This window comes from Megalobrama amblycephala, linkage group LG14 (assembly GCF_018812025.1).
Source record: "Megalobrama amblycephala isolate DHTTF-2021 linkage group LG14, ASM1881202v1, whole genome shotgun sequence".
NCBI lineage: Eukaryota > Metazoa > Chordata > Actinopteri > Cypriniformes > Xenocyprididae > Megalobrama > Megalobrama amblycephala.
In genome coordinates, this window is record NC_063057.1 from 8,110,460 (window position 1) to 8,182,548 (window position 72,089).

At 36.5% G+C, this 72,089-nt stretch overlaps 3 protein-coding genes across 16 annotated transcripts in view; all 3 read left to right on the forward strand.

Annotated features, from left to right (window-relative positions):
• naf1 (nuclear assembly factor 1 homolog (S. cerevisiae)) overlaps window positions 1-808 on the forward strand; it is a 5,105-nt gene extending 4,297 nt beyond the window's left edge. The window contains exons 8-9 of the mRNA XM_048154842.1: window positions 107-197; window positions 330-808. Coding sequence (XP_048010799.1) covers window positions 107-197; window positions 330-652 — 414 coding nt within the window. The 3' untranslated portion in view covers window positions 653-808. The remainder of the gene's footprint in view (window positions 1-106; window positions 198-329) is intronic.
• Window positions 809-3,853: 3,045 nt separating this feature from the next.
• On the forward strand, window positions 3,854-46,837 carry LOC125244691 (coiled-coil domain-containing protein 136). Of its 3 annotated transcripts, XM_048154843.1 has the most exons (12): window positions 3,854-4,008; window positions 4,090-4,128; window positions 4,585-5,768; window positions 6,031-6,272; window positions 28,477-28,806; window positions 29,034-29,108; window positions 32,191-32,502; window positions 37,016-37,133; window positions 37,930-38,203; window positions 39,820-39,954; window positions 43,188-43,302; window positions 45,483-46,837. In XM_048154843.1, the coding sequence occupies exons 4-11, from the start codon at window positions 6,218-6,220 to the stop codon at window positions 43,290-43,292; spliced, it is 1,404 nt and encodes a 467-aa protein (XP_048010800.1). In that variant the 5' UTR covers window positions 3,854-4,008; window positions 4,090-4,128; window positions 4,585-5,768; window positions 6,031-6,217; the 3' UTR covers window positions 43,293-43,302; window positions 45,483-46,837. The 3 variants fall into 3 exon arrangements, 2 of the variants coding, with proteins under 2 accessions (XP_048010800.1, XP_048010801.1); XR_007179358.1 differs by lacking the exon at window positions 3,854-4,008 and having other exon boundaries at window positions 43,237-43,302; XM_048154844.1 differs by lacking the exons at window positions 3,854-4,008; window positions 43,188-43,302 and having other exon boundaries at window positions 45,483-45,616; window positions 45,790-46,837.
• A 6,387-nt stretch (window positions 46,838-53,224) lies between these two features.
• Window positions 53,225-72,089, forward strand: part of flncb (filamin C, gamma b (actin binding protein 280)) — a 59,227-nt gene continuing 40,362 nt past the window's right edge. For 11 of the 12 annotated variants that reach the window (XM_048154396.1, XM_048154397.1, XM_048154404.1 and 8 more), the window contains exon 1: window positions 53,225-54,069. In XM_048154396.1, coding sequence (XP_048010353.1) covers window positions 53,691-54,069 — 379 coding nt within the window. In that variant the 5' untranslated portion in view covers window positions 53,225-53,690. Of the gene's footprint in view, window positions 54,070-57,923; window positions 59,247-72,089 lie in introns of those variants that run through there. The other variant, XM_048154407.1, reaches the window with a different exon arrangement.

Sequence of the window (72,089 nt, forward strand, 5' to 3'; positions counted from 1 at the left end):
TTAATCTCTGTGGAGAGAGTGATATCCTGCTTTAATATGTCATCAGTGTTATCTGTTAATAAGTGATGGTTTAGCCTCTCCGCTGATTGGTTTTTATCCTGCTTAGGCACTTGACTTTAGTGATGATGAGCAAGAGAAGCTGGCGAAACAGAAGCTGAAAGAACAAAAGAGACGGCAGCAAAACGATTCTGACTCAGGTGGGTCAATCATTTTATGTCCACATTTTTGCAGTGTTGCAAGCTGAATTCGAACCTGCATCACCCACACAAGCACCATGACGTAATGCGTACATGCGCTAACCACTCTCTCTTAACCTCTTTCTTTACCAGAGGATGAATCGGATGCCCATAAAGCACCTCAAAAAGCAGGCCGGCGGAAGCCCCGACAGAACCGCAACGTTCCCCGTGGGCAGCACCACAATCGCGGCGGCGGTTTTCATAGCAACTATCACGCTCACCCCCACTTCCCACCTGACTACATGTTCCCCCATCCAGATCCACACATGTTTCCTTTCCAGCACCCAATGATCCCACCCTTTCCCAGACCGCCACCCTTTCACATGGGCATGGCCCCGTGGCCCCCAGGGCCCAATCAGGGCTTTATGTTCCAGCCCCCACCTCCCCCTCCTCCACCACCTCCATTTAATCAATAAACCTGTGACTGAATCCTCTTCACAACCTGCGCCCTTAAAGGGATCACAATCTTTGCATACTAATATAACTGTATACAGGTGTGTAGTGTGCATCAAACCTAACTGTATATTGTTAGTGCAATTTTTCATTTTGTATTAAAATGATTAATTTCTTTATACTGTATTATTTTTCAGTAAGTCTCTTTCACTGTGTGGTGTTAGACACAGCTGCTTTGTACATTTATTACAAAGTATACACTTCAAAAATTTGATTAATGTTCCTTTTTTTTTTTTGTAGTGTGGCTCAGAAGTGCAAAAATAACAAATGTAAATCACCTGAACAGTGTAGAAAGCCTGCATTTGTCAGCTGCATACATCATTGAGCCTGCCCCATTTCAGTAAAATAACCATTATATTCCAAAGTAATGAGGATATTACAATTCACAATTCTTTAATATAACTTCATTTAAATAATTTTAAGACTTATTTCCCCCACCCTGGAAGTTTGTTGAGGCCCACCCCTCTGGTTGAGAACCACTGATTTAGTCCAGTCTGCTCTATTATCTAAAATGACACTCGTGGTCTATACTGTCGTTTTTCCATCTTTAACCAAACATATTCAAAATAGCATCAGCTCTGTTACCTACAGTATATCCCATGATCCCATATACCTTTTCCTACTGATGTTATGGATGTTCTGGAATGCTCTTGTCTTTCTGTTGTTTAGAAGCTGTAATTCTGACCTCAGTATCCAACGCATTGTGACTCAAGGTCACAGTGTGTTTCCAGCAGATTGGCAGTGCCCAGGGCAACACAATCCATCTGGGAACTGGCAGTTTCATTTGCTTCCGTTCAATATGGGGCACCTGGATGGGAAGTGTGGACTGCGACTGCTATCTCAAGCATGTATGAGCCACTGAAACAGGAAGGAAATTACTGTGGTTTATTTTGCAGTTACATATTGCTCATTTTATAATTGGGGGTACATTTACTAAATAAAGATTTACTTATTTATTTTTATTATACATTTTCATTTTAAGAGATGTTACGCAAAATTCAAAAAACTGCGAAGCATAACAATTTATCAAACATTGTTGATGGCCAATTAGGCTAATATAATCCTTGACAATATATTATTGATAAAATATTGAAAAAAGGGAAAACTTAATAATGTGTTCACCGCAGAAGAAAATAATATTATATGATGCTGGTCGCTGGGTGTTTTGATGAACCAGTTTTTAGATGCATAGGGATATTGTGTCAGTAACATAGTTGACATATAACTTTTGCGAACATAAGAAAATAAGATGGACCACAAAACCAGTCATAAGTCGCACGGGTATATTTGTAGCAATAGCAAACATTACATTGTATGGGTCAAAATTATCGATTTTTCTTTTATGCCCCAAAATTATTAGGATATTAAGTAAAGATCATGTTCCATGAAGATATTTTGTAAATGTACTACCATAAATATATCAAACATTTATTTTTGTGAGGGGATATGCATTGCTAAGGCTTCATTGGACAACTTTAAAGGCGATTTTCTCAATATTTAGATTTTTTTTTTTTGCACCCTCAGATTCCAGATACCAAATATTGACCTATCCCAACAAACCCATAAATCAATGGAAAGCTTATTTATTCAGCTTTCAGATTATGTATACATCTCAATTTCATTTTTTTTTTTTTTTTTTTTGATGACTTTTATGTCTGGTTTTGTGGTCCAGGGTCACATATTCTTATAGAAAATTAAATGTAAACTCAACTGCCTTTTCTGAAGTATTTAGATCTTAGAAATAATTTGAATATAATGTTGACTAATAAAGGTGGTACAGCGGCCACGTGGTACAAGGTCGTAGCTCTCAAAATTACGAGTTTACACGTTGTAATTACATGTTATACAAGCGCGTGAAGGCTTTTTACAGTTTTACGGTTTTAACCGGTAACATGGCGTGAACACACCTTGAAACAGGGTGCACAAATTAATTAAAGTGAAGGAATTTAAAAATATGCTTTTTTAATTTCTCTTAACTTAAATTTTCCAACGGCCTAACTCAGGGGTCGGCAACCCAAAATGTTCAAAGAGCCATATTGGACCAAAAAAACAAAAAACAAATCTGTCTGGAGCCGCAAAAAATTAAAAGCCTTATATAAGCCTTATATGAAGGCAACACAGGCTGTAAGTGTATATTAGCTATATTAGCCTACTATCAAAATGACTAAATAGGCTACAAATACATAATGAGGTATTCCCGAGGTATATATTTAAAAACTGCTGAAAGCTACAGAAAAAAAGAAGCAAATGGATCGGTGCAATCCACAGAAACAGCTGGACTCCAGCAGAGAAACATGGATTTGCAGTTATCATTTTGTGTCAAATTGTTGGATTTTGAGGTAAAATCATTCCATATATATTGTATTGTTATATATTATGTTGACAAATCATCTATTAAATATTTTCCATCTTATATTCTGCATAATTGTGCGTTTTAAAATAAACACTGACAAAAACTATACTATAAAACTATATGTTTTAGGGATGGACAATATGACGATATATATAACATTGATATAACGTTAAGTAATTACGCGGATTTAAACCTAAGTTACCTATATTGTAGTTATATAAAATATTCACAGGCAGATTTGCTTTATGTATTTCCTCGACGTCAAATCAGGCACATATAAATGTCAGGAAACACGACTCCTGGCTACATGTCAATATCCATGGATTAGGTTTATTTGACAAGTTGTAAGAAACACTTTCGAGTCCAACCTTTAGTGTAATTCGTTTGTTTTTACTCGCGTTTTCGCAGTTTCCTCTATTAAATCCAGTCACGCAGCAGTTCTTTTGCCAATCAGTCCAGCTGAGGGAGCGCGCTTTCGGCGGGAAAGTGACGTCGATGGCTATGACGCAAATCTTCGTTGACAGAAATGTTGAAATTTAATATTTATTATACACATTTTAACAGCATTGAAAAACGTTAAGAATGTTTGTGTCATGTTTGTCCTCCTACATAAACCACATGAAAACAAAAAAATATATATTTTTTCCATTTTAATACATTTTTGAAAAAGCTCCAGGGAGCCACTAGGGGGGCGCTAAAGAGCCGCATGCGGCTCTAGAGCCGCGGGTTGCCGACCTCCGGCCTAACTTAACCTAGAATGACATATCGATCCTTACCTGGCTGTGGCAGATCGTATTTCTGCAGCTACAAAGGAGTCCTTGTCCGTTTGTTGGCTTTGAGCTTAAAACATCGATTCCCTTTGAGCCTTTTCGGTGTGTTTATGTGAAACACAGAGATAAAATGATCGAAACGGAGCGTATTAACGGATTCCTGTATTACCACGTCACCTTGAGCAGGTGTAGCTGTGTAAGTATATGATTAAACTTTCAACTTACGCTTTACACAGAACCCCTATCAGTTTCTGATGATGTCCTTTTTTGTTTTAAGGTGTCATTTAAGGGGAACATTCTTGGCCCTGTTTCAGCGGTGAGTCAGTTTCTCTCACTGCCAGCGGACAGCTCGGTTGCCAAGCAACGCCATCAGGTTGCTGTGATAGAGTGGCAGCTCGTCTCGTTTTGTCTCTCGCGCGCTGACACGAATGTCCTACAACCTGAATGATTTTGCAAACAAAGATTCTTCTGAGCTACCGCGAATTGCAAAATATGTCTCTCAGGCAGCTGTTGCTTCTTAATGAGGGAAGAAGTTTCCTTCCCTTATAGTGTAGTAATTGATAGCGCAATACCTACTGTTCATTGCATCTCTCAACAATAAGATAGGTCATTGTTCATCGATATATTACGTGTATATGCTAATTTAACAAAGATGTGAGTTACAAATGAGAGTTTTACTTCCCACTGGCATTTCTAGTCTTGTTTGTTCTGGTGTGTTTGTGTTTATGCGTAGGCCTATTGATGAAATATATACATATGTCTTCTGTTTCAGGATGGTTTTTTTTTCAGGGCTTTGTAATGCTGTGTCGTGTCGTCACGTCTTGCTCAGCCATCTGCAAGAACTGACCCTAAACATGCTGCGAGTTTCAGTACGAGGCCTTCATGTTGTTTGATTTCTTCTTGCTGGGAGTTTAAAGACCAGATCTGTCTAAATCACACTCAGAATGTAAATATACTGTGCCTCAATAATCAATGATAGGTACAATTAATAATGAAATAAAATATTAAACTAGTTTTCAAAAAAATAAGACTCGATGAACTTTGATAATATTTGAATTAGTGTTGTCAAATTGATTAATCACGATTAATTGCATCGGTAACACTTCATTTTACAGTGTCATTGTTACACGTTACATGTAATTACTGTAGTAATAACTAGAAATTATGCATAATTACACGCAATTAACCCTAAACCAAACACTCATTCTTACCCTTAACCTATAGTAAGTACATGCAGTTAATTATTATTACTCAGTACTTAAATATATAATTACACTGTAATACTCAGGTAACTTTTTAAGTTAAACAAACAATTCTTTTTTGCAGTGTGTATATATATATATATATATATATATATATATATACATACACACACACAATCACGATTATTGCGATTAATCAGATCTAACATATAAATTAGTGAATATATATACAAACTTTTATGTTAGATGCTATTAATCGCGATTAATCGATTTCACAGTACTAATTTTAATTTATAATAATTGAATAAAAATAATAAATAAACACTAACAAATGGCATGAAACCAACTTTTGAAATATAATTACAATTTATAAAAATATTAAAATATTTTCTAATTATGAAGACTTAAATATTAAACTTTTATCATATTTATTAATTAAATTAAATATAATTAAATATGTATATTAGTGCAAAAGCATCAAAATGCTCCCAAAATCCAGCTGATTTAAATCTGTGAGAAAATGGACCACACAAAGTAATCAAATAGTTAACAGATGAGAAAAGAGCAAACTGAGGTAAAAGATAAAGGGGGAGCAAGAGAGCTAGAGGGAGTGAGTGAGCAAGGGAGAGAGAGGGGGGAAGGAAGGAGGGAGAGCAGACGAGAGGAGTGCACGCAGTAAACGAGAGATAATGCACAGCGAGTAACGGAGACGTAAGCTGTCAGTGTCCTGAGCTGCGCACAGATCTCATTAAAGGTAAGCAGACCAATGCTTTCTGTGTGTTTGAGAGTCAGAGAATGATCATGTTGCTGAAATCCCCTTGATGCTGTGCAGTGTTTCCAGCTTTGTTTTGCAAGGAGACAATAAGAAACAGAGAGAGAGAGAGAGAGAGAGAGAGAACAGCACAGTTGTTCAGGAAGAGCAATAAATCATCTGTAAGCAGTTTAGACGGTGATGTCTGCAGTTGCAGGGATATTGAACTGATCTGTGTGTATTTGTGTGGTTGGTTGTGTTTCAGGATGTATCGACCGTCGCAGCACAGTGTGTGTGGAGCCTGACATTCCTCGCAGGGCTGTGTGTGATTGTCCCTCCTGTTTTCTGACCATTATCACTGCGCCTGCTTCATTGGCGTGCGTGTGTTTGGACATCTAACCCCCCTCTAACCCCCACCCCCCCACTTCCTGAGGCCTGTCGCCACGACAACCATGGACTGCGGATTGCGTCTGCCGCCCGTCATTGAGGAGGTCTTGGATCCTGCAGGTGTGTGTGTGTGTGTGTGTGATGTTTCTACAGGTGCTCATTTGTGTAATGATGCATGAAATAATTATTGTTTTCTCTAGCCCTACCTCCATCTGCATTGTTATCTGGTCTGTCATGAGGCAGAAGGTTGTTTAGAAGGATGAGGCTGTCTGATGTTATATAGAAAATCAGTATGACAGTTTCTCAGTCAAATGTGAGGTTATGTGTTGAGACAAATATGTGTAGATAAACAACAAACAAAACTGGTTATTATGAAATGATGGTGGTTTTCTGTTTATTAGTCTTCTAATGCACTTGCTACAATGCAAAAATTATTTGTTTATGAGTATTTTTGTCTTGGTTTCCAGTAGAAATATCAGTAACACTTTACTTAAATGGTTAGTTCACCCAAAAAATGAAAATTCTGTCATTAATTACTCACCCTCATGTCGTTCCAAACCCGTAAGACTCTCGTTCATCTTCAGAACACAAATTAAGATATTTTTGATCCGAGATGTATCTGACTCGTCCATATAACCACCACTTTCATGGTCTAGAAAGATACTAAAGACATCGTTAAAACAGTCAATGTGACTACGGTGGTTCAACCTTAATGTTATAAAGAGACAAGAATACTTTTTGTGTGGCAAAACAAAAATAGCGACTTCATTCAACTATATCTTTATAAAATTAAGGTTGAACCACTGTAGTCACGTTGACTACTTTAACGATGTCTTAAGAGTAGGGCTGCACGATTAATTGCACGAGATTGTCATGCGTGTCTCATCAGTAAAGCCGGTTCTGTGATTAGCGGTAAATGTCCATCACCTGCTTTCAAATGGAGCGGCACTTAATATACAGAGCCGTAGTTCGCGGACAAGCTACGCAATATCGTGTTCATAATCGCAGATGAATCGCTTTCGATTACGAACGCGATATTGCGTAGCTTGTCCGCGAACTACGGCTCTGTATATTAAGTGCCACTCCATTTGAAAGCAGGTGATGGACATTTACCGCTAATCACAGAACCGGCTTTACTGACGAGACACGCATGACAAAAGCATGCGATTAATCGTGCAGCCCTACTTAAGAGTCCCTTTTTGGACCTTGAAAGTGGAGGTTAAATTGCTGTCTATTGAGGAGTCAGATACCTCTCGGATTTCATCAAAAATATCTTAATTTGTGTTCCAAAGATGAACGAAATTCTTAGAGGTGTGGAACGACATGACGGTGAGTGATTAATAACAGAATTTTAATTTTTGGATGAACTAACCCTTTAAAGTGTATAATGCATTATAATGGTATTCATGATGTACATTAAATTGCATTCTATCTTGTTTTTGTCATGTATTTTAATGCATTATACAGTACTTTCTAAAGGTTTATTAATGAATAGAAGTATCATAATGTATTAACTGTTATTCATGAGACATACAGTGCGTTATAAGGTGCATTACAAGGCATAAATAATGTGTTAAAATACTTTTGTAATGCATATAAAGGCTTTAAGTAAAGTTTTAACACAATATCTGAAGATTCTTAAAACAAGATAAATTTACTTCAGAAGTTCAGAAGCAAAATTGCGTAAGATATTAAAATCTATCATTTTATCTCTCTGTCCATCCATCAATCCATCCATTGTATCCAACCATCCATCCATCCATCCATCCATCCATCCATCCATCCATCATATCCATCCATTGTATCTATCATATCCATCCATCGTTTTCATCATATCCATCCATTGTTTCCATCCGTCCATCCATCCATCCATCAGTCCATCCTTCCATCCATCCATCATATCCATCCATTGTATCTATGATATCCATCCATCGTTTCCATCCATCCATCGTTTCCATCCATCCATCCATCCATCCATCCATCCATCAGTCCATCCATCCATCCATCCATCCATCCATCCATCCATCCATCCATCCATCCATCCATCCATCCATCCATCGTATCCATCCATCATATCCATCCATTGTATCTATGATATCCATCCATCATTTCCATCATATCCATCCATTGTTTCCATCCGTCCATCCATCCATCCATCCATCCATCCATCCATCCATCCATCCATCCATCCATCCATCCATCCATCCATCCATCATATCCATCCATTGTATCTATGATATCCATCCATCGTTTCCATCATATCCATCCATCCATCCATCCATCCATCCATATCAACTTACAAATGGCTAATTTATAGTTGTCTCTACATATTAAGAGATAGGAAAAGTATTTTAACATTAAAGAAATATATATTATATAGATTTCAAACTTTACAAAATTGCCAAATTTGACACCATTGGTTCCCATGCTTCACATGACTCATCTTGTCAACAAGCCAAGTTTGGTGCGCTGTGGTCTGCTAGTATGTGTCGGCTAGTAAATTAAGCCTGTTTTGTTTTTACACGCTGTATATTTACAAGAAAATGGAGCAGCTTTGCTACCGTAAATAAAAAGGCTTTGAAGATGTGCAGCAAGGGGTTATGGGAAACCAAATACTTGCTTTCTGATATGTTGCATGCTCACTGGGGTGTTGTTATGAAACTATTATATTTTGAGTGTTTGTCAGCATACATTTTTTTTGTGCACGCTAATGCTGTAGATTTCTCCTTGGAAGGGCTTTTATGCCTTAAATAGCTGTTGTGTGCAGACTAGAGGGATTGTTTTAAATTGTGCCTCTGATCAAAAGCAGCACCGAAACTTCAAAGCTTCAGTCCCAACGTCTCCATCTCCATTCCTCCGTTCCCAAAGAACCTCGCCCCCTGCGACAAGATGCATAAGTATTGTTGTACTTGATCTGACTTTGTATTACCCCTGTAAATCGGGACATATGTTTCTGTAGGTGGACTTGAGATGGAGAGATAGTTTGAAGGAGGTTTAGAAGCTCGTACAGTGTCTGGGGAGAAAGAGGATCATTTTAGCACAGCACTTCCATGTCACACCACACACATGCCTCTTATTTGCAGTGCTTCCATGACAATTCCCTCTAAATGCCCTGCTGATTTAGCCAGCAGTGATGGTGCTGCCTTCCTCTCCTCCATCCACCAGACGCCCACATGTTTCACATTATTCGAGTGCCACTTGCATTCCCTGTCCACCCCCGGATGATGAAACACACGTTCTTTCTCTCACCGCCCACATTCTGGGTGCCATAGCACCTACAAAGTTTAGGTTCAGTCAAACCCCAAAAGTTTTTGCTACCACAGCTCATTTACATATAGAGGCCCTTTCTCATTTCATGCTTGTTTAAGTCTTTGTCCATTTGAATTGTCCTAGAAAACTTCACTGAGTACTGACGTCAAGAGATTGAACGTTTAGAATTTCCATGCAGCCTGTTTTTTTTTTTTTTTTGTCTTTTCACACTGATAGGGAAGTCTGTTTTCAACTTCCTCAGTTTGTGAAATCAAAAGAAAATTACAGCTAAAATGTATTTACAATGGAAGTCTATGGGGTTTCGCATTGAGGGAAACATTAAAATACACAGTTGTGAAAGTATAGCCAGAAGACTTAAACATTATGGTCTGGTTTCACAGACAGGGCTTATATTACTAGACCTTAGTTCAATTAGGACATTTAAGTAGCTTTTATAATCATGCCTTAGAAAAAGAATTGCTGGTGTGCACCTTGAGACAAAACAATGGCACTGACATATATTAAGATATGTCACTGCAAGTTGCTTTCAGTGAAGATAACTCAAACATGCATTTTAGTCTGGGGTTAGGCTTAAGCCTTGTCTGGAACCGGGCATGTACGTCTTAACATGACACTATAGTCACAAACTCCTGTCATGACCATGTAGTCATTAAACCTGTTACTTTTTAATTAAATGCAGAAAAACTCCAGAAAGACATTGTTTACATATGATCCATATGGAATAGTCATTCAAAATTGAGATTTTGGGCAACATTACTGCTAAAAAATGTTTTTTACAAACATATAGGCTGCAAATTTTGGCTTAGAAATGTCTTGTGTCAAAGACTTTTCTTCAAGTACACTTGTACTATACACATTTTGTTTTGTTTGTACAAACAGAAGGATGTATTGAATTTTCTGAGGTAATCGATCGCATGCTAGAGTAATACAATTAATCGTTAAAAGATCATGATCTCATTCCTAATTGACACCGATTTGCCTGGAATAAAAGTTTATAGTTAAACACTGATGTCTACGGAAGCGATCAAAATAGAGCAAATCAACTTTTGAAAGTAACTCGGTGCTTCAAATAACGATTGTACCAATTATATTGATATGCCACTAAGTGGCGACTGTAAAAAAAAAATGTATTTTTTATTAAATCTTTCATTCAAATGATTTGTTCAGAAACTCTGATTCATCCAGTAATTAAACAAGTGAAGTATTTATGAGTGAGTCATTGAATCATTCACTCAAACTGATTTTTTAAAAATTCATTCAAATTAATTTAACAGATTAAACAAACTGCAGCAATTTATATTTTTTCAGAACCTGTTATTTTGTTTAGTTGTCTGTTCAGAATTGTGGGAGAATCGTGATCTCTAAACTAGTACTGTCAAGTCGATTAATTGTGATGAATCATATCTAACATAAAAGTGTTTACATAATATATGTGTGTATATATATTATTATATTTATATATTATATATGTGTGCATCTGTGTGTGTGTATATATATATATATATATATATATATATATATATATATATATGTGCTATATGTGTATATAATGTAAACAAACATTTATCTTAGATGCGATTATTCACGATTAATCGATTTTACAGCACTATTTGAAACTAAAAAATCATGATTCTCAATTTATTCAGAATGGTGCAGCTCCTACCACATGCCACAAAATTAACTTATTTTGAACCCAGAATGTTCCTTTGTTCTTGTTTATATGTTGCGGAGGTTTACATACGTTGACCAAATGACAAAAACAAGGCATACTGCAGCTTTCCTTCCTCCAAATCTTCCTCTCCTCCTTCCTGCGGGTTTCCTCCCTCTGTTGCTCGCTGACCCCATCTCGGATGTGAGGAGTGGCTCTTTAGAACGTTCCAGAAGAGCTGACAGCGGGAATCTCAAGGGCAGTTCGAGTGAGATCACGCTCGGTTAGCAAGAAAAGTTACATGCAGAGAGAGATAGTGTATACGCGCCGCACATGCGGGTAAGTGAGGGCCCACACACACAGAAAAAACTTTCTCATGAAGGAGTCCACTGAGAGCGCAGGCTTTGGGAGTTTCTGCTTTTGGAGTTTTAGAGATCGAACTCACTTTTCTTTCCGCTTATTTTTCTCTCTCATCTTCTTGTGTTTGTGAGATTTGTGTGCTTGTTCTCAAAACATACAGTTCAGAACTGACCCAATTTATTTCTCTAATCCATCAGAGCACATTATTCTTAAGGAAAAAAAGTTTTTTCTTTCATCCAAACTTCCTCCACCAATTAAATTACTTTTATTTTCTGATGATGTAACACAGATTGACAAGGAAAAATGGAAAAATAATATTAACCTAGATTCCAGATTTTTTTTTTTTTTTTTTTTTTTTTGAAGAAAATATGATTGACTATCTGTCCAGAACTCACTTTCATTATGCTAGGATGTTATGGGGAAGTTGGGCTTTGCTATGCAGTTGTCAAGGTGATCTGAGTGGTTTTCCAAAGTTGCAGTGTGGTTGCTAGGGTGTTATGAATGGTTTTAACATGTTGCTATGTGGTTTCTAGGGTGTACTGAGTGGTTTAGCATGTTGCTATGTGTGTTCTGAGTGGTTTTATGTGGTTGCTGCTAGGGTGTTCTAAGTGGTCTTATCTTGTCACTATGTGGTTGCAAGGGTGTTCTGAATGGTCTTACCACATTGCTATGTGGTTTCTGTGGTGTTCTGAATGGTCTTACCACATTGCTATGTGGTTTCTATGGTGTTCTGAGTGGTCTTACCTCGTTGCTATGTGGTTTCTAGGTTGCTTTGAGTGGTCTTACCTCGTTGCTATGGGGTTTCTAGGTTGCTTTGAGTGGTCTTACCTCGTTGCTATGTGGTTTCTAGGTTGCTTTGAGTGGTCTTACCTCGTTGCTATGGGGTTGAGGGTGCTCTGAGTGGTCTTACCTCATTGCTGTGTGGTTTCTAGGTTGCTTTGAGTGGTCTTACCTCGTTGCTATGGGGTTGAGGGTGCTCTGAGTGGTCTTACTTCATTACTATGTGGTTACTAGGGTGCTCTGAGTGGTCTAACCTCATTGCTATGGGGTTGCTAGGGTGCATTGAGTGGTCTTTCCTTGTTGCTACGTGTTTGCTAGGGTGCTCTGAGTGGTCTTACTTCGTTGCTATGTGGTTACTAGGGTGCTCTAAGTGGTCTTACCTCATTGCTATGGGGTTGCTAGAGGGCTCTGAGTGGTCTTACCTCATTATGATGTGGTTGCTAGGGTGCTCTGAGTGGTTTTATCTCGTTGCTATGTGGTTGCTAGGGTGCTCTGAGTGGTCTTACCTCGTTGCTATGTGTTTGCTAGGGTGCATTGAGTGGTCTTTCCTCGTTGCTACGTGTTTGCTAGGGTGCTCTGAGTGGTCTTACCTCGTTGCTATGTGGTTACTAGGGTGCTCTAAGTGGTCTTACCTCGTTGCTAAGGGGTTGCTAGAGGGCTCTGAGTGGTCTTACCTCATTATGATGTGGTTGCTAGGGTGCTCTGAGTGGTTTTATCTCGTTGCTATGTGGTTGCTAGGGTGCTCTGAGTGGTCTTACCTCGTTGCTATGTGGTTACTAGGGTGCTCTGAGTGGTCTTACTTCATTGCTATGGGGTTGCTAGGGGGCTCTGAGTGGTCTTACCTCATTTCGATGTGGTTGCTAGAGTGCTCTGAGTGGTTTTACCTCGTTGCTGTGTGGTTTCTAGGTTGCTTTGAGTGGTCTTACCTCGTTGCTATGGGGTTGAGGGTGCTCTGAGTGGTCTTACTTCATTACTATGTGGTTACTAGGGTGCTCTGAGTGGTCTAACCTCGTTGCTATGTGTTTGCTAGGGTGCATTGAGTGGTCTTTCCTCGTTGCTATGTGTTTGCTAGGGTGCTCTGAATGGTCTTACCTCGTTGCTATGTGGTTACTAGGGTGCTCTAAGTGGTCTTACCTCGTTGCTATGGGGTTGCTAGGGGGCTCTGAGTGGTCTTACCTCATTACGATGTGGTTGCTAGGGTGCTCTGAGTGGTTTTACCTCGTTGCTATGTGGTTGCTAGGGGGCTCTGAGTGGTCTTACCTCGTTGCTATGTGGTTACTAGGGTGCTCTGAATGGTCTTACCTCATTGCTATGGGGTTGCTAGGGGGCTCTGAGTGGTCTTACCTCATTCTGATGTGGTTGCTAGGGTGCTCTGAGTGGTCTTACCTCGTTGCTATGTGGTTACTAGGGTGCTCTGAGTGGTCTTACCTCATTGCTATGGGGTTGCTAGGGTGCTCTGAGTGGTCTTACCTCATTGCTATGGGGTTGCTAGGGGGCTCTGAGTGGTCTTACCTCATTACGATGTGGTTGCTAGGGTGCTCTGAGTGGTTTTACATCGTTGCTCTGTGTTTGCTAGGGGGCTCTAAGTGGTCTTACCTCGTTGCTATGTGGTTACTAGGGGGCTCTGAGTGGTCTTACCTCGTTGCTATGTGGTTTCTAGGGGGCTCTGAGTGGTCTTACCTCATTGCTATGGGGTTGAGGGTGTTCTGAGTGGTCTAACCTCATTACTATGTTGTTGTTAGGCTGCTCTGAATGTTCTTACCTTGTTATTTTTCTTCCTTGTTCTAGTGTATATAGTGTTTAAATGTTCATTGAATGATTGATTTGGTGTTTTTTTACATTATATAACTCCTCAGACAACAAGGTTGTGTATGTAATTTTTTATTATGCATGTTAAGGGCAAAAAGATCCCAGTAAGAGCTATTGGGGCTTGGGCAGTGGGCTGTAACCAAGGCAACAAGGCGAGAGCGTGTGAACTCCTGCAAACTTTAACGTCATACAGCTCCTCCTTTTGCGTCTGTCAGAGTGAGAAACCAACAAACTCGTTTTTCGGTGCCACTTTCTCCTTGCCTTCTCCCATTCTCCTGCTTCCCACTTCTGCCCCTCCTCCCTTTCTTTTTCTCTCCTCTTCTCTCATTCTACCTTTCTTCCTGCCAAGCCAGTATAGAGGCGACGTGAATAATTCATGCCTCTCCTCACTGCGCCAGAAATGTGACACGCGCACACATACATTTAAAGCACTCTAATGCTTCTGGGACCCGGTGATATCTCACTTAAACCCAACTCTCACCGTTCCTATGCCAAATTTATGTTAAATATTTTATGTCAGCTTCATAAAACACATTGGTTTATTCTCTTATTCTTTAAGAAAATGCATTTGATTTTGATGTTTCCACTTTGTGTTTATAGAGAAATTAATCCGATTGGGAAGGACACAGTCAGTGTGAGCCCTTTGTACACAAGGCTTGTCTTACAGTACTCTGCATGTGTGTGTAATGGTCAGTGATGTGTGTCAAGGTTTTAGACTGGACGGCTCTACCACACAGCGGGCAAAAAGCTCAGATATCGTGCTAACAGGACCAACAGAGATAAAGGATATATTTGTTCTATTCTAAATCTTTTATGTGTTTTTCTTGTCGGGACTAGGGGGCCTCTGGCTCTTAAATTAAAACATTTAGGAACCAAATAACTAAGAAAAATTACAGAATCGTTCGATAAAGCTGGTTGTTCTGAAGCTCTATAATTCATTGAGTTCACAGTTACTTACTATTTTTGATCACACTTTATATTAGGTGTCAAAACAGTTAAAGACACCTATTATAAAGTGGAACCTTATTTTATTGCACTAAAACCTTTACATGACAGGTTTGTCACAAACCTGACAGTAATTGATTAGGAGTTGTTATTGTTAACTAAAACTATTAAAAATAAGTTTCAGTAATTGACATAAAACTGAAATAAAATATAGATATTAGATGAAAAACTTAAAACTTAAATGAAAATTAGAAATGTTGGCAACTGGCAACAGACTGAAATAAATAAGTTTATTTTGAAGTATTGAAATAACTAAAACTGAACTAAAAATAAATATTGAAAAAACATGGCATTTGATCTACATACCAGATCCACATTTTTGTTGTTTACACGGAGATAATAACTGTATCGTTGTCAAAAAATTGCACTTTGGAACCCGTTTTCAAAAGTTAGCATTTTCAGTGTAAATGAACAGCCAAAACGCATAAAAAGTTTTCACTTTTTAGTTGAAAACGGTGTAGTGTAAATGGCTTTGATTGTATGAAAGTCTGACGAGATGCTTTCTGCTGCTTTGGTAATGTCTAGGTTGTCATCACTTAATGAGAACTAATTAACAGTGTTACACTAGCGAAGAAGAGAGCAGACATAGACACATAATTGGAGTGTTTGGAGAATACGTAATCGTCCTCCACCTGTGAGGCCTCATTGATATTCCTGAAACACAGGTCTGTGCTCATGAGCGGATGCTCATTTACATTGTGTTAGTGTGTATGTGTCTGGTAGGGCTATACAAGCGCATGTTCGTGACATAGAAAACCCTCCTCTGCTCTCTGCATTGAGTGCATGCATGCAGGCAATATGAAATCAAAATTGACCCTGTTTGCTTGCTTAATAAATGTCCTTCGACTTGTGTATAATTCATCAGCGTGCATTATTGTAACGTAAAAAAGACTTGTCTTTTATGATCTTTCATCAAAACTTTCTCCATCTTTGAAATGACTCATAATTTTCCTGTCACTACAAAGCTATATGACAGATTATTTTGATTAATCCAGTCACTGCTGTTTCTTAAAGGAATAGTTCACAGAAATAGGACACTTTGTAATTTATTTATGAGCCCTCATGCCTTTCCAATCACATGTCTTAAAGTTCTCTGTGGAACACAAAAGGAGATGTTTTACAGAATGTCCCGGTTACAATATAATGAAAGTGAATGGGGATGTGGAGCTCTAAAGATAACAAAAAAAAAAAAAAAAAAAGCCATTTATAGTCACATTTAGCAGATTAGAGCAAGGCATTATTTTTTTAATATATAATCAAGCTGTTGAGATTTGCTATATTGTATATATCGCTTTAGGTGAGTATACTGCATGTATACAGATAATGTTGAATATACATATATATCCAACTTGAAAAACCTCTCCCTCACCATAAATATAGCCATAAAGGCTGGCATGGTGTAAAAAAAAAAAAAGAAAAAGAAAGAAAATCCAACTTTAAATACATCGCTGGACGATAATATAGTTTACATTTTGCAACAATATAAACAATCAAGCAGTTGAGATTTGCTATATAGTATATATCGCTTTGTGTACTTGGGTAATTCTTGTAGTGATTTTGTGATGTGTATCATTGCCACTGTTAAATGATGCATACAAAAGACAGGGTTAACATTTCGATCATATTACCCACCTCTAGGCAGTTTACCTGAGGAGTTAATTGAAAGTCATGGCATAATGCATTGTACATAGTACATAATATCTTTAGTGTGCTCAAATATGCATTTTAGTCTAGGACTAACTTAAGCCCTGTCTGTGAAACCGGGGGCTAATGGATAATGGAGAAAAAACCCTGTTAACATTCATGTTTATTGTATGGAATAGAGCAGCATGAACATTCTGCAAAACTTCTTCTTTTGTGTTCCACAGAAGAACGTAAGTAATATACAGTACAGTCCAAAATTTTGGAACCACTAAGATTTTTAATGTTTTTAAAAGAAGTTTCGTCTGCTCACCAAGGCTACATTTATTTAATTAAAAATACAGTAAAAAACAGTAATATTGTGAAATATTATTACAATTTAAAATAACTGTTTTCTATTTGAATATATTTCACAAAGTAATTTATTCCTGTGATGGCAAAGCTGAATTTTCAGCATCATTACTCCAGTCTTCAGTGTCACATGATCCTTCAGAATTCATTCTAATATGCTGATCTGCTGCTCAAGAAACATTTAATGTGTACAATTGTACAAAATATTTGTGTACAATATTTTTTTTCAGGATTATTTGATGAATAGAAAGTTCAAAAGAACAGTGTTTATCTGAAATCTAATTTTTTATAACATTATAAATGTCTTTACTGCCACTCTTGATTGATTTAATGCATAAAAGTATTAATTTCTTTAATTTCTTTTCAAAAAAATAAAAATAAAAATTCTTACTGACCCCAAACTTTTGAACGGTAGTGTATAATGCTACAGAAGCTTTGTATTTCAGATAAATGCTGTTCTTTTGAACTTTCTATTCATCAAATAATCCTGAAAAAAAATATTGTACACAAATATTTTGTACAATTGTACACATTAAATGTTTCTTGAGCAGCAGATCAGCATATTAGAATGATTTCTGAAGGATCATGTGACACTGAAGACTGGAGTAACGATGCTGAAAATTCAGCTTTGCATCACAGGAATAAATTACTTTGTGAAATATATTCAAATAGAAAACAGTTATTTTAAATTGTAATAATATTTCACAATATTACTGTTTTTTACTGTATTTTTAATAACTAAATGTAGCCTTGGTGAGCAGACGAAACTTCTTTTAAAAGCATTAAAAATCTTAGTGGTTCCAAACTTTTGGACTGTACTGTAGGTTTGGAACAGCATAAATGTGAGTAAATGATGACAGAATTGTTATTTTTGGGGAAACTGTCCATTTAAGAGCAATGAGAACCACAGGGCCCATCATTAGTATTTTTTCACTGCAAAAGTTATGTTCTACCACAGTATTTTTGTCCTGTTTTCTAGTACAAATATCTAAACCTTCTTAAATGAAGATGCAATTACTTGAGAAGCAAAATGACAAAATCGTTTTGATACATTTTTCAGAAAACAAGACTTAATTTTGCTTCCCAAGTAAATGTATTTTGGTTTAAAGGTGCCCTAGAACTTTTTTTTAAAAAGATGTAATATAAGTCTAAGGTGTCCCATGAATGTGTCTGTGAAGTTTCAGCTCAAAATACCCCATAGATTTTTTTTTTAATTCATTTTTTTAACTGCCTATTTTGGGGCATCATTATAAATGAGCCGATTCAGGGCTGCTGGCCCTTTAATTCTCGTGCTCCACGCCCACGAAGCTCGCGCTTGCCTTAAACAAAGTTTACACAGCTAATATAACCCTCAAATGGATCTTTACAAAGTGTTCGTCATGCATGCAGCATGCATGCATCGGATTATGTGAGTATTGTATACTGTTATATTGTTTACATTTGATTCTGAATGAATTTGAGGCTGTGATCCGTGGCTAACGGCTAATGCTACACTGTTGGAGAGATTTATAAAGAATGAAGTTGTGTTTATGCATTATACAGACTGCAAGTGTTTAATAATGAAAATAACGACGGCTCTTGTCTCTGTGAATACAGTAAGAAACGATGGTAACTTTAACCACATTTAACAGTACATTAGCAACATGCTAACGAAACATTTAGAAAGACAATTTACAAATATCACTAAAAATATCATGATATCATGGATCATGTCAGTTATTATTGCTCCATATAACATTTTTCGCTATTGTCCTTGCTTGCTTACCTAGTCTGTTGATTCACCTGTGCAGATCCAGACGTTACTGGCTGCCCTTGTCTAATGCCTTTCATAATGTTGTGATCATGGGCTGGCATATGCAAATATTGGGGGCGTACACCCCGACTGGTACATAACAGTTGGTGTTATGTTGAGATTCGCCTGTTCTTCTGAGGTCTTTTAAACAAATGAGATTTATATAAGAAGGAGGAAACAATGGAGTTTGAGACTCACTGTATGTCATTTCCATGTACTGAACTCTTGTTATTTGACTATGCCAAGATAAATTCAATTTTTCATTCGAGGGCACCTTTAAGAATGTTTAGATATTTTTACTGGAAAACAAGACAATAATTTTTTGCAGTGTTGTGTGCATTTGCTTGTATGTCCCTGTCGGTCACTGCTACAGACCCCTTTCCCATGCATCTGTTTTTCACCAGAGCTGTCAGTTTAATAACTGACAGGCACCGTTTAGCCAGCTCAGTCTGGGTCCTTTTCACAGAGATGTTGCAGTCTATACTTACCCTGTGGTTTGCTGCAGGCTTATACAACACCAAACACCGACCGCATCACTTCCCTCAGTCAAAACCCTAAAGCAAACGATCTGGGAGCCCGCTTGATTTCACGAGCAGCTGTTTAACATTGACAAGTGCGACTTTGGGAAGATGTGTTTCGGAGCACTTTAGGTTTTGCACAACACTGCAGCTGCAGTGCTTGTTTTTGGCAGGCGTTAACTATGGAAAAACAGCTCACTGCATTGCAGACATGCTTTAATAATGAGGAGGAATGCAATTTAAGTAGAAAATGTCTTGCATGGTTAAGTGTGTGTGCAAGAGTCTAGTCTTTGTGTTTTGTGAATGTATGTGTGTGGAAGGTGTTTGCTCTACCCTTGCTCCTTGATTTCCCAGGGGCCACTGTGACTGTGTCAGTCATCTTTCCTCTTCTCAGTGCTGTGCTGAGCTTATTAATGATGTTTAGACTCTGATTTTCAGTGCGGCTCATATGATGCCGACAGACTGCATTAGATTAAGCATTTAAATATTATTTTTGGATTTGATGGATAGCTTGAGACTAAAAGGTTGAGAAAATGATGTATGTGTGTGTTAAGGTTAAGGTCAGTGTAGTGTTACCCTGGTCTAGCATTGAGAGTGAAAGCAGCGCTATAAACAGGAAACTGATGTCACCATCTGGATTTAAGCCAGACACGGGCTGATCATGGACAGAAAGTGCCTATATGAAGTCATATTATGTATAATAGGGGTCTTTCAGGGTCTTTGAATGGAGCAACCCCCTGTTACATATTAAAAGGCATTTAAATAATAATTATTGATGTACACAGTACATAAATACATAAACATATATACACTTGTAAGTCACATTTGAAATTAATGAAATATATTTCATTTTTGCAAGAGAGAATGAAATTATTATCTTATTATTTTTTTTATTATTTTATTTTTTTATTTTTTTTATTTTATTTTATTATGACCCTGCAGCATTGCTGTGACCCTTGAAATATATATATTTTTTGTCATGTATTTGTAAACAGTTATGCATATAGTTGTACTGTCCCCTCCCTCATTGAGATCATATCACTCTGATTGGCTGCTAATAGTATTGACATTATGATTGACATGTCAGTACACAGAAGATAACATAATCAATCAATCGATCAATCTCTGAATCAACTAATCAGCTTTTATTGGCCAAGTATGCTTAGCATACAAGGAATTATAAGGTGTACCACATGTATACACAATGTATTATAATAATTAATAGTTTTAATGGTAATTAATTAATTAATAGTAGTAATACTTAAGTGTAAAAAAAAAAGAGAAAAGAATGATAGTGTGTTTGAATATATTTGTGACATTTGAATATATCACTGTTGGATTGATGTTGTTTTTGTTATGAAAACCACATCAATCACACATCATCAACATCAAATAATAATTACACTGGATTTCTCCCAGGGCCACAGGCTGATCCCGAAGCTATGCTTATGACTGGAATGATATTAATTCTCTGAGCTCATGAGAACTATGTTTGTGTGTGTGTGTTTGTCACGATCGTGATGGAACTCTTTGCACGTCGATATTTAATGCCACTCATGATATTAAGATCTAATATGGCCTTCCAGTCATGATCTGAAATGAAATTGTTTCGTTTTTATTATCTCCAAAGCACCAAATGCTCATTTTCAAATGAATTGTGTCAGTTGTTTTGTAAGTGAATGTTCTGATCTTAGAGTTTGGTTTATATCTCACTTTAATACCATTTCTCATTTATTTATTGCAACGGCAGATTCTGTCATGAAATGATAATCATCAAAATTACAAAAATGAAGGAACGGGACTCTCGCATTATCTTAAATATTCGAACTATGTCTTTTAGAACAAAGAGGCCTATTCTTGGGCTGTTTCCATTAAGAATCATTATACACAAGTGAAAATCACATGAATCTGAGTTCAACAGGAAGTGAGGCCTCTGCTCTGTCATGCACATATGGTGCATGATGTTATTACAAGAGAAAAAAAAATTCAGTCCACATGTGTTTTGCGTTCTGTGTTAGATTGTGCTATTTAGTATGGAGTTGAATGTACTTTTGTGATGCAGTATAAAGTTAAATGGGTCATACTATGTATTTTATTAAATTATAGTTTTACATTATTATTTTATTTATAATTTTTAAATATCATTTAAAACATAACTACAATATATTGAGTCAAGGGTTCTTACACAAAATAATTTGTTTTATAATTTGGGATATATTTTTAGTTATTTTTGTTTTAGACCAAATTTCGTGATATAAATTTTAAAATGGTTTATATATATATATATATATATATATATATATATATATATATATATATATATATATATATATAGAGAGAGAGAGAGAGAGAGAGAGAGAGAGAGAGAGACACACACTTATGTTGTGTATATGGGTCAATGACGTGGTGGGTCATTTTTTTTGTCCAAAGGCCTTAATAATAATAAAAAAACAAAGATATGACATCCAAAGTATGAAAGGTAGTAAAGCTAGCTTTTATTGAATCCAAAAGGTATTTTGCTACATATAAAGGTATTTTAAAGGTGCCCTAGATTATGTTTTTAAAAGATGTAATATAAGTCTAAGGTGTCCCCTGAATGTGTCTGTGAAGTTTCAGCTCAAAATACCCCATAGATTTTTTTTTAATTATTTTTTTTAACTGCCTATTTTGGGGCATCATTATAGCCGCGCCGATTTTATGCTGCGGCCCCTTTAAATCCCGTGCTCTCCGCCCACAGAGCTCGCGCTTGCCTTGAACAGTGCCTTAACAAAGTTTACACAGCTAATATAACCCTCAAAATGGATCTTTACAAAGTGTTTGTCATGCATGCGGCATGCATGCGTCGGATTATGTGAGTATTGTATACTGTTATATTGTTTACTTCTGATTTTGAATGAGTTTGATAGTGCTCTGTGGCTAAAGCTAACATTACACACTGTTGGAGAGATTTATAAAGAATGAAGTTGTGTTTATGAATTATACAGACTGCAAGTGTTTAAAAAATGAAAATAACGACAGTCTTGTCTCCGCGAATACAGTAAGAAACGATGGTAACTTTAACCACATTTAACAGTACATTAGCAACATGCTAACGAAACATTTAGACAGACAGTTTACAAATATCACTAAAAATATCATGTTATCATGGATCATGTCAGTTATTATTGCTCCATCTGCCATTTTTCGCTATTGTTCTTGCTTGCTTACCTAGTCTGATGATTTGGTTGTGCACATCCAGATGTTAATACTGGCTGCCCTTGTCTAATGCCTTTTATAATGTTGGAAACGTGGGCTGGCATATGCAAATATTGGGGGTGTACACCCCGACTGTTACGTAACAGTCAGTGTTATGTTGAGATTCGCCTGTTCTTCGGAGGTCTTTTAAACAAATGAGATTTACATAAGAAGGAGGAAACAATGGAGTTTGAGACTCACTGTATGTCATTTCCATGTACTGAACTCTTGTTATTTAACTATGCCAAGATAAATTCAATTTTTCATTCGAGGGCACCTTTAAAGATTCTGACGTGTCAAAAGGTCATTCGGTTTAACCGTCCAAAGGCCAATACAGCCATTTCATTTGTGATTAAACTATCTTAAAATGTAATGTATATATTTTTATTCTGGCATGATAAATCAACATAGTGGAAAATTGTATTAAAATTATGTGTAGAAGTCGTTGCTTTGTTATGAGAAAGAATGTCCGGAAAAATGAATTTCATTGATGTCATTCAGAGTAATTAATATAAAGGGACCATTTTGGATCAAGTCATGCGGTCAATATCATGTGACAGGATGTGACATCATTCATACACCTGCAAAGCAAAGTAACTAACTCTCTTTTAAATATTTGAAAAATTCATGTTTTCATTTGCTCATACGCATGTCCCGAAACATCAGGTCATTCAGTACAACCGCTATAAAACATGGAAAATGTTGTAATATTTAAAAAATGTATACTTAATATAAAATGTTTGATATCTAGCTAGATATCAGCCTGTTAGCATTGTTCGAAAATATCGTCATTCAGTATAACCAAAAGTGTCATTCGGTAAAACCAAAATTTTGGTTCGACCGAATGACTTTTTTGGTGACAAATTTTGTCCATCTTGTAAAAAATGACAAAAGCATGTTAATTGATTATAAAAACCACAATCTCATTGCTAACACTTAATAAAACATCAAAATGAATGATATCTCCATCCTCTTACAAACCTTATTCGTCAATGACCCATATATTTACAGAACAATTAGTTTTGTTCGCTACTTTGTACTAGTTATTTAGAAAACCACAGAGGCTGCTGTTGTGTAACATGACCCATCCGTTCTGATGGATGGTTCATGATTGTGGTGTGTGTTACATATCCAGTGATGATCCGGATGTCTGTGTGCATGTAAAAATAATTTTCTGTCCCCACAGAATAATTCATAGCTCAGATGCACTGGATAAAGCTGATTTGGTGCTATCAAAGCTGCCTGTAATCCTGTGAGCTCAAGACCCTGCTTGTGCTGCTGTTTCAGCCTGTGTGTGTGTGTGTGTGTGTGTGTGTGTGTGTGTGTGTGTGTGTGTGTGTGTGTGTGTGTGTGTGTGTGTGTGTGTGTGTGAGTTTCCCCACTGGTTCATTATTATTTGATAGATGTTTGAAAGACTTTAATCTGCAAAGCATGATCAATAAAACAGCACAGGGCTCATTACAGTGGGATAAATCTCATTCAGGAAGAGAGAGGGAAATGAGAGAAAACAAACCAGAGGAAAAGAGAAAGAGGGAGTGAACGGGAGAAAGGAAGACTGAGGAATGGAGGGGGAGGAGTTGCTGGCAAGACAATTCATTTTCCGCACCGACAGATTCCGTTAATCCCACGCAGGCATCTGATCTAAGAGGATCAGAGAGGTGAATCGTCTAGTCAGGTCTGGCATGGCCGACTGTCTCCTCTGTCCTGTGTGTGGACTTCAGATCGTTCTGAGTTTGTCAAAGCAAAAGCATTAACCAATTTTGATTTGCTTTGTGATATTATAGACATATATTATTGATTCAGCTAATTTATTCAAGATACCGCTCTAAAGTATATGCATCAGTTCATATAGTTGTGCATAAATGTGCAACGTCTCAGAAATGTTCTCTAAATAGATGTGGCATATGACACCCACTGTGGTGTTCAAGCCTGTCTTCACTTATAATAAAAGAATTGTTTACAAGCATGAAAGAGCAGTAATAATTTATTATAATTATTACTATTATTATCATTATTAATAATAATACAAATGAATGGATTTAAACTTATTTACTTACATGAGTCTAAAATAAAAAAGTCTTCAATTAGTTTTTTAAGATTTTTAAAAAAAGATTATTTTGCCTCTTTAATTATATTATTTATTTATCAGATGTTTAAACTTTAAATCAGCATTTTGCCCCAAAAAACCTTTAAAATCATATGTTCAGTTCATTTTAATAACAAAGAATCGCTGTAATTACCATGCTAATTAGCATTACCAATGTTATTCAATCTCTTGCTAACTTGTTGTTTTAGAAAGACTTACTCAACATTTTCTCTAAAAATGGAAAAATTTGTTTAGTTTCGCATATTTCCACCACAAACAATATTAAGAATCCACACATCACCTATTTGACCAAAATCCACTTGAGGGTATATACAATATGTCATGATCAAATCTAAATTTCAGGACATGCTACTAATGTTCAAGTCATCAACAGTGCCAGTAATTGTAGAATCAGTCTTATATCCTCACACACACACAGAGCCCTTGAGTCATTAAATAGAACTAGAGAGTGAGATTGTAAGAGATTAAGTGTGTGTAATTGCCTTGCCAATGGTTTGGTTCTCTGAGGTCAGAGGTCAGAGGGCAGGTGAGAGAAACCTACAGTAACTCTAGTTATAGATCAGCCCGGAGGAGAGAGAAAGAGGCCGGGTAAGAAGGTGTCTGGAACGAGGTGATAGATTGAAGAAGAGAGGAACAGGTGACTGTTGGAAAGAGGGATGGGCCCGATAAAAAACAAGAGGATCATTTGGTTAACTAGAATGAAAATAAATAAGGTGAGGTGAATAGTGAGAAAGCGAGGGAGGAAACAAGGGTGTGAGAGATAGAAGAGGAGGAGAGAAGGATGGTGTTGAAATGAGCTATTTTTAACCAGATGGCTCTTTAGTTTGGTGGGTGATTAGCACAGACTAGAGAGGAGAACGACAGCAGGAGGAGATCTGCTGCTCTCTTTACATGGATGTTCTTTCATTCAGTGTGTCACTCAGCATAGAAAAACACTAATTTGATCTGGTTAATGTCTTTTATTATGTCTATTATTATTATTATTATTATTATTCTATACCTACTCCTTCAGCATGGAAAAAAATGGGATCAGCTTAATGTCTTATTTTATATATATATATATATATATATATATATATATATATATATATATATATATATATATATATATATATATCTTCTGCTCACCAAGCCTGCATTTATTTGATTAAAAATACAAACAAAAACAGTAATATTGTCAATATACAGTAAAGTGTAATTTATTCCTGTGATCAAAGCTGAATTTTCAGCATCATTTCTCCAGTCTTCAGTGTCACATGATCCTTCAGAAATCATTCTAATATGATGATTTGATGCTCAAGAAACATTCATTATTATTATTAATGTTGAAAACAGATGTGTACACATTTTTTTCAAAATTCTAATGAATAGAAAGTTCAAAAGAACAGCATTTATTTAAAATAGAGTATTTACTGTAACGTTTGATCAGTTTAACTCATCCTTGATGAATACAAGTATTGATTAATTTTATTTCTATCCCCCAAAAATAAAAATAAAATTCTTACTGACCCCAAACTTTTGAACGGTAGTGTTTAATGTTACAAAAGATTTAGATTTCAGACAAATGCTGTTCTTTTGAACTTTCTATTCATCATAGCATCATGAAATAAAAATGTAAATAACTGTTTTCAACATTAATAATAATCATAAATGTTTCTTGAGCATCAAATCATCAGATTGATTTCTGAAGGATATTGTGACACTGAAGACTGGAGTAATGATGCTGAAAATTCAGCTTTGATCACAGGAACAAATTACACTTTACTGTATATTGACATAGAAAAATATATATAATGTGTGTGTGTGTATGTGTGTGTGTGTGTGTGTGTGTGAGAGAAACTTACAGTTTTTTTTTATGTTTTTGAAAGAAGTCTCTTATGCTCACCAAGGCTGCCATATTTTAATAAAAAATACAGTAAAATGGGGTTAGGGTTAGGGTTACTGCAAAATGTTATTACAAATTAAAATATATTTAAAATGTAATTTATTCTTGTAATGCCAAAGCTGAATTTTCAGCATCATTACTCCAGTCTTCAGTGTCACATGATCCTTCAGAAATCATTTTTGTGGAAATGGTGGAACATTTTTCAGGATTCTTTAATGAATAGAAAGTTCAATGAGCAGCATTTATTAAAATGTATTAAAGCATTTATTAAATATAAATATTTTGTAACATTAGAAATATCTTAACTGTCACTTTTGATCAATTTCTTTCTTTCTTTCTTTCTTTCTTTCTTTCTTTCTTTCTTTCTTTCTTTCTTTCTTTCTTTCTTTGTCTATACCGACTCCTGCCACTAGAGGACTCTTTGGCTCTCTTACACTTTTTAAAAGGGCCTCTGCTGCTGCAGGCTGTGATTTCTTGTCAGGACTGAGTTTGTTTTGTGTTTGTGAACAGACAACAGGTGAAGGCAGAGGGGCAATTCATGGCCTAAATCCTTAAAATAGCACACATTCCTCTGGCGCTGAGGCACTGTTGGCCCTTGGTGGGTGTTTTGATTGCTTGAGGGGGGTCTGGAGGACTGTTGGGGGCAGAGAGAGATGAGAGTCAGGGGCCAGCAGGTGATGAATGGCTTCCTCAGATGAAGGTGGTGGACTGGATGGATTTAGTAAGTCCCCACCAGAGACGACAGGTGGAGGTTGGGGGTGGGGGTCTGGGACATGCATAGTTGCACATCTCCTTTTCTAACAGTGAATGTGGGTATGACATCAAGATAACTTTTAAATGTAATTTTACTGGATGAGCTAATGTTTATTGGAGCAGAGAGGTTTTGGAATATTGTGGGTTCAGTACGAGTTAAACTCAATCAACATTATTTCTGTCATAATGGTGATTACAACAACTTTTGCCTTCTTTTCTTAAAAGAAAAATAATCTGGATCGCATTGAGGGCATTGAATTCTGTAAATGTTTTAAATACCCACTGTTTCAATAGTATTGACACAATACGTAAACAATCTGTGTATATTGAGTTGATTTTAGTGTGTAAAAAAGCATCTTTTTTACAATCTAATTGTACAAATTTGTGGCCATGACAATGTAACAACGAAAAAAAATAAAAAAATTATTTAAACAGCTTTACAGCTTAAATAATATACAAGTTTTAACAAAAGTATTAATGTAAGTGCTTTTGTAATAGTAATAAATAAACATTTATTTAATTTAATAATTTATTAATTTTTTTGTGAAATGTTAATTTGAAATGAAATTATTTTAGAAAGATACTGATATTTGTATATATATATATGAAAGCTTGTTTCCACAGCTGAATAAAAATTAAAAAAGGTAATTGAGACTTTTTTAATCTCAGAATTCTAACATTTTTCTCTTATTTGCGAGTTTACATCTTGCAATTCTGACTTCTTTTCTCACAGTTGTAAGATATATACTCACAATTGCGAGAAATAAAGTCAGACTTGCAGGATATCAACTCGCAATTGCGAGAAATAAACTTTTTTTGTCGCAATTGTGATATAAACTCATAATTATGACTTTTTTCTCGCAATTATGACTTTTTTTGCATAATCTCACAATTCTTTATAACTCACAATTCTGACTATCTCACAATTCTGACTTTATAACTCACAATTCTGACTTTATAACTTGTAATTGCGAGAAAAAGTCAGAATTGTTAGATAAAAAGTCGCAATTACTTTTTAAAAATGTTTATTCAGTGGTGGAAACAAGCTATATATGTGTGTGTATATGTATGTATATTTGACTGTTGAGTACAATTTAGAATGACCATTCAGAATCAAGTATTACATGTAATGAACTGATTAATTTATCATTGATCATTTTTTATGTTTCAGACGATGTGTGTGACTTGAAAGCGGAGCGGCCGGGTATAGGCAGTGAAATGACAGCCAAAGAGCGAGGGTCACTGGAGGAGAATGAGGAGAGAGACCTGGAGGAGGTGGAGGCTGGAAATGGAGAGAAGGGGCAGGAGGATGAGCGGGAGAAGAAGGAGGTGAAGGAGGAGACTGTGGACGAGGAGGAGGGGGACACGGAGGAACGAAGAGGAGCTGATGAGGAAGATGAACTGGAGGTGCTGAGGTCACAGGTGGTGCAGCTGCTTTTGGAGCTGGAGGAGACCAGAGAGGTGTCACAACGACACGAGGAGAGCTACAACGAGCTTCAGGGTGCGTATGCTAGTAATAGCTGTTTTTATGGTGTGAAATCTTCACCGGGAGTACCCTCTGAGCATGGTCAAATGTCACTGACCACCTGTTTCTCGAGTCATGTCTTCACACAAACATTCTTGGCTTGTTAATATTGTCAGATTCCAGTAGTAAGTTGCTAATTACTTATTTCAAATGTCCCTTTAGAGATTTCCCTATTCTTTTAATGTCATTCTTTGGCTCTGTAGGTCTTTTGGAGGAAGAGCGGCTGGCAAGCGCCCACCAGGCAGAGAGCTTTACGAGACAGATCCAGAGACTTCAAGGTGAACGGAAATGCACTTATAAACAGAAACGAATGCTTATTCATCTTAAACTCAGTGCTAATAAATGCACTAATAATTGCAGTCAATGATAAATTAAATAAAATTAAACTTCAAATAAAAAACTTCAAACATGTCAGATAATAAAAATTGTTTTTCTCAGACATCAAGCAGCTTTAATATACTCTACCATTTGACATATTAAATAATAGGCTGTATCCAATGCTAATGAGTAAACATTCTTGATTCATCAAGATGAGGCTATTTAAATATTCATTTTTTTTGGGCTGTTAAAAATAGGAAACATTGGCTATGTTTGGAAATATACTACTCTTATTTTTTTGCAGTATATACAATATGTATACTGTGCATAGCCTGCGGATTTATTTATATGCATTAAATACCCAGAAAACAAGTCACAATATGCAGTGTACATCATAGTACAATGCATTGGGCACTTTATCCCACAATGCAATGTGCTTGACTTGACTGTCCATTTCATTAAACATTTTTGTTCTGAAAACATTTTATTTTATTTCATTGTTTATTTTATTCTTTATTTTATTTTTTAATTTATTGTGTCATTTTGCTTTATCGTGTAATCTTTATTTCATTTATCGTGCCATTTGTATTTTATTTTTTATTCATTTTTATTTTCATTTCATTTCATATATCTTATTTCATTTGTGCCATCTATTTTATTTTATTTTTTGACTTGACCTTCCATTTCTTGAAACATTTTTGGTCTGAAAACATTTCACACGATCATGGATTACTTAGAAACTTGGATATTTTATTTTATTTTATTTTATTTTATTTTATTCATTTATTGTGCCATTTTTATTTTTAATTGTTTTTATTCATTTTCATTTTGTTTTTTCATGCCATCTTATTTCATTTGTGCCATCTATTTTATTTTTTGACTTGACCTTCCATTTCTTGAAATATTTTTGGTCTGAAAATGTTTCACACGATCATGGATTACTTAGAAACTTGGATATTTTATTTTATTTTATTTTATTTTATTTTATTTTATTTTATTTTATTTTATTTTATTTTATTTTATTTTATTTTATTTTATTTTATTTTATATTTTATTCTATTTTATTATTGTGCCATTTTTTATTTTTTATTGTTTTTATTCATTTTCATTTTGTTTTTTTCATGCCATCTTATTTCATTTGTGCCATCTATTTTATTTTATTTTTTGACTTGACCTTCCATTTCTTGAAACATTTTTGGTCTGAAAACATTTCACACGATCATGGATTACTTAGAAACTTGGATATTTTTATTTTATTTTATTTTATTTTATTTTATTTTATTTTATTTTATTCATTTATTGTGCCATTTTTATTTTTAATTGTTTTTATTCATTTTCATTTTGTTTTTTCATGCCATCTTATTTCATTTGTGCCATCTATTTTATTTTATTTTTTGACGTGACCTTCCATTTCTTGAAACATTTTTGGTCTGAAAACATTTCACACGATCATGGATTACTTAGAAACTTGGATATTTTATTTTATTTTATTTTATTTTATTTTATTTTATTTTATTTTATTTTATTTTATTTTATTTTATTTTATTTTATTTTATTTTATTCATTTATTGTGCCATTTTTTTTATTTTTTTTTATTTTATTTTATTATTTTATTTTATTTTATTTTATTCATTGTGCCATTTTTATTTTTAATTGTTTTTATTCATTTTCATTTTGTTTTTTCATGCCATCTTATTTCATTTGTGCCATCTATTTTATTTTATTTTTTGACTTGACCTTCCATTTCTTGAAACATTTTTGGTCTGAAAACATTTCACACGATCATGGATTACTTAGAAACTTGGATATTTTTTTTTTTATTTATTTTTTTTTTTATTTTATTATTTTATTTTATTTTATTTTATTTTATTTTATTCATTTATTGTGCCATTTTTATTTTTAATTTTTTTTAATTCATTTTCATTTTGTTTTTTCATGCCATCTTATTTCATTTGTGCCATCTATTATATTTTATTTTTTGTGTTGCAGACATAATTGGACAATGACTCTCTAAATTTGACAATGTAGCATACTGTTTAAAATGTTAATATTGAATACTGCATACTGTTTCACAACACTATGCAGTACATACTTTGCAGAATGCAGTAAGCTCGCATCATATTTTGAACGTACCTTTCTTCCAATAAAGCTTCATTAATGCATTCAAATTGATAATATAAACTAATTTCATTACTCTCTGCACATCACATTCAAACACTTCTGCAAGTTTTTCTTGTATTCAGTCAAACTCGATCTGTGAGTGTCTATATGATGGAGATGATCTCAATCAGAGTCCTTCAAGCATGATGTCATTTCCTGTGGCACTGACATCCTGTTCCCATTTGCTTGGTGGATTGCTACTTGGGGTGTGAGTGTGTGAGCAGTGGAGAGTTGGGAGAAGCAGAGGTGATGTAAATGTTCTTCACTTCCCCAGTGACTCACTTTCACTGTCTCAGCGGCTGCTCTGTAATTAAATTAAATGAACTGTGAGGAGGCAAAGTAAACCAGCATTTGCAGAAGTGCACGGGCTCTGCCGAGGTACCATCCTGAGTAATGGAATCACAGATATGAATAACAGAACAAACCGCTGCCAGAATCCGATTCACACACCATATAACGGAGAAACAGTTTTTTCGGTTTAATCACAAACTTTATTGTCCCTATTCTCGCCTTGCAAGAAGGAGACTGATTATAGCTTTTCAGAAAAGCCCCTGCAGACTAAAATTCATACCTTGTGTGGTTAGTTTTTGCCATTTTTTTGCCTCTCAACAGCAGGACGTGCAGAGTGATTGCTGTAATGAGACATGAAATGAAGGCCTTTATTTTCACTTCAGATGTCCTTGGCTTCCAGTGAAGTGGCTGATTATAGACCTCAAATGGTCTTTATGCCCTTAAGAGGTTCATATACAAATAAGTTGACAGTACACACATGTTTGGAAATAGCATAATACTCCTACTCTTTCTGCAGTATATAATATGTATGTTCTGCATAGTATCCATATTTTGTGTACACTAAATATCTAGATGATTTCTGACCCACAGCCCAGCTGCGCTCGGTGCAGGAGGAGCTGGATAGCCTTGAGGAGGAGAAGGCCAGCGAGCTGTGGGAGGCGCAGGAGGAGCTGCGTGTGGCGCAGGAGGAGGTGCAGGAGCTGCAGCAGGCTGCGGAGGAGGCGGCGGCCGAGCGGGAGAATGACATCGCCCTGCTGCAGGAGGAGCTGTGCCGTCTACGTGCCGAGTTGGAGCGTCTGCGCGGCACCACACAGGAGTACGAGCTGGAGCTGACCACGCTGCGGGCCGAAATCAGCATGAAGAACCAGCGCAGGGAAGAGAAGGACAGAGCAGGAGGAGAAGGTCTGATTCCCACCACACTACGGGCTCAAACTATAGGGATATCCCAAAAAGGCAGTTTATATCTGCTTCAAGCCTAGTAGATACTGGTTAGTGCTGGTTTGGTGCTGGTCTAGCTGGTCCATGCCATTTGCTAGCAAAATTAACTTTATTCTTTTCTTCACTATTGTAATGTCTATCCGAGTGAAACGACTTCGCGAGCAAGAAAAAATGTAGGGCGGGACTTTGTCCATCGGGAACTGATTGGATCATTGTGTTTGGTGACAGGTGGACTCGCACTAGTGAATACATCATCAGAAAAGAGAAAGAATTCATTGAAAGATGGAGGGGAAGTTATTTTGATTAAAGATTATAAGGCCACACGACTTTAAAAAAAAAAAATAATGTATGGATATATCATTTATAATAAATACTGCAATTTTCTTTTAAAAAATAAGAATTGTCAGTTTTGATTTCATGTTGACTTTAAGGCCCATTCATACCAAGGACAACAAATATAACGATAACCATTAAGATATCATTGTAAAATTAGAACATTATCGTTGGAACGATATTGTCTGTTCCATCCTTGTCTATTTAATCTGTGTATTAAATAATACACTGCAGTTCTAAAAGTGATTCACTCTGATGAAACTCAACACATCCAGGGTGTCTGTGTGTGCATTGGCACAATCTTATCTTTTTTGCATGTTTGCATGTGCTCAAATGCAGTAGCTAAGAAGAGTGAAACACTGTGAATTAGGGCTGGGCGATATATCGCATGCGATTGTCACGCACATTTCGTCAGTAAAGCCGGTTCCCTGATTACCGCTAAATCGGCATCACCTGCTTTCAAATGGAGCGGCATTTAATAGACAGAGCCGTTGTTCACTGACAAGCTATGCAATATCGCGTTCATTATTGAAGGCGATTCATCTGCGATAATGAACGCAGGATGCGGAAACTGGCCATATAACAGGAAAAAAAACATGAAAATGGCTATAACTACTTAGTCCAGTCGACTTGAAAATTGGCATGCAGTGTCTTTGTCCAAGGTGCCATGACTGTCTATGAGGACATTGACGCATCTTAAATAAACATGCCCGTCATCGGCCAATGAAGTTTGAGCAGCTATCAGACAAGGTTAACAGAGGCCGATCGGAACAAAACTCGCTGGGCCGGTTTGACTCATGGCCCTAGAGGCCTGTGAGAGATTTGAAAGAAATCGGCCACTGGGGGGTGCCTTCACATTTTTTATGTGCATAAAGGATTGTGTATTGCTCGATTTTTCGCACACGCCCATGACATTCATACCACATGCTAGAACTCCTCATTCTGAACAACTTTGCCTCTAGGGCCGCCATTGTCCATCGAATCGTTCGTTAAATATCGGAGATTATTTCAAAAACCAACATTGGTGAACTAGTCCTAGGTTTTTGATAACCGTTAAAAAGCTTTTAAAAAATACATATTTTCTATGGTAAATTGCCTGTATTTGCTGTAAATGGTTTTTTCCATCTATGATCAAGATAGTTACAGGCTTGCTAATTAAAAGATAATACCTTTTTATGCATGTGCTTAAAGGCCTTAAAGTGATTGAACCCCGATAATTGCTGCTCGCAGCTATAGTTTTGTTTTTTGTCTTTTGTCAGTCTACTTATCTATCCATTCCACACACATGCAAACTTACATGTTCTGGGGCCTCATTTATAAAACTTTGCTTATGCACAAAACAGGCCCTGAAAGTGCGTACGCCAGTTTCTATGCATAAGTTGATAGTAAGATTTATAAAAACAAACTTGACAGGAAAATTTGCGCACCTCCACGCAAACTCTGACCCATGCGTACGAACATTTTGGAGATGGAGCAGTTTGGCGACACCTATGGTGATGATTTTTTTCAATGTAATGTATTGCACAAATTACATTTATGGTCCATATTTAATATTTTCCAATGTATGGTACCCTTGACTGGTTAACCGTGGTGTCACGTGGATGGGAACGTGCATGGAAATGATATGCAGATGAGGTTATACATAGTAAAACTAGGCGTTATTAGCTCCATATATGGTGATTTCGGGGAGAAGACGGGGTGGAGATGCATGTACGCACAATCTTCCACTGACTGGGTTTTATAAAGGGATTTGTACGCAGGTTCTGGCATACACATGGTTTTATAAATCAGATTTTTTTTTGCGCAGAATCTAGCTTTTGCGCGTACATACACTTTTAGAATGAAATCTACGCAAAGTTTTATAAATGAGGCCCCTGTTCTCACAACTCTATGGAGTCACTTTTTCCAGACAACCAGCAGGGATTTCTCCAGCAAGACTTTTCTTTACATCACATAACCTCATTGCAGCACTGTAACTGACAGTTGCTGATAGCAAATAAACCCTGCAATGCGATACAGACATTTTATCAACTTTTCTTCCCCATTGCCTGATATGACACAGTGCTCTGATATTACCCAGTATGCATTGCCACTGACAAATGTGAGTGTATTACAGGTTCTTTCAAGGTCTGAGTGTCTGTTTGACATTCTGACAGATTGCAGGACCTCCGCGGAGCCCCATTTGTCTGGTGTTGATGTCTTTCTCTGCCTCTAAGGGCGCCGGGGCTGCTTTCTGCTCCCTTGATGCCGTTAGAACCTGACTATATTAAGATCTGCAATAAAAACAACATACCAGCGATTGCTTCTGGTGGGGCCGTGGGGTTAGATGCACTGATCGCAAAACAGTGTTGAACACGAACACATCAGAGCCTTTGATTGAGGCATTCATGTTAACTCTGATCTGGGGTCAGATGCAGCAGAGGCGAAGTTGTTTATCAGTCCACGCGCTTCTGATGGTTATTTACACCACGTACACACTCAGGCCTGGCAGAGATGCATGTGAGTTGTTTTTGCAAGTGAGATTCCTTCTAGATTAGAGGCTATGCTATCGGGGGTTGAACGTTGCACCATGGGGGATGTGCAAGGCAAACATGACTCCTGATTGACAGGTCAGACTGCTGCAGAGGGAAGAGAGCGGAATGGGTTGTTTCCATGGAGACTAGTTACAGGGTTCGGTGTGCATTTACAGCTGTCTGGTCAAATGTTCAATATTTTCCTGTCATAGACATGTAGCCTTCGAATTGCTTGCAATTTGGCTCTTAGGACAGTGGGTCTGTTCCAAGTGGCATACTATTAGTATTATCCTGACCCCCCACCCCTTCAACCTTTGCAGCAATGCTGGCAGCACTCATACGTCTATTTCCCAAACACAGCCTCTGGATATGACGCTGAACATGTGCTCTCAACTTCTTTGGTCGACCATGGCGAGGCCTGTTCTGAGTGGAACCTGTCCTGTTAAACCGCTGTATGGTCTTGGCCACCGTGCTGCAGCTCAGTTTCAGGGTCTTGGCAATCTTCTTATAGCCTACGCCATCTTTATGTAGACCAACAATTTTTTTTTCAGATCTTCAGAGAGTTCTTTGCCATGAGGTGCCATGTTGAACTTCCAGTGACCAGTATGAGAGAGTGAGAGCGATAACACCAAATTTAACACACCTGCTCCCCATTCACACCTGAGACCTTGTAACACTAACGAGTCACATGACACCGGGGAGAGAAAATGGCTAATTGGGCCCAATTTGAACATTTTCACTTAGGGGTGTACTCACTTTTGTGGCCAGCGGTTTAGACATTAATGGCTGGTGTGTTGAGTTATTTTGAGGGGACAGTAAATTTACACTGTTATACTAGCTGTACACGCACTACTTTACATTGTAGCAAAGTATAATTTCTTCAGTGTTGTCACATGAAAAGATATATTAAAATATTTACAAAAATGTGAGGGGTGTACTCACTTCTGTGAGATACTGTATATGTATATATACACACACAGACACACACATATATAATATAATAATAACACAGACTTTTATGTTATATCGCGATTAATCGATTTGACACCATTAAAATGTGTAGTTTGCAAGCAGAGAACACTGCTTGAAATACTGTATCCCATAATGCAATGCTCCCAACCTTCCATTTTAAGTGAAATAAAGCAATATCGATCATAGTCTCCTTCATGAGAAAAATTGAGACTTATTTATTAAAAAAAAAAAAATGTATGAAAAATCCTTGATAACTTCACACCACTCACTTAAGTAGGTATTCAACGAAGGTCATGTGACAACAATGTATTGTAGAATATGACTGTTTGAAGTGATTATCGACATGTACACTAGCATTCGAATGTTTGGGGTCAGTAACATTTTTTTCCTTAAATTTATACATTTATTCAGCAAGGATGCATTAAATTGATCAAAAGTGACAATAAAAGACTTAGATTGTTGCTAAAACAAATTATATTTCAAATAAATTCTGTTCTTTTAAACTTTAAAATAGTTGCAAATAGTAAGTAGTATTTCATATTGAACATACATTTAGAAACACAGAAATAGTAAGAGTAGTATGCTAACATGCTAATAATCTGAATTCAGTGTTTTCGCTGTTCTACTTTGACATCTGTTCTCATGTTGTGATGGAACAGGTGACATGGACCAACTGATGGAGGAGTGTCGCTCCTTGAAGGACGAGTGTCAGACTCTGAAGAACGGCAACAAGCAGCTCTCTGAGAAACTGGAGATGCTGGAGCAGCAGCGAGCCAGGTGATTGGCCACACGGCCTGTCAGTCACACACAAACAAGATAAATCAGCCAATGAGCATCGCAGACAGACTGTTAATAAGGCTGGCGTGACCGATGAAGCATTCAGCCATAATCTGTCTCAATGGACACTCTCACTAAAACTATTTAGCAGCTATGAAAGTGTTTCACAGCAACATGAAGCATTAATGACTGTGTATTTCATCTTATCCAAATAAACTGGCAAGTGAGATGAACCACAGTTGCCTTACAGCTATTTATGACATCAAGATCTTATCTGACTTTATGAAACTAATGCTTTTGTAAATATACCATCATGTTTTTCAAACTAGTGCTAGATGTTTGAGCTTAAAAGAATAACTTTGTGAGAACAGCCGTTTATAAACATTTTAAAGTTTTAAAAAAGTACTTAATATATCAATTTGACCAATAAGTTGACCAAACACACATTTCAGCACCAGTTGTTTTGTGTATTTATTTTTTAATAATTTTAATAGTTTTTTTCTTGTTTATTATTCTAAGACTTTTTAAACACTGTTAGAGACTAAGAAAGTGACTGAGATTTTGAAAAAATAATTATGAAAAGGGTTTGATGATGAGTACATGAGTACACACACACACACACACACACACACACACACACACACACACACACACACACACACACACATTCACACTGAAAAAGTGCAGCAGGAGCTCAAAAGTTCAAGTACATTAGTAATAATAATAAAAAAGTGCCACCGCTTGTACATCTATCTATAATAAATATCCTGTACATTTCCCATTTCTATCCTGACAGCTCAGCTGATTCATGCCTGGCCCTGAAAGCAGAACAGAATGATGGAGAAAATGACACAGAAAAAGATGTCGAGAAGGAGGTGAAGGCTGAAGGTTTTGTCAGCACGTTGGAGGTAGAAGGTGGGAAGTGGGTGGAGGCTTATACCCAGAAGAACATCTCATTTGAGGGGAAGCCCGTCACCCCGACGGGCAAGAGTGGAGGGTTCTCAGAGGTGTTTTCCCTCAGAGACCAGCTGAAACAGGCTGAGGAGAGAGCATCACAGGTCCAAAGAGAGGTACGGCGTAGTGTTCACTAGTGACAGACTGATATATCAGCTAATATTTGGCAGATATTTTGAGATTACCATGCCCACTTGGCAAAATAACAGAAGTTTGAACTTTAGAGTGTGCATTTTCTATTTTAAACCTTTTTTTAGTTAATCTTGTTCAAAATAACAACCTGTCAGTTTTCACATTCGAATCAATTGCTGATGGATAAAATTAAGAACTGTGGTTAATGAACAAATTTACTAAGGTGTGCGCTATCAGTTTACTAGAATTATTACCATTATTTACCACCCCAAAAAAGCATGTTTTGAAGGTGCCCTCGAATGAAAAATCGAATTTATCTTGGCATAGTCAAATAACAAGAGTTCAGTACATGGAAATGACATACAGTGAGTCTCAAACTCCATTGTTTCCTCCTTCTTATATAAATCTCATTTGTTTAAAAGACCCCTGAAGAACAGGCGAATCTCAACATAACACTGACTTTTACGTAACAGTCGGGGTGTACGCCACAATATTTGCATATGCCAGCCCACGTTCCCAACATTACGAAAGGCATTAGACAAGGGCAGCCAGTAACGTTTGGATCTGTGCACAGCTGAATCATCAGACTAGGTAAGCAAGCAAGAACAATAGCGAAAAATGGCAGATGGAGCAATAATAACTGACATGATCCATGATATCATGATATTTTTAGTGATATTTGTAAATTGTCTTTCTAAATGTTTCGTTAGCATGTTGTTAATGTACTGTTAAATGTGGTTAAAGTTACCATCGTTTCTTACTGTATTCACAGAGACAAGAGAGTCGTCGCTATTTTCATTTTTAAACACTTGCAGTCTGTATAATTCATAAACACAACTTCATTCTTTATAAATCTCTCCAACAGTGTAGCATTAGCCGTTAGCCACGGATCACAGCCTGAAATTCATTCAGAATCAAATGTAAATATCCAAATAAATACAATACTCACATAATCCGACGCATGCATGCAGTATGTATGACGAACACTTTGTAAAGATCCATTTTGAGGGTTATATTAGCTGTGTAAACTTTGTTTATGCACCGTTTAAGGCAAGCGCAAGCTCCGTGGGCGGGAGCGTGAGCATTTAAAGGGGCCGCAACCCTGAATCGGCGCATTTCTAATTATGCCCCAAAATAGGCAGTTAAAAAAATTAATTAAAAAAAATCTTGTGGTATTTTGAGCTGAAACTTCACAGACACATTCAGAGGACACCTTAGACTTATATTACATCTTGTAAAAAATGTTCGATGGCACCTTTAAACAAGGGGGGTAATAATTTGGCAGGGGGTCGAAATTCGGCACAACATCCTGTTTAGTAAATCTGGCCTATAATGTGTAAAATTGTATATATATATTTTTAAATGTCTTTAAATACCTTCGGTGGCTTAACAGCATGACCTTGTGGGAAATACTGCTGAATATGTGCTGACAGTTTGACAACAAGGAAATTTTGATTCTTCTGTCCACTATCGAATAATGAAATTATTAAACAAAGTTTTTTAGTTGACTTCTTTCTACCGTAAAAATCTCTCTTGTCACTGAATCCATTCACTTGTCCTGTATCATTTGTTATTTCTCTATATCTCTCCCTTCTTTCAGTGTGAGGGACTAAAAGGAGAGCTTATGGAACTGCAGGGGCTGTACGAGAGCAGCCAGAGGGAGAGGGCGGAGCTAGAGGCGGAGCTGCAGCGTTGTAAGGCGGAGCTTGGTCGGCTGGCTGGTAGGAAGGCTCAGGTGAGGGGTCATAAAGGGGCATTATGAAGTCACACTACTTCCCAAAACCACAACAGCCATCACTCAGACAGAGGTTTTGGAATGTGTGACCTTCCTTGGGGTAAAAATGTGACCTCAAATAAATCACTGTACTGTACACATGCTGAAAACAAACAGACATTACTCACACAGCAAGTAGGGCGAGATATTATCAACAGAATGACACCATGACTCCATCGACCTACATGTTTGTCAGCATTTAAAAATGCTCTGTACATGACTAACGTTTTGCATGTGGGATCAACCACCCCTGAAGTGACCATCTGTCCAGCAGCAATACCTGTCTTTCAAAGCGCATCCTGTCTAACTAAACCACTCCGCCATTTTCGGTCGAGTGTATATGTTTTTTACTTTGGGTTGCTTTTTTGCCCTGTCACACACATTGATTCTGGGCTGTGTGTGTTTTCACATCTTGTGTTTGTCAAACCTCTAGCAGCTAATGTGTTTTGCTAGTTTTGTTGATCCACTGCAGCATATCAAGCTTTTGTGTGTGTACAATGTGCACTGACATAGAGGTCTTTCTAACCCCTGTACTGTCTAACAACAAGGTCTTAGAATGAATTTTTCCAGGCCATAGAAATCCTAATTTATTAAGGTTTTTTCCTATCAAAGAGTCTGTCCAGTCTGAGTACCGTGTCCCATGTCAATCATCTGTCCTCCATAGTTGTACTTTAATTGTGTGGTTAACACCTCACTCACACTGTTCTGCCGCCTACAATTCCCATGAATCCTTTAAAGGAATGTTCCGGGTTAAATACATATGGAGCTCTGTCAACAGAATCTGTAAAATCACAGGTTCCACAGAAAAAAAAAAACACATTTAGTTTAATCATTCAGAAAAATCACTTTGTTATATATAGGGTGTTTTCATGACATGTCATAAATCCGGAAGTCGTCCATATTGGCGGCAATGAATGTAAACAATGACACTGAACTGAACTCGAAAATTTAGCTGATTATTGCTGCTAAAAATGGTCAGTTAATTTAGTGTACTACTGTACTACTGTACTACTCGGTTGGACCGGGAAAAACATTTGGAGAACTATAGACTGCCAAACGTTATAACAAATCAAGAAGAGTGCAAAAAACTTTCTGAGGAAAGTAGGCGTTTTTTTAGGTTTGCCAAACTGAATCAGGATCTCATCTTAACTCATTTTGTAGTGTAATAGTATACACTCATATTGATATTACATTGCTGTTTGTTAAATTCTTGGCTAAAAATCTGATTCTAATCTCATTTCATAACAAAATCCAATAGTACAAGACTTACATATTTTCTGTAAAATGTTAATGAAATTTAGTTAATGGTACTATATTTATTATTAGTGCATTCTAGGGAAAAGATCTGACCTGTACAAGAGGGATGATCCAGATTGGGTGCCATGCATTAATATGAGAGCAAAGCTCATATTAGCTTTAGTTTAACAAAATATCACACACTTTCTGCTTACTAACTCCTTCTCTATATGATTTAGCAGCTTCCACACATTTTTTCTGTGGTTTAGACATCATAAATTAGTAGAACGTCTTCAGTGGTACATTAACCGTGCAATCCATGCTGTTGTTTACATCCAAGTATCTTCAATATGGCCGTGCATCCGGGTAACTGACCAAACCGTGACGTATGTATATATGCACAGTATATATATATATATATATATATATATATATATATATATATATATATATATATATATATATATGTATATATACTGTGCATATATATATACTGTGCATATATATATATATATATATATATATATATATATATATATATATATATATATAAAACAAAAAAATGATCCATCAGAAAAGTTGCTGTTGCTGTGGAAACAGAAATTGCTCAAATTAGCAACCACAGCCACTATCCATAAAGCGTTCTGAATGACGTAACCGAGTCAGTCTTCCACTCTCAAACTAAAATATTTGCCCATATTTTGATAAATATTTGATAAAGTTTCAGCCACTGAAAATATTCGGCTGAAACAGCAAATATACCCCTGAATTTGAAATCGTTTTGGCAGGCCGACATTCTTGTGCTTCTAGGATAATGCTTTTTAAGCATTTAAGCAGTGTGGACTCACTACATTGTGACAAAAATGATGCTAGACTACCAATATGTAAAATTTGTTCAGCTAAACAACTGAGAAGCATCTAATGGCCAAAGAACTGGTTTATCACATGTAAACACAACAGCCTGAACAGCATACCAAGTTCAGTTACCCAATTAACCTAATTAATAACCAAAAATGTTTTTTGGTTTTAGTTTTTGGCTTTGAAAACTGAAAATGAATTTGCTTGTTCTATATTATAATGATAATGATACCATTTGCTATGCTTTATGGTATGAGTGGTTCATTCCATCTAAACGAATAAACACAACCCTGCACCTTTGGAGTTTTGTTTTGGTTGCGCGCTTTTTTTCAAACAATCAGAATACAGGAAAAAGTTACAACACTTTCTCTCAACTTTCCCAAACGGAGGGATGAATGCAAATTATTTTCTGTGCTGTTCACCAAAATATCCCAGATGCTGTCGACAGATTTAACCCGGTACGTTGGTTTAATGGAGTAGGCTGGCTGTGCAGTGTGGGCAAGGATCTTTAAATGCCAAGATGGCGGCCTTGGCTCTGTGCTTATCAGCCAGAGGGTCAAAATGAGCACAAGGTTTCCATTTTGTGTTTAACCATCTTTGCTGTGTATCTAATCTCGGTGTATTTTCCTGTCTCCCTGCTCCCCCGTGGTCCTTCATTGCTTCGTTCTGTTGCTTTCTGACCACTGAACACCTACATAAACATACCATAAACACCCATATGCTCACAACGCACACTGCACTATATCAAATTCCCAACAAATTTGATGATTCCTGATAAACTGCTGGCATCTATCTATCTATCTATCTATCTATCTATCTATCTATCTATCTATCTATCTATCTATCTATCTATCTATCTATCTATCTATCTATCTGGTTGTTTTCTCCCTTTCATCTTCACACTCTTCATTCTTTCTCTCTATATTACATTTGTTTTATTATTTTCCATGTTTTGTGTATAATTTCACATGTGCACAAACCTCCCATGTGTAATCATTTCCTTATTTTGAGTGTGTCATTTTTTTTCTTTTTTGTTTTCTCTCACCACCTCTTCCTCCTCTTCCTTTCTCCATCCCTGCACCCCCTGTGTTTTTCCTCAGAGCTCCACTCCTTCGTCTGAGTGCCCTATTCTCTCCATACCCTTCATAGGAATGGTTGTAATAATGGGCCTGATATGGTGCTGCTGGAAGGAGCTCTTGTCCTAAAGGGGGAAAGGTATGGCTTTGCCTTTTCTTTCTCTAAGAGTCCAGAGACGAGCCTTTTTGTCCCTCCTGTACTGTGAAAGTCATCTTTATCTTGGTCAAAATATCACTTTTTATAAGCCCTAATGAATGGTCATAACTGTCATGCTAAACAAACCTGTTTGCCCATTGGACACAGTGCCTGATTCTTTACGAGGGCCTTTTATGGATGTGCACATTGTTTCACAACCGTATTTAACTAGTCTGAAAGGACAACTCACTCTTAAATGGACATGTAAATCTTAACTTTGCAGGTCAAGCTTTATTGCTGAATAAAATCTGTGGAAGAACAAGAATCCACAAGCCCAATTAATGCTAATGTTAGTTAAACACATTTTCATTACCATGTATTAGCCATAGATTTTTCTAAAGTTATATATATATACACACATTTACATATATATCAGTCAATCAATGCAACTGGATGATAAAAATATGAGAATATATAGATTCTCAAACATCTTTACTGGACAGAATATTTTTATCATCCAGTTGCACTGATTCCTGACTGAAAACAGGTTTTAAACCTCCCTAAACACATTTAAAACTCTCTTTAGGATGGAGTATGTTCAAAAATGGGTCAGTTCTTTGAGCAAAATTAATTCTGTATATATAAAAATGCATTAAAACACACACCATGCACCCAAAGGGAGTTGACTTGTTTTTTAGAACATTGCCAAATTAGATTGCGCTTTTATAGTGGAGCAGAATTTTTGCATCATAGACATATTTCTCATGTTTTTCAGTCAGGGTTTTTGGCGCCATCAAAAATCAGATTGCATGAAGTCATATTCAGACATCCTCTGAGATTTCCTAACGTTATTATCCCAGCCAAACGCATGACACAATTCTGATTTCAACAGTTCTGCTGCCCAGCAGATCTGACTGAAGCCACACGCACAAACACTTACACAGTTCTTTGATTCCACTGGACAGTCATGCGGTTTCCACTGCCAATTTCACAACGCCAGATGGAGAGAGAGTAATAGAGTATGTAAAAGAGAACGTGTGTGACAGTGATTGGAGTATTTACTGGGTCATTGCTCTTGGCTTTGTATCTCTCCACATTTCTGGATGGGTATATTTAGCTCTTATATCCAGCGCTATAACAGAAGATGGAAATAAACAACAAGTCCTCAGAAGGTTCATTAAAACCAGATCAGTTCTGTAGCCTCAGTCACTGAATTCTAGCCAGAGGAAAATTGTGTTCTGACTCTGGTTTGTGCAGTTTCATCGACATTTGAGGTCGGTGAACGCCTAGAAGAAAAATGTCAAGAACATCAAAGCTTGTTTGTTTAAAAAAGTATATGGATTTCAAAGTTAAAGAAAGTTTAAGAGAAAGATTTAATTTAAAATATAATGAATATAAAAGTTTACTTCTACAAAATTAGATTTTGATACCATATTGGTTATCAGCCAATATTATTTTTTACTTAGACAAAATAATATTCTATTTAAATTGTAATACTTTATAATAAATGTAGTAGTATGTAATATATATATAATAGTATGTGTATATAAAATTATAATATGTGTATTTAAAAAATATATAAAATATATAATATTAATATTAAAATATATAATTTTGGATTTTTAATTATAAATAATTTACATATATGTGTGTGTGGGTATGTATAAATTATATATATTATTTATTATTTTTTATAAAAATATTATAATTAATATTATAATATATTATAATATATTTTTATATAATATTATAATTATAATTAATATAATATTATATATATATATATATATATATATATATATATATATATATAAAATTATTTTAGGAATTTTATTATTTTAAGAATCAACAGGAAATAATAAAGTTCTTACAAAATGATATATTTATAAATTCTGATTATAGAAATATAAATATTTGTAAAAAATAATAAAATAGTATATAGAATTTATACACACACACACACTTTATATATATATATATATATATATATATATATATATATATATATATATATAAATTCTTAAAATAATAAAGTTCTTAAAATAATAAAAATTCTGGCCAATAACTGTTAAATGGCCAATATCAAAATTCGATACTATTATTAAAAATGTCTAAACAATTTAAATATGACCTCTCTTGACCTTTACCCTCTGATGTCATTTTCTTCCTCTCATTGACCTCAGGATAATGAGGGAGACTGGAACCTGGTGATGGTTGTTGCTGTGGCAGCAGCAGCAATTCTACTCATTCCCAGTTTCACCAGAGCTCTGGCCTGAGGCTGGACAGGAAGTGACCTCATCATCCCACTCTGCCCATGGTACACAACTCTATCACCCTGACCACATTTAACCACCAATGGGAACCGAAAACCATCACTCACCTGGGTCATATGGGAACACAATAACACATGGCTTCCAAACTTGATGCTTTTTGATGTGCGTTGTGATGCTGATTGTTTGCCGTCTAAACTGCTTTGCTCTGCTTTTGTAGACAATCGTATCTGTTTCGACCAGTAGTGCTACAGACACTGATGCCAAGCCATGAGGTCAGAATGGAGGAGCTTCTGATTGGTCTAGCTCCCCGCTTTCCATTTCATGAGTTGTTTTCTTTCCTTAATGGACAATTTCAAAGGTCCTCTCAAAACTATTTGCCTTATCACTTTTAGATAGAACATTTGCACACTTTACCTCTTTTTGGCTATCAAAAATAAACAGATTCCCAATCTCTTGGGGGACTGAAGAGGATGCAGTTCTTCATCAACAACGCTTTGGATGCAGCATATTGCTTTGTGCTTCATTGCTTTTTGATTAGGTAGGAGCATGCAGTATTTATTTAATCTTCCTGGATCTTCCCATTTTTAATAATTACGTACTGAAGTCTCAGTACTGTCAGAATCGTTTGTGTTTAAGTTCAGTAACTGAGAACTTGTTTTACTTTCGTCTATGGCATGGTTTCTAACTCAAAAACTCTGTAGGTAACTGTACAGTACTTCTCTATATACTAGCAAAGGTGAATACTAATGTGCTGCATACTATTTGTCATTTTTACATTTATTTTGGTAAAAAAAAAAAAAAAGGAAGATTCCAGGTGGGTTAAGGTTATTCCAGGAGGTAAACATGCTTATTTTAAACTTTCCACAGATATTTTTGTATCTGAATTGTTTATTCCAAGACATGAAATGTATAGATTGATTTTGTGTGTGTAGACTGATAAATGATGCTAAAGAGTGATAGATATTTTTATACAAGGGTTGACTAATCACTAAAATGACACTAAAAGAACTAAGTATAATGAACAAGCACAGATCTACTGTAAATCCACTGATGTTGCATTAATGATTTTATCTGAGGTTATTTGCTATGTTTTTGCATGTCATATATATCTATACAATCTCTTCTCTCCAAAGAGACAGGCAAATTACAGAGTCGGAAAGACAAAATGTCATGAACAAGTGGTTCTCAACTGGTCTGTCGGAACCCAAAAATAAGTCGCGGTTATGTTTTTAAAGTGTCGTTGACAGCAGGGAAAAACTCTCCTAAAGTAAGGTTAAAATACTGTAGCAAAATTTTAAAAAATGCAAAATACGACCTTTAAAAATGTCTGTTATAGTCTGTAAATCTACCAAAATCATGGTAATAATTTTGCATATTGTTGGGCCTATGCAGTTCATGCTAATATTAATACATTTCAATGTTTGACATTTTTTTAAGTACAAAAAAAATATTTTAATAGCGTGTTTGGTTGCCGCTTAATGTGTAATGTAAAAACTAGTTGAGAACTACTGACATAAACATAGAAAAACCATGGCAAAGACGTTCCTTACAATGCAATTCAATCTGTAGCATAAATCCATAGCATGAATTATCTAGCTAATAAGAGTGCTAGAAGCATGGAAGCTTATTTTCGGCACTAAATAAAAAAAAATAAAAAGGTAATTGCCACTTTTTATCTCACAATTCTGACTTTTTTTCTCAGAATTGCGAGATTTAAACTCGCAATTGTGAGTTATAAATTCAGAATTACATGATATAAAGTCAGAATTGCTAGACTTTTTTCTTGCAATTGTGTTTTCATCATGAAATTCTGACTTTATATCTCACAATTCTGACTTTTTTCTCAGAATTGCGAGATATAAACTCACAATTGCGAGTTATAAAGTCAGAATTGTGAGATAAAAAGTCGCAATTACCTTTTTTATTTTTTATTTTATGGTGGAAACAAGCTTCTGTAGAAACTTCCATACTGCCTTTCACCAAAAAAGTTACAATGATTTGTCTTAAATGGTGTATATTTAACTAATGAAGTTTGACAGTACAAATATGTACTTAAATGTAGCTTTTTACATCAGAAGTCACAATTTTGAGGTCTTTGTGTGGATGCGGACTATTACAAAAGTACCTTCCTGTAGGAAGATTAATATTACTGTTACTGAACTCATATCCATCATGTAAAGATTCTGGTAAATGAATGCTTTGAGCCTTGAGGTACTATCGTTATGAACAGAATCTATTACGTTATACTTACAGTATCTATTACTATATAATCGTTTCTGGTATACATACAAGTTATCTTCACCTTATGTCTTTTTGTGTCATTTTCAACAGCAAAAAGTATCAAAGTGACTAAACCGTAGTAGACATTGCTTCTAGATGGTTGACTAGCATTGTGGCAGTGGTCTTTGTAGTGTGGTTTTAAGACTTGGCATTAGTTGCTGCTGAGTCTCAGTGTTTGAGAATATTTACAGTGTCCCAAGGTCATTCCAGTGCCGTTTTCTGCTATCCCGTTGATAGACTCGGAACTCAGTGGTAGCACAACTTGAATGTTCAATGTATCAGTGGTCAGCTGACTTTAAGACAGTGCATGCTACACAGTGACTTGTCTTTGAAATAAACATGCTATTTGTGCACTGCATTGGATAGTTTGTTACTTTGATGAAATGCAATATGAAAATGTGTTTTACATCAGAACGAGTCAATTATGAGTCAGAACGAAATTCACACACTCTTCCACTCAGCACCTGTAAATGATGTAATATGTACAGATTGTGCATTTGCATGTCCGTGGCAGTAGATTCTGCATGCTGAGTGATAGAAACCAGTGGTAGATTTTAGCTCCTGTGACAATTTTGTACCAGTAGACGTTGCATGCATTGTCCAAATCTGCAACTTAACTGAAACTGAAGTTTTTTGTTTTGTTTTGAATGTCATTAATGTTCTCTTCTAAATTATTGATTATCTGTTCACTCAGGTCCCGTTTACACTAAAACGGCGTTTTAAAATGAAAACTACACTGGCGTTTCCCCAGCATTTCAGAAACGATCTCTGTCTACAATACACAAACGAAAATGCATGACAAAAATGACAGTTCATGCCAGGGTTGCCAGGTTTTCACAACAAAAACCCGCCAGATTGCTGCTCAAAACTATCCTAAAACTAGCCCAATGGCGTTTAGGGGGGATCCCCCGGTAAAAAATTGTGTTCTGGGGGGTAAAATCCGCTTTTTGGCAGGGTTCCCCTGGTAAAGTTCGCATCCCAGAGGCTAAATATCATGTTATTTGGGGTTGCAGAAATGTATTTCCCAAAAATTGGGAAAACCAGACTTTTCCCTCTAGTAAAGTCCGGAAATTGGGAAAAAGCGGATTTTACCCTCCAGAACACGATTTTTACTGGGGGATCCCACCTGAAATGCCATTGTGGTAGTTTTGGGCTAATTTTGAGTAGCAATTGGGTGGGTTTTGTTGTGGAAACCTGGTAACCCTGGCATGAACGGTCATGTTACATGCATTTTTGTTCATGTAGTAACACAGGTTCATGCACATTGGGCAATGCGCGCAGAAGTGCGCATGTAGGCAGTTGCAGTATTAAAAAAAAATCCAGAGTTTAACTGCACAGTGGCTGCTAAAAATTACAACAAAGCCAGCAAAGATTGCAGTTCAGTCTCCATGTTATTGTTTACACTGTCGTCAAGGATACACAGAATGAACATGGGCAGCCACCAGAGTTGCCAGGTTTTCACAACAAAATCTGCCCAATTGCTACTCAAAACTAGCCCAAAACTAGCCCAATCGCATTTCAGGGTGGTCCCACTATAAAAATCACGTTCCGGGGTCCCACTATAAAAATCACATTTTTGACGGTGTTCCTCTGGTAAAATTCGCATTCCAGGGGCTAAATTTCATGTTATTTGGGGTCACTTCAACCCGCGGACATGAAAATCAACCCGCGGCAACAGTGTAAATGTAGCCCAATTCCGCGGGAAAACCGTGGACTTGGCAACACTGGCAGCCACGCAATCATTTTCAAAAATCTCTATTTTGGTACGCTTACACTGAAACCCCGGCGTTTTCAACAGAGTAGTGTAAACGACAGGCTTAACCGTAGCAAAAGTTATGCATTTTAAAACGAAAATAAACTAGTGTAAACGGGGCCTCAGTTACTTAAATATTTCCAAAAATGCAGAGCAAATAGCAACTTTTGGAAAGCCCATTTCTTCTCCAAATGGACCTCATTATGAAATATTATCACTTTATCAATGAATCTTGAATGTCATTTTAAGTCCATACTGTACATTTCCACTCCACTCCAGTTCTCTCTTCTGTTTCATTTAACTTCTATTTAAAGTCTTTTAGTTGTTGAGAGAATTGCAAGTTGTACAGACTAACAAAATTGTTTGTAAATGCGCTTTAACGGATGCGGGAGGGTGGCAAATGTACGGAGATGTCGGTATGTGGCGTTGCTGCTGTTTGTCTGTATGTGGTTGTGTAATTGTATCTGTTCTGTACAGTGTCTTTGAAATGTTTACATGTTGTCCTGCCTTAACAGGCATTTATTTAATTAATAATTATAATAATAATGATATTTGAAGTATTTTGGTAACCATGTATATTTTGTAAATGAACAGGAACAAATAAAGTAGTTTATCCAGAGCATCCTGATTTAATATATGTGCTCGTTTATTCCTGTCAGATCTCAGAGCTTGTTTTTGTTTCAGTAAGGTGAGCTGACATCCATGCCATTCACCAAATGATAAGCAGATGTCCGCCTTCATTTATCTAGTCTTTCTGCTGACCTTCACTTTTGTATTATTTGTCAGCTCACATCGAAGCGTGCTGAGGTTCTGAGTCATGGCTGTGACTTCATCGTCAGCATGTGAACCTCTTCTATTCCTGGGTTTTGTGTGTCAGCCTGTGGAAAAGATTTCTTTTCTTTTGGACACTTCTGAATTTATGTCTTTGTGTATGACACATTAAAATAGGGTGTCCATGGGGGTCCTACTTTTCCAGTAATACTGAACCATATGCCTGTATATGGTTTAGTCATCGTTAACCACAGGAGCAAACACTCTGAATTACAGTAACACATTATGTATTACACATTCACATATACATTTCAGTACAGACCCATAGTGTCTTGCGGTTTGTTATTGTAATGAATTCACTTGTGTTAAATGTTTGTAATATTATCATAAAATGTTTAAACCACATATATATATAGAGAGAGAGTTTGTATGTTACATGTCAAATGATACAAGCTTCCAGTTTGCGATATTTGACAGCACTGGGACCCGAGGTCATGAATTGGTTGGTAAGCAGTTATTTTTTGGGGCTGAAATGATCAGTGTTTAGATTATGGTTACATGATATGACCATATCTCTGTAATTAAAAGGTTTAAATGGCACAAACACTAAACCCTATATCCTACCCTATATGTTATAATCACACAATCCATATAGCCTCCAGAATATACCTTATAAACTCATTTAATACAATCATTAATCTAAAATTCTAGCTTTTAAAACTACTAAACTAAAACAATTTCAAACGTAAAACCTTCAAACTTAAAGCTGTTAAAACTACTTCAAACTTTCTGGCTTGTCTTTCTCAAGCCAACATCAAAGTTTGTCTACAAAATTTTCAATCCATACTGCGTGATCTCTAAAGAGAAAGCCATTTTACCTGTCCCACTTTCTGTGAAATAAAGTCCTGGAATTGCAGTAGCTGCTTTCTGTCTAAACCAAAAGAAACTTAAACTAATGGTTCCTGCAATAATGTGTTTAATTACACACCATATTCCTATACCTAAAACTAGCATCTGCACTGGACAAGATATTTAGCACTGCCTTTTATGCTTAACTTAAACAAGAAAATAATTGAAATAAATGTCATATAAATAATTAAATCGAACTTTCTCATACATGTTGATATTATAACAACACTGCTAAAAATAATATTGGTTCAGTTAGTGTTTTGCAAGATAGAATCTTATAATTCCAAGCGGAAAGTGATTTTTTTTTTTTTTTTTTTTTAGAATTAGAAGGTTCTATCTGCATTTGACCTGTTCTAAAAATCCCCATTTACAAATCTGACAGGATTTGACATTGAAAACATTTAGGGTCTCTGTCATTTTCATGTATGAAAGAAACTTGTTCCCCATATAATTTTAGCTATATGAAATGCAAAATCTTTGAAGATCAATATCTCAAAACTGCTCAGAATGCAGATAAATCCAACCTTAGAAATCCAAGGTGGTGATTTGGTCCCCAGAATATAGGGAATAAAAAATAATAATAAATAAATAAATAAATAATATATATATATATATATATATATATATATATATATATATATATATATATATTTTAGGTATAGGAATATATATATATATATATATATATATATATATATATATATATATATATATATATATATATATATATAATTTCTATTTATCAAGGTATTATGATATACTTAAGGGTAAAATATTGTTAAAATCACCTTTATAGTTTAGGGGATATAGACAATCCCAGAATAAACTGAGCAAAACATAAGATGTATTTGAATTTAAAAAGTGTGGATAACACTGTGCTCTGTATCTGTTATTAGTGGCTAATAACATTCACATTTTTATGAATTTGACAGATGTTTTTTTCTTTAATCTAAAGCAACTTACATTGCACAGAAAATTTTAAGTCATTATGTTGACTTCCATTTTTATTATCTATGTTAGTGTCAACTATTATTTCATGACATAGACCTATATACAGCTAGGAACCGTAACAAACAGTAACAAAATGCCAGTAGCACTTTATTTGGTTGCATTTTATTTTACAGTATGTGCACTTACATGTAGCCTACTTACCGTGTACTACTTATCTAAGAAAGTACTGGGTATTATAAGGTAACTACATGGGTTAAGGTTAGGTTCAGGGTTAGTACCTAGTTATTACCCAGTTATCGCAATTATGATAATAAGAACATAGTATGTACATGGGAACAGGACTGTAAAATAAAGTGCTACCCTTTATTGTACAGTCCTGTTCCTCATGTACATACTATGTACTTATTATAGTAATTACAATAACTAGGTTCTAACCCTGAACCTACCCCTAAACCTAACCTTAACCCATGTAGTTACCTTATATTACCCAGTACTTTCTAAGGTAAGTAGGCTACATGTTAGTGCACTTACTGTCAAATAAAGTGCAACCAAAATGCAAACTACAGCTAAATTTAACAAAGCTGTTTTACAGAGTATGACTTCATTGACTGGAATAGAGTTTTGTCAGTTGAGGGCCATAATATTGTTTATTAATAAACTGTCTTACTATTTATTATTTATGAATAAATAGTCTGTCATGTCTTTTCTTCAATGTGCTTTGATATGTATTTAGCTCGCTGTGTTAAAATGTATTACTGACTTAATTATGCAGTCATTTGCTTTTTCCAGCCCCAATTGTTAAAAAGAGAGCCCAAGTTTTACAACAAGCGCAACTCCAGCCCCCACGTGCCCAATTTGGGGTTCCTAAAAATAAAAATGACAGTCACAACTGTCGCGGCGCTCGGGGTCTATCCAATCCCCTTCCCCGCCACGCGCTTCGCCCAATCGGGCGCCGGTATCACTATCTCGGTCAGATTAGAGAATCACCCATCGCGCAGTAGTATATGGTCATGATGACAGCAGCATACCAGGAGATCCAGCAGACTGACGTGTGAGCCCTGCCGGAGGGGTCTCAGATTTTTAAAGCGCCTCATGCTTCATTTAACCATTCAAGTATATGAAGCCGCGTCTCTTTTCCCGTCTTTCCTTTTATTTCAGAAAAGTTTCATGTAAATCAAGCAGGAGAGAACTTTCTTTAACGGCGGTCTAAAAAGTGGCGACTGGAAGAATTGAAAATTGAACGGAAATTACGGAGTCATTCGCTCTGCGCTCTTTCGTCCTTCGAAGCTGGTTCCTGTCCGGCAAAGGCGCTTTAAACTCTGAAACTTTCTTTAGTTTTCTTTCCTTTTTTTCTTTAGAAGAGAGAGCGCGCGCGCCTGCCCCACTCCCCCTCGCGCTGTAAAAGTCTAGCAGATTGTCGTATAAAAGGGGGGCACGAGAACATCGAAAAAAACATGATGAGCAATAATACATACTACGACCAGCAGCTGCCGCCGCAGTATTACCAGGGCACCGACAACGGCGAGGACGGAGACGAGGAGATGCCGGCCACGGAGAAGGACCTGGCGGAGGATGCGCCCTGGAAGAAGATCCAGCAGAACACCTTCACCAGGTGGTGCAACGAACACCTGAAATGCGTCAACAAAAAGATCAACGACCTGCAGAAGGACCTGAGCGACGGGCTCAAGCTCATCGGGCTCCTGGAAGTTCTCAGCCAGAAGAAAATGTACAGAAAGTACCACTCCAGACCCAATTTCAGGCAGATGAAGCTGGAGAATGTGTCGGTCGCGCTAGAGTTTCTAGAAAGGGAACACATCAAACTAGTTTCTATAGGTAAGTGCTGTTTCGTTGCGTACATATGCGCTCAACTCGGTGCTATTTTATGCCTCATAGTTAATCATTAAACTATCTAAAAGTTATTTAAAACAAAACAAAACAAAACAAAACAAAACAAAACGAGAGAGTTGTGTGTAAATCTTAAATTAAGTGATAAGCAATGACTTTTTTTGTGTTGTGGTAATGTTATCATAACGGAACGCGCTCGAGCGCTGCGTAATGTTGCTATGGTTACCTCATCAGTTCAAGTTCGCGAGCGTCTACTTAACTTGTAATCTAACTTCTTGGCTTGAGAAACGTATACTTATATGTATAAATAAGAAACTTTTTAAAAACCACCTCAACCGTTTGTTTTGACTTACTGTGGGGGGCTTAAACCTTAATTAGAGGGGTCAGACCACACAAACTACTCATAATAAGCTGGGTCATAATGGGTCTTGTTTCCATTTTAACTGTAAATATTGATTCTTATTTGCTATAATTCCATTTATTATCATTTTGGATGCAGTGAAGTGTTATTAGATTGTTCACACATATATTATTTCCTCTTTTGATGGACAGCCGAAAACTAAACAAGCATGTGTTCATGGATCATACTGATGTCCCTGAAGAATATCATTGGCGTAATTTGCATAGTAAATAGGCTACACTTTATAATACATTTAATTAGGGTTATATAAAGTTTAACACAATAGTGCATACATTCAAATATGAAAATATGAATAAATATTTTTCTTTGAATGCACATTCAATGTGATAAACATATTGCATTATATGATGTTAATGTTATACATCAGAGTAACAAAAATGTTTGAAACAGAATATGTGCATTATCTGTTGACAAGGATGTTGGAAATCAGCTAATCTCTGGCTGATATATTGTCTAATTTATAGTCATTAATTTGATTATTTAATGCTTTCTGCAATCTGACATCCACTGCTCCTGTCCTTATGATCTTATTCAATATAACATGAGGCAAAAACAGATCTTTGGGCACTTTACTTTGAGATATTTGGTCCTAAGGGGTGCGTTTTGTACCCCAAGGCTTGGGAGCACAGTTCCAAACCTGGATTATGATCAATGTTGTTATGGATTTGTGGATCTGCCTCATTTGGAAAATGCCTGCAGGCATAAAATGATCATTGATCATGTGTGAAATGTGCTGTAGGAAGGATCTGTGTGGCATCAAGACTGGCATCAGGGCATCAACATCAGTGGCTGATTTGGGAGAACTCTCATATGACAATGTCCACTAAAATTCATTATGTTTTATCATAATGCACCAAATATCATCAGATATATTAATAAAAATGCATGATGGCTGTTATAGATAATATTGGCTTCTCTTATAAAAACGACCCTGGGATCTCTTCCAGGGTCAGTGTTGGTTTTTTCATTGTGAGAAAATATCTAGATTGTTCTGGTGGTGGGTGTCAGGGCCTGGCAGCATTGCATTCTTTCAAAACAACTGGGCATACAACAGAAAAAGGGCAATGTGCATTCCTATTACTGTTGTGGTGCTGGTATGTTTATAATAAAGACTTGATTTGACCAATGACAGAGAATGAATGATAGTGGCTTTTATTTGAACTGAGTGGACTTGACTGCAGATGTGGCCATCCTGCTAGGTTTGGGGGAAAAGGAGTCATTAGTCTCACACGTTGGCACATGACAGCACTGCTCTCAGCCCGGCTGTCATTGGCAATGAGGTGGATCTTTCCAGAATGGCACCTGCCCCTCAGAACCCCCCTTACGCAAGAGGGTGAAAGAGGTGCAGGAAAAACTCTTGCACTCTCATCCAAGAAAGTGTGTGTGTGAACTGTGTCACATGGGGGTTGGCCTGCTGCCTCTACAGGAAATACCACTCACCTCATTTATTTTATCACTATGCACTCAGTCACTCATGCAGATGTACCATAAAATGTGAGAATATATAGATTTTACTGGTCAAATCGATTAATCGTGATTAATTGCATCAAATATAAAAGTTTGTAAATATATGTGTGTGTGTGTGTGTGTGTGTGTGTGTGTGTGTGTGTGTGTGTGTATATATATAAACTTTTATGTTACAAACTTTTACGTTAGATGCGATTAATTGCGATTAATTGATTTGACAGCACTAAGAGATTTACATATTTGCAAATATTGTGCCCTTAAAGGATTTCAATGTTTTGCTTTTCAGGGGAACGCAATAGTTTTGCAATAGAGTGCAAATATTATTATGGGAGAGAACACAGTTTCTTGGGGGAACGCAATACTTTTGTGATAGAAGGCTAAAGTTTTGTGAGTGAATGCGAAAGCATTGAAATATAATTTTTCTTATCTCAAATTTTTTTCCATCAATGTCCCTATAGGACTCTGAAAAATATAGCTGTACCAGGATCAGTGATCTTTTCATATGAAAAATGCATAATATAATATTATTAAAACACTTAAAATAATGCTGTTAGTTGCCTTGTGTATTAAGAAGTGAACAAGTGGAAATATAGGAGAAAAAAACCCTTGAGTTTTGATGGCTCTGGGACAGGGATCTTCAGCGTTTAGCCTCTAAGTGAGTGATTGATAGATAGACAGCTGCGCTCTGGGGTCCATCTAGTAACAGGTGCTTTAAATAGACAGAACCAGAAGAAAGCCGGGACAGAGGGGGTTGCTGGAGGTTGGATAGTAAGTAAGAGAAAGAGTGAGTCATGGGATAGAGTTGATGAGCACATGATTGACAAAACTTATTGGAATGAGTGTCCCCCTTTTCTCTCCCTCTTCTTGCTTAACTTCAGCTGTCAGATTTTCACTGGCTCTGCCAAAAATTTGATAAATTTGAGCAAAAATGTTATAGGGCTGTTAGTCAATTAAAATCATATTTTTGCTGCATAATATTTGTTTTAAAGCCCCTAAATAAATATAATTTAATTTATTAGATAATTGTTATTGTAATTATTATAATTTAATTGTTTTATTTCCATATGATTAAATATTAGCCTGTCGCTGGCTAGGCATTTACGCTGTACAAGATGGTGTGTGAGTTTTTTTTAATTTTGTTTGTTTAACACATAAATAAGGGCTGTCAATTTAGTGTATGTATGTTTTATATATTCATTTCTTTTATTTTTAACTTAAATGTAAAAAATAATATTGATTTATTTTTATTTAATTTTTATTTATTCTATTATTTGCAGTAGTATTTTTTTTGTACTTATTGTTATATTAACATTTTCATTTCTGCAGTTTCAACAAAATGTTTTGTTGAGCCTTTACATTTGTAAATAAGCACACATTGTGATAAATTTAACAAAAATAAAAATGTTTAGTTTATGATGGAAATGTAATTTACTTAAAGGAGACCTATTATGCAAAATTCACTTTTAAAAGGTGTTTGAACACAGATGTGTGTCCACAGTGTGTGTAAAAAACCAGCCTATAATGGGAAAAATCCACCCACTCCTTTTTTTAATACCCATAAATCATAATCAATCTCTGCAAACGTGTGATTCCAGATTTGAACTCCACAGCAACTACATAAATGTATCCACTAACCATTCAGAAATGTCCAGTTGCATTCTATATGTAGTAACTTCTTCCTGAGTCTCTCCATCAGTGTCCGACTCCGGTTTGAACAATGTAAGGCTGAAACACCATTACTGACAATCCTCATTTTGGCTGCGTGAGATTCTCCAGCTTTGTCGTTGTTGTGCAACCAAAGCGCGAGCTGTTAAAACCAAAGCAGCCGGTAGCAGCAGCTCATTTGCATTTAAACGGACACACACAAAAATGGCATGTTTTTGCTCACACCCAAATTTTAAAAAGCTATAATAAAGGATCTGTGGAGTATTTTGAACTGAAACTTCACAGACACATTCTGGGGACACCGGAGACTTATATTACATCTTGTGTAGAGGGACATAATAGGTCCTCTTTAAAATCACATGCACATGATCAATGAATCTTTGACATAATGTAGCGCTTGCTCTCTCTCTGAAGTAAGTGTGCTGAAAGGAAGTCCCTATTGACATATGCTGTATCTCAGAGGGAAAATTTCATTTGATTTGAATTTGTAGCATGTTTCCCTGAAGAGCTTTAGTGGCTTTATCAGCACAGTGAGTTATCTCTACCAAAGTCATGCTCTGTTTCTCTGCATGTAACACTTTCCTGGCTCATTAAGCAGATCTTTCCTCTGCTGCTCTGCACTGAGAAGTAGCAGTGGGTTTTATTGATTCACCCCTCTTGTTCACCTCTGACATTGTTTCTGGTGAATGTTGTGTTATAACTTTTGGTAGGCTTATCTCCAGCTTCAGCTCCATGTAATCTTTGGCCACAAAAAGAAGGATTTTCATCCAGAATATATGAGAGTCAGGCACGATAGAAATGACTACGGCTTTCTTTTTATGAACAACAACAAGCGGTCTTTCTTGCAAACACGGTCCCCCTCTTTCTCTCTCCTGTCCTCCTGCTTTCTGCGTATAACAGCGTCTTTAATTGTTACCATGTGTCAAGGGCTAGTCAGTCCACTGGAATGTTCAAGCAAGGCCAGTGAACACCCCCTACACACACTCACTCCCTCCAGAGATTTGACATGGGCTGCTGTGATGCTTTCCTCAATTTGTCCCACTTGGTTTATTAATATATCTGGTAAAGAAAGCCTAAAATTAGCCGTTTTTTGTTGCATACCGTTGCATATCACCACAACAGACGACCCAGGTGCATCCTGGGTTGGCGGATGTCAGGTGTGCGTGTGTGGAACGGTTGTGCAACGGCTCACAACTCCTTTGTGTGTGGGAAACTCAACATGTATAGTGATAAAGAAGTACAACAGGCCAGTATTTATTTATTATTGGTTGTATTTGGATCACTCTTAATTATAAAAAGGCATTTAGAGAAGTATCTTATAAGTGTTTATGCTGCTGTGCGGTATTTTAAAACCATTGGATTCTGACTCTGCAATGATTGAATATAGTTTATGACAGCAAAAGGCCTTACGGTATCAGAAAGGATTTATTCGGGATATCGTTTGACGCTCACTGTGGATTCTTCTGTTACTGTATAAATCCAACACCATCCTCAAACTCTAGGATCATGTGGGAGATCAGAGAATGATGGAAAGCAGACGAGGGAAAAAAGGGCGAGTCGCTTTTGATTATAAACAGGGTGCTGGAAGGCTAACCGGGACTTCGTCTCTGCTGTAAGTGATATCTGAGCCTCTCCAATGTTTTCAGCTGCTCACGGTGGTGTTTGGATAGAGTTACACATTGTAGAACATGCTCATTTGTTTTAATGCACGTCTGCGATCCAGAATTGACTGGTTGCTTTACTTTTAAATATCCTGTCGTCATTTAATCACCCTCTTGTTGTTCTAAACCTGCATGAGCAAACACCAAAAATGTATGTGAATAGATCGATGTAAGGGTAAATAATGTGAGCTATTCCTTTAATAACTATGGAAGCTTGTTTCTGCCACTAAATAAAAAAAATAAAAAACAGGTAATTGCGACTTTTTATCACAATTCTGACTTTTTTTCTCACAATTGCGAGTTCTAAACTCAGAATTGTTTGATATAAAGTCAGAATCGCATCTTATGAAGTCATAATTGCATGATATAAACTCGCAATTGCATCTTATAAAGTCAGAATTGAGAGTTTAACCCCCGGTTTATCAACCAAGGCTTAAGCTAGTCCTAGACTAAAAGCAACTTGTACTGACAGATCTTAAAATATGCACACCAGTTATGTTTTTTTTTTCTAGTGAACATTTATAAAGGATATTTAAATATCCTTTAACTAAGGCCTAATCCTGGCTTAGGCTAAGCCTTGTCTGTGAAACCAGGCCTTAATTACGCAATTCTGATTTTATGCCTTTCAAAAACATTAAAAAATCTCACCAACTCCAAAGTTTTGAATGGTAGTGTAAGTATACTCATTATTTGAAATACAGATAGAAAATGTATTGTGTATACCAATAAATGATAAAATCTATGCAAACAATCATATTCCTTCCTGTAATCATATACAGGAGTTTCAGAGATGTGCATCTGTCAATGTAATGTCACTCTAACGGTGCGGCTGTCGGGGTTAACGGGAGGGTCAGGGGTCAAGATCATGACTGTTTTGCTGATAACAGCCATGACAGCCTCTAACAGGTGTTTAACAACAGCTATAACTCCTGTGCCCTTTGAAATCTGTCCCTTTTTTTTTTTATTCAGTCACTCTATCAGTCTTTTTGCCGTCTAATGTCTTTGGCTGGCGTAAAGCAGATCTTCTGTATTGTGTTATCTGTAAGGCTGGGAATCAGACAGCCCAAGTGCACTCTGGGGTGTTTGGTGTCAGCAGTGTCAGGCGCAGAGGGCTGTCAGCGGTGTGATGATGTCATCAGCTGCCTGACCCTGGGTTGCCAGATTGGTTCAGACAAGAAAATCCCTCATCGTCCACATGGTCAAATGTCTTCGCCTTCATCATTTTCTCCAACCCACACACAGAAATAGACTGACTAAAGCCTGCAGATTGAACAGGACTTAAAGAGAGCTTTATAAATTGACAAATAAATGGATCATATTTCCCCAGCACTAAGAGTTTAAAGTCATCATGATATGAAAATTGGCAATTCTTGTTTTTGTTTATGGACTAGTGCAGTATTTATTATATTATATTATTAAAAAAATCAAAATAACCTTCCCTCCCACTCCCCAGCAACATCTCTTCTCTTTTCTGATGACGTGTTTTTCGGTGTGCATTTTTTCATGTTTGAGAAGCCGTTTCACTCAGTATACGTCAAAGTAGGGAAGAAAAGACTGTCGCAACTTCCGTTTCATGAAGACTTATAGTAATAGTAATGCTTGCCTTAGCAAATGCCATTAATATTTTCCATCCATTTCATTGTGGTTTAGTGGAAGAGGTCTTCACCATTTGAACTTCCCAACAGGAAACCCAGATGTGAACTTTCTCCCTCATAAAAAGGACTTGATCTTCTCTTTTCCTATGAATGGTGGACTTTTAGTGGATTCCACTAAGAGAAACAGACGTCATTCATAGCTTTTTTCCAAAAGAGGCTTAACAAGGGCAATAAAAAGCCCTTCTGATTGACATTTGACAACTTTATCCCAAGCCTGGACTGTGTCTTGATGTCTTTTTGTTGGACATCAACATAGAAATGGCTGAGACGTGCACAGCTAATGGCCCATGGGCATGTTACAGGGAGTTAGTTCCTACAGGAGCATAAAGGATTTTGTGCATGTCTCGTGTGTCTGTCTGTGTTTATAGCACGTTGACCTGAAGTGCTGACAGGCCCATCTCTAAGTGTTTTTAACTCTTTTCATTCTTTCTCTCTGCACTGTAAATTTTTAAGTTTAATGTAATTATTTTCTGATTTTTTATATTATTTTACATTTAATTAGTAATAATTATTTTTATATTTTTTTTGTTTTACATAATTTTATATAATTTTTATTTAATTATTATTAATATTTTTGAATTCATTTTTGTTTTATTTTATATAATAATAAAAAGGGCAACTTTGATGATTTTTAACAAGCTTTGTATTGTTACAGTGTCGGTAGTAAAAATGAAAATGAGCAATGTGTACTCTCTCTCCATGTTACCTGCACCCAGATATACCCATGAATTTGTTTATTTTGTGGGTATCAGACAAATTTTGCAAACATAGAGGAGTACACATTGTTCTTTTAAAGGTGCCCTAGATTATGTTTTTAAAAGATGTAAAATAAGTCTAAGGTGTCCCCTGAATGTGTCTGTGAAGTTTCAGCTCAAAATACCCCATAGATTTTTTAAAAAAAATTTTTTTAACTGCCTATTTTGGGGCATCATTATAAACGTGCCGATTTTATGCTACGGCCCCTTTAAATCCCATGCTCTCCACCCACAGAGCTCGCGCTTGCCTTAAACAGTTCCTTAACAAAGTTTACACAGCTAATATAACCCTCAAAATGGATCTTTACAAAGTGTTCGTCATGCATGCGGCATGACGAGAGTGAGTATTGTATACTGTTATATTGTTTACTTCTGATTTTGAATGAGTTTGATAGTGCTCCGTGGCTAACGGCTAATGCTACACTGTTGGAGAGATTTATAAAGAATGAAGTTGTGTTTATGAATTGTACAGACTGCAAGTGTTTAAAAATGAAAATAGCGACGGCTCTCTTGTCTCCGTGAATACAGTAATAACCGATGGTAACTTTAACCTCATTTAACAGTACATTAGCAACATGCTAATGAAACATTTAGAAAGACAGTTTACAAATATCACTAAAAATATCATGTTATCATGGATCATGTCAGTTATTATTGCTCCATCTGCCATTTTTCGCTGTTGTTCTTGCTTGCTTACCTAGTCTGATGATTTGGTTGTGCACATCCAGACGTTAATACTGGCTGCCCTTGTCTAATGCCTTTTATAATGTTGGAAACGTGGGCTGGCATATGCAAATATTGGGGGCGTACACCCCGACTGTTACGTAACAGTCGGTGTTATGTTGAGATTCGCCTGTTCTTTGGAGGTCTTTTAAACAAATGAGATTTATATAAGAAGGAGGAAACAATGGAGTTTGAGACTCATTGTATGTCATTTCCATGTACTGAACTCTTGTTATTTAACTATGCCAAGATAAATTCAATTTTTCATTTGAGGGCAACTTTAAATATAATATCAACAATAAAAAGCTGGTTGAGAATCAGCAAAGTTGTCCTTTAATTATATATGTATAGAGAGAGATTTTGTGAGACTATAGCAGGTGGACCTGACTGTCCTTCATTTGTACATTTTAAAGTTAAATGCATCAAATGAGAATTCAAAATTAAGAGGTTCAACCCAGAGTAAAAATTATTTGCATTGACTTTTATCTGGACTTTAAAGTTTTAAATTTACACTGGTGTTTTAGGAAGCCAAACAATTAGAAAATAATAATAATACTTGTTAATCATACTGTAATCATCTGCCCACAATGTTGGAAATTAAGCAGATGTCACAATACTGCGTAACATGTCTGTTGCGTTCCTAAATGCAAGTAAATACTTTATATAGACACTTCAGATCACATAAAATACCTCAAAATGACATACTCAGTGTGCCTGTCTGTGCTTGTTTACAATATTTGTACTCCTTCAGTCGAAGTCTTCTTGGTTAATGCTTTGGATGTTCTTTGCTGAGCCCTGGGGTGACGGAGTCTGTCCTGATTCAGGCGCACTGGAGGGAGACTGGGACAAAGACTCCTATGTGCCTGTTCTGGATGGAACTTCAACTCTGAAGCTTTGTTGAGGGATTGGGGGGAGGGGGGGTGAATGCATGCTGCTAGCAGACAGCTAGAATATGGGTGAGTGTGTGTGTGTGTGTGTGTGTGTGTGTGTGTGTGTATTAGGCCCAGGAGGGGGAAGGCACATCTTTGAGCACATCAGTTGTTGGTTTAGGATGCCTGTTAGCAGCTGTGACGGCAGCTGACTGGGTTCACTCAGGAGAAGAGATTGGCTGATTGCACTGCTTACTATAAACAAAACCACTGTCTTTCACAAAAAAGTCACATACGAGATTTCACCTCTTCCACTAAATTTATCCATGTTATTACAACACTCAAAAGTTGAGGAAATAAGAATGAGATGGCAAGAAAAGGAAGAATTAGTCTTTTTTTTTTTCTTTGTGGAAGTTACCATTGTTTCTTTTTTCACCATGTGAAATACCTCCCCTGTAATTTGGGTTTATAGAGGAAAAGTCCTCTTGGTTTGGGCCTCCTAAGCACTGACAGACTTATTACAGTGTTTTATTACTGGTTTACATTGGAGGCAGGCTTTTCTTTCCGCTCATTTGACTTGAAGAGGAATAACCAAGAGTTAAACATTCAATGCTAGGAATTTTTTGAGCACCTCTCATGAAAATTAACCTCACATTGTTTTTTTACACACTAAAGGCTGGAATACACAACATGACTTTCGCCAATATTTTAGCCCCAGTTTGCAGTCTGGATGTATCAAAGTCTGCAGATTTTGGGCAGCTGGACTTGACAGATTTCACACAGAATCTCGTAGTATATGATGGACACAGCTTCAGACTATGATTCCATCCAGTCAGAGGATATCAAACATGCATTTTAGAACACACACTTTTGTCTGAATATGCCTACTTCCATACTATATAGTAGGCAAACAAAAAGTATGTAAGCCAAGTAGTATGTCGAATTCACAGTATTCATAAAACAGTAGGCAGAAAGTTCTCAGATGACTACTACTGCCAGTGAGATTCAATTTACTATCCCATGAGGCCACAGGAGAGGATTTTGGCAGTGAAGCGATGCAACTGATGCCATCGGTCACATGATGGCAGATGTATGATTAGGCGGAATACTTTCCCCTTAAAACATACTACCGTGTGTGTAGTCACGTGACTCCGTCCCATCCAGTCAGTGGCATGGAAGCAACATGGAGGCGAACTCAAACGCTGAGTCAACACACAGACAGCGCGCGAGCCATAGATACAATAACTGCTCAAAGTGAGCTGTTATGTAGCACTCTTTCATTGGGAAAAAATTTCACACCTTTAATAGTCAAGCATATTCACAGTACAAAACGTGTCAGTGAACGTGTTAGATTTTAGGTCATATCGTTCAGCCCTACTGGACGTGTAAGGTCATGAATATTTAATGAAGCAGTTTATGGTTGTTTGTCTGTTGCTAAACAACTCGTCCTAACAAAAGCATTGCTAACAACTGTGTAAGGGGTGGTGGATGTTTAGAAGCTTGTGAATGACAGTCCTGCCAAATTCGAGTGAAATCTGTGAAGCTTTCGGTGGAATTCTCCATGCACTGATTCTATGTGGGTGTGGCCCACTGGTATAATTGTGTTTAATTACACCCTTACGCTTTATCCAGCTGTTCTCATGTCTGTGGGAAGAATGAGGTCTGTGTGAGTGTTGTTCCTATTGTCCATGGTCTTTAACAGGTTAGACAGGACCATGTGGCAAAACAACAGAATGCTGGTCACCAATGTCCTTTTTTGGACTTTCAAAGACACACCACCTGCTGCAACACATGTGCTAGATGGTGTGTGTGTGTGTGTGTGTGTGTGTGTTTGTGGGAAGATCTTTATCTTCTCTTGTCTTTCTTCAGGCAGAAGTTCTCCTGGATCACTCTTTGACATGCTTCACCAAGTGTTGTATATTTGGTTAAGCATTTTGTTCGACAAGTAGGCGCCACGCATGTAGTCGCGACTGACCGTTTTCACAGTTTCCATATCCACAGTGATGTATTAGTGTGTAAAAATGTGTTTATTTGGAAAGGACGTTGATAAATGAACTGCTCTGTCGTTGTCCAGACTCGATGTTTCTGTTGGGTTTCAGCATTTATTCCTTTTTGACCTTGTGCTTTTTGGAGGAGGAAGTCAGTTGCTGCCTTGCAAACGCTCCCAACGGCTGCCGTGTTATTGCATTTGGCAACTCGGACTGGGGGTTTCACATCACATGCATTTCATTTTGTACACTAAAATAAATTATTAGAGATGTAACACTCAGTTAAAGAATTACATTTTACATAAAGTTATGTTAGGATCTAGAATGGTTTGACATGTTCCTGTAACCAGCAACAGCTTGTTCTTGTTTCAGGAATAAATGTAATGCAGTGACATGAATGCTCATGTCTAAGTGGCGCTTATTAGCTTGTTAAGTAAAAGACGTTTCCTGTCGTCATGGGCAGCAGTTGGATTTCTGAAGTAATCTGTGACCACAAAGACAGGAAGATCTGAATTAAATTGTGCAAATGCATCAATGTTAGAAGTGTGGACTTTTCTGCTCTGTAACAAAGTGATGTGAAGTTTATGCTTGACTGCATACTAAGTGTGGTGTGATATGTGCAGGGACTAGAGAGGTTATTATATTATATTATATTATATTATATTATATTATATTATATTATATTATATTATATTATATTATATTATATTATATTATATTATATTATATTATATTATATTATGTGATGTTGCTACATGTACTATAATAACAACTATGATGAATATAATGTTGCAAAGTTACAAGCAGGGTGCGATTTGTGAAAAAAACAGTGGAGGGGATGTTTTGAAAAGTTTTTTTTTGTTTTTTTGAAAATTTGTTAAAAACCACAGTGGAGCTATATACTATTTTTGGCAGCTGTTGCAGAAACATTTTTACAAATTTTTTTTGATTTAACCTTGAGATTTGAAGTATTAGATAGCTTAGATATTTGCACCACTATCTACAATGACACTAATAATTCTTAATTTCTGATAGAAATTAAAATCAATCAGTAGTTATTAATAGAATATACAAACCTTTACATTCAATCACGTTTGGTCCCATTTATTTTTGATCACAGTGCATACACATAGAAACTTTTTTTCCTCAGATTTCATTAGATAGAATATAAGCTGTGCCGTACGCAGGGTTTCATAATTACCGAGGTCAGAAAATGTTGTTTGGTAGGGGGGTACGGGGGCATGCTCCCAGGAGAAAATTTAGATTTCCTTAGTGTACATATGTGCATTTTTAAGACGTTTTAAGGCCAACAATAGCTTTAAAACCATGTCAACAAATACATGCATGCACAGTTTTGAGGCAGCTTTAATCGCATGTTTGGTAATTTCATGACTTAACTTACAACAGAACAATATAATAAAGTAATTATGCAGCGCGCCGGCGCATTTGCGCATGCAATTCTTGAGTGCGCGCCACGAGCACAGTATAACGACTGATTGGACAGTCATGTTAATTTTTCTGAGTTTTACCGACATATAGCCTGACAACATCTCATCTGACCGCAGTTCACTGTTGTTCAACTGAAGCAGCCTCGTCGTCACCTGCACCTTTTCCGCACTCGTTTGACTGGCGACTGGCGCTGAGGCGAAGTCTGAATGCGCGTCTGAAAAGTGTCCCGTTTGTTGTGGTCGTAAAGAGACAGTTCTTTTTAAACGCAGCGTTTTACTTGGCGATGTTTTAAAATTATATTATATTATATTATTATAGAAAATCTTTTAATCAATGACATGTGAAAAGTAAGAAACATTATATATTCACAAAAAAAGTTACATAAATCAGTTATTGGAACCCCTTCGCAAACCTGTGGTGATAAATTGAATCATTTGACTAGCTCTCAACATGCTTTTTCCGAGAGCGTGTATAACACTTTTTCTTTGCTTAAGCAGATGTTGATGTGCTGAACATGTGCTGAAAGTCATTCTAGTTTGCCTTTGGGGTTGTCATTCAAATGAAATGTTTGCTGCTTGATGTGTGTGTGTTTTTTACAGTATCTCTAACACGCTTCCATTGTTCTTTGGAGATCCTGTGGAAAATGTGAGCGTTGATGGCATGTGTCCATGATGTCTTCATTCCCTCCCTCTCTCTCTTTTCCCCATTTTCTATCTTTGCCTCTTGGAGAGGCACAGTAATGGAATTATATTTTCTGGCCTCTCCGGAGAACTGTGAACTTGCCCTTTTGGACAATGGACACACGCTCACACAATGTAATCTGAATATTTGGAGTGTCCACAGCTTCAGGATGTGACTTCAGATAGGCCTGTGTTTTGTGTGTGACTCCTGGAGAAAGTCCGATAACAGGAACGTTATCGTTCCACAGCTACTGGGGGAATCCCTGCTCTCTCTCTCTCTCTCTCATGGTCAAACAGACCTCAGCATATGAACACTGCAGCTGACTAGAATACAGAACTACTATAAAACCCCACACATTTTGAGCCAAGCCTTATTTACTTGATGATGGGACAACCTGTCAAACCACAATGATCCAACAAACCAACGAATTCCTAATAGACAAAATCAAGTCCCGCCCTACATTTTGACTTGTTCAAGAAGCCGTTCCATTCGGATATGTCACAATAGAGAAGAAAAGACTTTCGCCGATTTTAATCGCAATAAACAGGCATGTAAACTCCTTAATCGCATAATTACTGCTCTGACCAATGTGCGCGGACGTACGTGGATGCTGTGTCTTTTTCACACAACTTCATGAATGTCCTCCGTGACATTATTCTGAAGTTTTCTCTTCTCCAAATCGCTAAATTCTGTCAGTACAACCAAAGTCCCTTTAAGACAAGTCATTTCACTCGGCGGCCATCTTTGAAACGCCTCTCGGGCATCCTGGGCATCATGCAATCTCTTTGAATGGGGAAACATCAAATTCTCCAAAACTGTTCGCCAACCTTACGATTAAATTTCATATTTGAAATCACCAATGAAATCTAACAACAACCGGCTCATAAATTTAGTTTCTAAACGCTCGAATCATGACAAAAAAACAGTATTTTTCAGGCTGGATCAAGCTAATGCGCAGACCTAAATGCGCGTCTCTTCGGAGGCGCGCGTCTGACTGTTTCTATAGAAACCGGTGATTCTAACGGCCGCTGCAGTGACACGATGACTTTACCAGTCGGCGATTGGCTCTTATTTAGAAGGCGGGACTTATTCCGCCATATTGCGCGTTACACTTTCTCCCATTCAAAACGATACGAGTGACACGTCTTGTGTTATTCTGTAGTCTTTGGTACAACACACTGCACAGCCTCTGCTCCGTATCTTCATCCAGACGGCGCAAACAATGCGTCAGCAACGTAGGCAAACCCGGCATTGCGAAGTTCATCACAGCGCTGAATAATATATACGTCCATAAAAATGTATTTCGAATTTGACATCTTGACAGTATTGACAACATGCATACTGTATACCTATCTGAGTGTGGTATAACCATACTTATTAGCGAATAATCTTACTGTGATTACTAGAAATACTCTGATTATTAGAAATAATCGCATTATTGGTGCACATGTAAACATAGTCATTGTTTTAGAGATGAAATGCCAAGATTCACCTTCACAAGAATGTGTACAGGAGAAAACCAGACAGTTATGAGATATTGACTGTGAATAGCAGTAAATATATCACAGTTAAGACAAATAAATCAAGACCTACAAGGGGCTCTATCTTTGTGTGTGTGTGTTTGACCTGCTTTATGTCTGTCAGCCCCCTATGTGTATTGTATATAACTCAGATCTCCACTCTGATATTATGTGCTCTGCTCCATTATCTCTCCTTTCAAGGCCTCCAGGACTTTCACTTTCTGACTGTGTGTATGTCTGTGTTGAAATAGTGTTTTGTTATATATAGTTTTTTTACAGCATTGTACTGTAGAGCTATTGTGTTATATGGCTTTAATGGAATAATGGGATAATGATGACTACATTTTTTGCTTTTGTCTCTTTTACTGTTTGGTAAATGCATACACATTTATTCATCCAGCTTATTTACAATATTGCAGCTCTTGTCTGTCCTCTTGATTATTCTTTTTTCATTGATTAGTTTGACTTTACAGTTGTGAAACAAAACATCCCAGAGCCTCATTTATTATACATTCCCTCTTGAAGCAATGTGTGTGTGTGTGTGTGTGTGTGGGTGTTGGTTGAATATTTCCTGAGGCAGAATGTCTTTTCCACACAGACGCCATTGTCTCTGTCTCTACTGTCCTAGTGATCATGGCAAACTTTCTGTCTCCTCCAGGGAGAATCCGATGTTTGTTTGGTCACCCCAAGCAACAGCAGACAATCACCTGATGCATCTAAGCTGTAGAAATCTCACATGGGGTCATTGGCGGATGTTCAGATAATTTAAAGGGCAACTCGGAACGACAGAGATCTTTTTAGAAATTTGATAAACAGTAAATATGTAAAAATAATAGGTAACAAATATGATACAATTGAATCAGTGAAAACAGCAAACAAAATGCAGTACGTTTTTTGGCAAAATATCAGAAAAAAATGAAGTTGTTTTTAGAATTTGCCAGGAAAATTCCAATTCTCCTGACACTGCCAAAAGTTACAGTGGTTATGAGGATCTCCTTACTCCGAAACTGGCAGGAGACTTTATAGCAGAATATACCAGTAGCGGTGAGCAATGTGAATATTTTGCCATTTGCATGCACTGTAAAAAATGATATGATCAATTAAGTCATGACAGCATATGTTTTTCCATTACTTTACCTCATCAAAATGATTTACCAATTTCAACATCATTTTTTTAAGTTACACACCTTGGCAAGATGTAAATAAAATGAGTTGGAATGACTTTTACGGCAACTGATTTTTAAGTTTTTAAGCTGAATTTAGTTTAGATTTTTGGACCCACTTTATATTAAGTGGCCTTAACTACTATGTACTTACATTTAAATTAATCATTTGATACAATGCACTTATTGTGTACATTCATGTTTTTACATTGTACTTATATTTTAAAAACACCTGCATGTAATTACATCTGTAATTAATTTCTGTAATTACATTTATTATTACACTGTTGACCCATCCCTTACACCTTACCCCTACCCTTAAACCTACCCATACCACCAAAGCTTTTCCTAACCTTACCCGTACCCGTACCCCACCTCAATAGCTGCAAATGTGTTTTGCAATTCAGTATGAACCCAATAAGTGCATTGTACTTATTTTTTGATGTAAGTACATAGTAGTTAAGGCCACTTAATATAAAGTGGGACCTGAATTTTTTATAGTGTGTAATTAAACAATTTAAACGTTTTTTTTTTTTTAAACCATGAGGGGCAAATTCACTAAACAGTTGCATCACATTATCCAGTTTAACCACCAATCACAGCATACACTTTGCTGGTATGTTGCTGCAGCAGCATGAATTTTCAGCACAAAATTATAGCCACTTTTATAGCGTTTTATTATTATGTTCGCTAAAACAACACCAGCAGCATGTGCAAAGATGACTATCAGCTGAATTCCCTCCTCTGAAGAACTTCCAAACAATGACAATACGCTGTTCATCAGTGAAATGAAGCACTTTCTGTAAGTTGAAAGGAGCAGCAATCACCAACAGCTGGATTCAAGATGCACGCATCAGTACTCGCTGCAGTAACTCGGCTACATGTGTTTTCCACCTATAGCTTTTGCCAACAGTGGCTTATAAAATGCTTCCAGCATCTGTTTCATTATTTTTATCTCATCTTGTTGGTGTGGCTCAGTGGTGGGAGGATGTGAATGATCCAGACTGGCTTTAATCAGGGTTAGGAAAGTATTTCATTACTCACAGAGCTATTTGCTAGAGAAATACTGCATTCACACATCAGATTGCGCTTGTAAAAATACTTATTATGAGTTGTGCTAAGGCAAGCATCTTTTATTTCATTATTTTTCATACTTACAGTTAGTTATTTGAACAATTATTGAAAAATTGTTATTTTAGTAATATTTATATACTATTATAGTATTTATTGCTATTTTAAATTTGTATTTTTTCATTTTAATTTTAGTTTATTTTGGTATTTTTGTTATGTGCTTTTGTCATTTTTATTTGTTTAAATATTTGTATTTTGATTTGATTTATTTATTATTTCAGTTTTAGTTATAGTAATCAACATTTCTCATTTTAATCTAATATTTATGTTTTATTTTGTTTCAGCTTTATTTCAATTAACAAGAAATATTTTTAAAAGGCACAATATGTAATATTTTTGGATTAAAATATCCAAAAACCACTAGAACAATTTTATATATATATATTTTTGTTTTGAATTTGCGACCTCTAGTGGCGAAAAATTACATATTGTGCCTTTAATAGTTTTAGTTTTAGTTAACAACAAACGCCACTCACATTTTTCTTCTGAATCTAGTTATTAAAAGTGACCTAACTTGAACTCGAAATCTAACTCGGAATTTGAAATGTTCCCGTAATAACCTTTTACTATGGTTATTAATTCACAAAATGTAGACAAAAACGGAATGGGCCAACAACCTGTCGCCTCATTTTGGAGTGAGACAAATGAGAACACTTCTGCTCATTCTCTAAATCAACCCCACTCTCCGTAAGCCATCCCTTCTTAACTCTCTATCCTAAATGGACTTTTCCCAGGCCCTGATCCCATATTTGTTTTCCTGCCCATTATGTGATTGTGCTGTACGCTAGCGGGCTGGAATTCCTGGCCCATGTCATCAGCGGTTCCTCAAAACTCCAAGTGTTCATTTGCAGCCACTGCGC

Coding starts and splice junctions, on each gene's coding strand:
- LOC125244691 (XM_048154843.1), top strand. CDS start 6,218: ATGGACTGCGGATTGCGTCTGCCGCCCGTCATTGAGGAGGTCTTGGAT. Junction 28,807..29,033: donor GAGCTACAACGAGCTTCAGG/GTGCGTATGCTA, acceptor TTGGCTCTGTAG/GTCTTTTGGAGGAAGAGCGG. Junction 32,503..37,015: donor GGACAGAGCAGGAGGAGAAG/GTCTGATTCCCA, acceptor GTGATGGAACAG/GTGACATGGACCAACTGATG.